The sequence below is a fragment of the Pseudorca crassidens genome, chromosome 3 (genome assembly GCF_039906515.1).
Source record: "Pseudorca crassidens isolate mPseCra1 chromosome 3, mPseCra1.hap1, whole genome shotgun sequence".
In the NCBI taxonomy this organism is placed as follows: domain Eukaryota; kingdom Metazoa; phylum Chordata; class Mammalia; order Artiodactyla; family Delphinidae; genus Pseudorca; species Pseudorca crassidens.
In genome coordinates, this window is record NC_090298.1 from 38,568,347 (window position 1) to 38,629,294 (window position 60,948).

The 60,948-nt window shown below is 36.7% G+C and overlaps 1 non-coding gene and 2 pseudogenes across 1 annotated transcript; 1 reads left to right on the plus strand and 2 right to left on the minus strand.

The window, feature by feature from the left end:
• Positions 1 to 4,699: 4,699 nt before the first annotated feature.
• LOC137220973 (protein MAL2-like) lies at positions 4,700 to 12,933 on the minus strand (annotated as a pseudogene).
• Positions 12,934 to 29,512: 16,579 nt separating this feature from the next.
• LOC137222860 (small nucleolar RNA SNORD28) lies at positions 29,513 to 29,586 on the minus strand. Its single transcript, XR_010942638.1, has one exon. It is a non-coding gene; the product is annotated as a small nucleolar RNA SNORD28 (small nucleolar RNA).
• A 13,138-nt stretch (positions 29,587 to 42,724) lies between these two features.
• On the plus strand, positions 42,725 to 43,017 carry LOC137220975 (HIG1 domain family member 1C-like; annotated as a pseudogene).
• Positions 43,018 to 60,948: the final 17,931 nt, after the last annotated feature.

Consider the following 60,948-nt stretch of genomic DNA (forward strand, 5'->3'; position numbering starts at 1 on the left):
TAGGAAATCTCTGTACCTCCCTCTAAATTTTGTTGTAAACCTAAAACTGTTCTAAAAAAATTGTCCAAAGAAAGAAAATAGTTCAAAGAAAAAAATACTTTTCATAATCAATTTAATAGAGCAGAGACTCAGACAAACTTAAAAAATATTTTTTTCAAGATATTCTTATTAAACATTCTCTAAAGAATAAGAAATATAATTTATGCTTGACTTTAAAAAAAGGTTGTAGTGCATTTGTTTGGCAATATTATAGAATTAGATATTGTATTTTCCAGACAGTCAAATCTTACTCTGTGATATTTCCTTTTAAAATAACTTTGTCTAAATATTGTATAATATCGCTTACATGTGGAATCTAAAAAAAAAAAAACAGTACAAATCAACTTATTTACAAAACACAAGCAGACTCACAGACACAGAAAACAAAATTATGGTTACCAAAGGGGAAAGGGGAGGGGAAGAAAGAAATTAGGAGTATGGGATTAACAGATACACACCATATATAAAATAGATCAACAACAAGGATTTACTGTATAAGCACAGAGAACTATATTCAATATCTTATAATAACCTATAATGGAAAATAATCTAAAATTGTATACCTGAAACTAACACAATATTGTAAATCAACTATAGTTAAATTAAAAAATAAGTATATAAAAATAACTATAAATTTATAAATGTGATGCAGGTATTATTATATAGCAACTGGGCATCAGAGATTAATCAAACTGTACCAAGTTAAACAAATAAGAAGTTCCTATTCAATCCTAGGTCTTTCAGGATAGAGAAGAAGAGAAATTTGACTAAATAAAATAACTTCAAAAATCACGTCTGAAATCAATGGGTATATAAGTAAAGTCAGCACCTGTATACAGATGAGTCTCATATCCGCCTGACCATATACTCCATCTTCATGCTGACCGTACATATTTGTATATCCTGTTGTCACCTTAAACTCAGTAAGCCTAGAGGAAATGTCTTTATCTCTGCAAAAATAGTTTCACTTTCTCAATTAAAATCCATTTTATTTCCTCAATCATTAAGCCTTCAAAGTATACACTTGTCTTCCAGTCTTTGATTTTGAACCTCATGTCTAACCAGTTAGCAAGTTCTAAAAATTTTTCTAGTGAGATAAGGAAAAAGATCGTTGGTTATTTCTTACTTCCCTTCTTAAGCCTCAAACCAGAAAGGGGAAAGGAAATTCTAAATGCAACAAGCAGAGTTCGATCATTTGCTTACCATGGGAAGAAGGAGCCTCTGAATTTAAAAATAACCCTTACCTAGAGTCCAGTGATCAAAATCTATACTTGTCTCAGCTACTAACTAGCCTTGTGACATCAGATAAGACACTTCCCCTCTCTGCTTCAGTTACCTGATCTTCAGAATGGTGGGGAAGTGGGTGGTGTTCTAAAATAGATTCTAAAATTCTGTGTGATCCTCCCTCTTGTCATATTTGTCCTTTTTTTTCTATCCCCACTGTAGCCAGTCCAAATATAGGCACTTATCACTTTATTTGTAGATTTTACGTTACTTCAAAAATCACTGCAGCTCTTTGCCCTAAAACCCATCGTTGACCTTATGGACAGATTTAACTTTCTAAAACACCATTCTCTTTGTCAATTCCTTACCTAAAACAGCTGGCAGTGTTAATTAAAATCATATTCTAGATCTTTCTAAATCACCTGTCACTGAAATTTGTCATACAAACCACTTACATAATCAAACTTTCTGCCCCAGTCAACCTAGATCACTCATTTATGTGGAAACATGAACTGAGTTTTCTCATTTCTTCTTTTTTGCTCCTTCCGTGTATACAAGTCTTCTCTACCTGGAGTGTCCTCTTCATTCCTTGCTACCCACTGAAAACTTGCTCTGCTCATATTTCACATCCTCCAAAAAGTCTGTTCTGATTACCCCAAACCAAAATGAGTTGTCTTGCATCTGAACTCTCTAATCAAATGAAAAGACTTGAGTGTTAATAGGTTGGATGGGAGAGGGGGCTCTCAGGCCCTTGGGGATGCAGAGGCTTCCCAAGTTGGATGCCCGGTGGTGAGGGACCCCCATCACTGTTCTCCTCCAGCCATCCTGCTGAAGTATTTTAAAAAAAAAAAAAAACAATGAATAGATACTTCAGCACAGGCTGTTGGTGCCCTGCCCATAATCCATCTGTACTGTGCATGCCAACTACTGCTTACTAGGAGCACTTGGAATTCTCTGGTTGCAGACTCTTTGGCTCTGTGCAGAGCAGGCCACAAGTTCCAGGGAACTAACATCCCCAAGAGAAACCCTCAACAAAGGAAAAATGAGAGTTTGTGGATAAATAGCCTAGTTTCTTCGCTCCTCAGGCACAATAATTCTGAGCGGAGTTCTACACAGCCTTCCAGAGTCTCCAATGGGATTGAGCCCCAGTTGCCCTCAGCAGTAACCCACACAAAAACTTTCTTCCCAGTACTGCTTCTCCGCTTCTGAGTCAGTGCTTTGGGAGGTCAAGTCCTGTATAAATTACTCGCACCCAAATGCTTGTCTTGGGGATCTGCTTCTGAGAGAAATTTTAGGTCTTCTATATATTTTGGGGTTTTTTAAATCTTTTTTTTTTGGCCTTGTTTTGACTTACATAATTCAATCTTTTGAGAAAATTGCAGTTTCATTTATGCTTTCAAAGGTGTTGATTTTATTTTTTATCAAATGGATACTTTATTAGAGTTATAACACTTATAAAATAAATTTCTTTTCATCATGGAGTTACCAGATTTTAAAACCAACCAACACTTTCTCATTTTTACAGCTAAGATATATAAAGAAATTCTCAAATGCCATAATTTTTGTTCAAGTGCTTTGTCAGTCAGCTCACAAATCTAGATCGTGATTAATTTACAATTCTAAGTATTCACAGTTAGATGAGTTTTAGGCTTGGTTCTTAATGATCTAGAAGCAATCCATTTACAAAAGTGTCACCAAGCAGTTTCATGAAATCATTTAATTTAATGCCACCAAGCATGGACCTGTTATACCTTGGAAACAAAAATATAATCTCACAACTAAATCTAGCAGACTAACTTTTAACAATTCCAGCCGGAATGGACAATATATCCTTATGGCACATATATGACTTTGTAATATACAATTCATAATTCAGGGTTAAGAGTGTAGCATTGAGCTAGAAAAACCAGGGAAGTTGGATATTATAGAAAAGCTATGACATCAGTATAAAGTCACAAGACTGATTTCCTCTTGCCACATAGTAAATATACCTTTTATCTCTGTAATTATCTGTATTTATCTGTATTATCTGTAATTATCATCACACGTAATGATTCTTCTTTCTAGGGGATTATCACATAAACAGTATTTGATCATTGAGCATTGATTATGCTACTCATTCAGTATTGTTCTATGTTCCATGAAATCTAACAGCCCAGCTTATACCTGGCACTTGTAGTGGATGATTCAGCCAAAAAGCAAAGGGTTGAAAGTATAAAATAATCAAAAGCCCTCTTTTCCCAGAGGTAACCCTCTCGAGGCAAGAGATAAGTATCTTGTTTGGATGGGTGGTGTGAGCTGGGGGCCTAACTCTATCTTGTTCTCCCATTCAAGCCATTTTGGCATCTTGCTACGGCCAGGGTCTCTGAGGTGGGTTAAAATACGTCTCTGTACTATTCATATTCAATAGATGTCAGGACTGTTCTCTAAACATGTGAGGATCTACAACTTTAAGTTATATTTCATATTCTATTCAAATTTAACTCAGAGTCATGTAAAAGAATTAGAAGTAAAAAGTTCACCCTTTGAAGAAGTCTATTGGGTAAAGCCTCACATATCCACACATAAATATTTGTATATTCATGCACAGGGCAAACAGCTGCATTTGAAGCATAAATAAACCCAAAGTAAGACATCAGGAGCTAGATACCAGTTCCGGGAGTGGTTAGTGGTCTCTGGGGCTCTCATTTTAACGATGCCAGATGAGCAGTTTGCTTAGTTGTTAGGAAACACTTAGGTGGATTAAGCAACTAGGGTTCACTTCATAAATTACTTTTTCCTGTACCCAAGACTCTGCTTGAATTAGCTTGAGAAACTATAGCCCCCTCAAGGGTAAGTATTTGACCATTAACCCAAAGGCAATGTGATTACTGCATGAGACTAAATACTACGTGGCTTGTCTAATTTGCTTTATACCTTTCAGGATCAGTTCAATAAAATACAGAACCCATAACCAAAGTTTTACACCAGAGGTCAGCAAACGATAGCCTGCAGCCCACAGGCCAAATCCAGCCTGCTGCCGGTTTTTGTAAATAAAAATTTATTGGAACACAGCTACACTCACTTGTTTACTTATTGTCTATGGCTGCTTTCACGTAATAACAGCAGAGGTGAGTAATTGTGACAGAGACTGAATGGCCCACAAAGCCTAAAATATTTACTATCTGGACCTTTAAAGAGCGTCGATCTCTGTTTTACACTAAAACACAGAGTTCAGTGGAAAGCTTATTTGAAATGTGTTTTTCTTCAGGAGTTTTAGTTACCTATTAAAATTAAGGTTCAAGTGACTCAGTAACTAAACACGAGATACCCCTTTTTTCATGAATGATATCTATGTATTTTATGGATGTAAAGGGATATTTTCTTTAAAATAAGAAAAGAGAAAGAGACAGATGTAAAACTAAAGGCTGTTTCTCTGTTTAACATCATACTAAAATTAAAATTCCATCCGTGAAATGAACCAAAACTTATACTTAGATTCTCTGCATATACTAAACAAATTACTTTGGGGACGTTGTTATATCTGGACAAAATGGTATCCAAATTGATCAGACATAAAAAGTACACAAATGAAACTAACACACAAGCAGTCAGTTTGTAAGGGATGTTACGGTCGCCATCGTTGTAAAGCCAGACCCAAACTGCAACTGTAACAAGCTGTCGTCACAAAGGCAAAAATTTGTTAAGCAGTGGTGAGACCCCTAATGTGGTACATATTCAAAACTTCACGATGAGATGTCTATTCGCACAGTGATCTCACAGCCAAGCAAAGTGCAGCTATCAGGACTTGAGGATGTAGCAAATCATTTCTGTGACAATGGAAAGTGACCTTAGAGTGTGGCTGCCACATTTATGTTATACTGGTTATCGTTCAAGAGCGGCTGCACAGCCATGCTTCTATTGCAACGTAGATCGTGCAGTGATGTGGCGGGTGCTTCCAACAAAAAGGCTCCAAAGTAGAAGACGAACACTGTAAAATGGTAAGCAAAACCCAGGAAGTTCCAGCTGGCATTAATCTGAGTCACCACGCCAGAGGGGAACACACCCAGGAAGAGGAGGGAACAGATGAAAGCCGTCACAGACACGAACATGACCCATCCATGCAGTAGAGGTAGAGAAGCATTGGAGGAGGCGACCAGGATCCACACGAGTCCCCCAAACACCAGCTAGTGTTGGAGGGTCTCCTGCAGAGGGGGCGGGGGTGGCAGTGTCTCACCGCGGGGACAAGGACACTGGCAGCAGAAGTTCTGGGAAGTACTCCTTGGCGTGAGCCCTCCCAGAGTCCGCCATTAGCCCCACCAAAGAGCCCGGGTAGGCTCCAGTGCTGGGTCACCTCAGGCCAAACAACCAACCTCAAATGTGTTGATATTTATGCATTATGTTCTCTAGCTTTATTTACCAGGCTTGTAAGAATGTTTATTTGTTTTTCAATAAACTATCTCTTAGTTCTGTTGATCATCATTTCTGATATTTGGTTATTATTGCTTCTGTTACTCTTGTCATTTTCTATATTATTAGTGTCTATTTTACTTTTGGTATTTCTTGGTTTACTACATTTCTAACTGTTTGAGACAATTGCTAAGTTTATTTATTCTCGGTTGGTCTTATCTTTTAATTATGAATATAAAATTATACATTTCTATTCAAAGATTAATTTAGGACCACCAGTTGAAACATAAAGTGCCTTTTCTGTTTATTAATTTTAAATATTTAAAAATCTCCATTGTTATTTATTTAGCAGTGTGTTATTTAGCAATATGTTATTTCATTTCCAAAATTATTGTGTTTTATTAGATATCTTTGGTTGCTGGTTTCTAATTTTATTTATTTTGACTAGAGAGTTATGGACTGTTTAATGTTATTCTTTTGAATCTCTTAAAACTTTTGATCAGACTAATGATTCATTTTTATTAAAGGTTGAAAATATGTGCTTAAAAATATACATTCTTTATTGGGTGAATAGATCTCTAAAATATCTATGGACTAAAAAGTATTAACCAAGTTTGGATATTTGAAGACTTGCTTTTTGTGTGCTTAATCTATCAGTTTCTTAATTAGTTGCTTAAAATATCCTACCATACTTGTAGATTTGAGATTTTTCCTCTGTAATTATATCAGTCTTGCTTTATATATTGCAAAGTTCTGGTTCAGTGCACACAAGTTTCAATTGTCATATTTTGGTTGATTTTTCATTTTATCATTATGAAATTTCCCTTTGTCACTTTGAATGCAGTCCATATTCTGGCTTCACAGATGGTTCCAGCTTCTGATTCCCTACTGTACATGGGGCTTGCAGACTTGGCTTCTCTCTCTCTACAGGTGCTGAGGCCTTAGCCGCTGTGGATTTTTTAGGTGACAGTCACTGCACAGGTCTAATGGCTTCAAATATGGCTTATTGCTATATGTTTCTTTTCTGTTTCTGGCAGCTAGACATCTAGACACTTTACTTTCTTGTTCTGATATTAAAAATTCTATATCTGTACCATTTTCTACATATCTATTAATTTTTCTGTTTTGTGTGTGTATATATATATATACACACACATACACATTTTATACATACACACATATATGTTACATAGCAGGAAGAGATGCATATATGATGTGTAATGTATACAGAGAGAATGCACACAAGAATTGGTGTATTAACATGCGTTCCTTCTGCCATCTTCACCTTGAAGTCTATCTAATCTTATCTTAAATAGAAAATGTGATTAATTGGCATTTCCATTCAACTTCTTGAACTTTAAATGCATTTCTTTCATTTGGAATTAATTTTCCTGAGCAGTTTAGTGAATACCTCATTGCTTTCCTATGAAAACTGCCCAAAAGATTTCAATGTAAGTTAAGTTGCTAATGACTACTTAGTCCTTTCACTAGAGATGCAAAGCTCCCCTTGAGTGATACTACTGATGTATTTCTACAAACACCTTGTTAAATGCTTACTGCTTTTAGAAATGGTACCTGGGCTGATGCCCAAGCTTACATTAAGAAGGGAATGATACTAATGTGCCCTTTAAAAAAGCATCTTTTATAGCCTAGCAGGAAGAAAAATCACTTTACTCTCATAATTTGCTTTATGCATTGCTGTTATCATTGCTAATTACAGTATCCCAAAAAAGCATTTATTTATTAAGTCTCTTCGGTTTAGTTTCCTCAATTAGTAAAATTTATTTTCCTCTCTCAGTGAAATTTCTTTCTCCCTATTAAAATTTTTATATAATTTGATTGGATAAAGAATATAGATGGATGATCAAAATAACTAATGATAGAGAGATTGGTTAATACTTTGTTTTCTTTTATCATTCTATTCAGACTTAAAAATTCCAGATCTCTTTCCTTTCTAAAAGTAAAAAAGGCTTAAGGAGTTCTAAATCTCATTTAGCCAGACACATCCACTTATGTCTTTAACAATTTAGAATGTGTTTTGACAGATTTTCTTCCTTTCTTTGCTGTCTGTATTATAATTTATGGTTTCATTGCACAGCAGTTAAATATTATAGTCATTTTCAGGAAGAGAAGAAAAGTTATCATAATCTAGCTACCTTTATATTATCATACCTGAATCATTTAGAAAATTTTAGGGATCTATCCAACTGCATTTCTCATAAAACAATAAAACACTCCCATGTCTGTATGCTGTGCAGTGCCAAGACTTACATCTGTGTAGCTCAGAAAATTGAGATAACTAAGTAAAACAAAAGAAAAGTAATTAAATAGAGCACATTTTGCAGTACCATTGTGACCATGCAACTTGAACAAAGCCTATGAAAGCAAATTTTGTTCAACTGCAATTTCTTACATAACATTTTCCAGCATTTTACATAATATAATATGAATTAAAGATAAAGTAGATCTTTCACATATAAGCCAAAAAAAGCTGACTGATTGTCAATGACTGCTAATTATAGTTGATTGTCAATGACTGCTAATTATAAAAAAGATACAATTCGGGACTTTGCTGGTGGCGCAGTGGTTAAGAATCTGCCTGCCAATGCAGGGGACACAGGTTCGAGCCCTGGTCCGGGAAGGTCCCACATGCTGCAGAGCAACTAAGCCAGTGAGCCACAACTACTGAGCCTACGTGCTCCATGCTGCAACTACTGAAGCCTGCACGCCTAGAGCCGGTGCTCCATAACAAGAGAAGCCACTGCAATGAGAAACCAGTGCACCGTAACAAAGAGTAGCCCCCACTCACCGCAACTAGAGAAAAAAGCCCGTGTGCAGCGATGGAGACCCAAGGCAGCCAAAAATGAAATAAATAAGTAAAATAAATTTATAAAAAAAAGATACAAGTCATTTTCTCATCAAGATTAGAATTGTTATCCCAAATATGACTGAGGTTACAGTTTTTAAAAGGGTAAAATGAAATAATTTAAGATTAATTATAGAATTATTATAATAGCATAGCTTCCTTTTACAGTATTTTGAATCAGATTTACACATATTTAAAAAGCGGTTTTATATGGGAATATATGTATAGCTGATTCACTTTGTTATAAAGCAGAAACTAACACACCATTGTAAAGCAATTATACTCCAATAAAGATGTTTAAATAATTAATTAATTAAAAATTAAAAAGGGGTTTTGTGGTTCAATTTACTAGATAATTTCGGTAATAAATCAGAAAAATCTTTTCTTTAGCATGTGTCCCTTCTGACATTTGACCTTGAAGTCTATCTAATCTTTTCTTCAGCAAAACAAAGTTATTAGTTGGCATTACCATTAAAAATACCTGATGAACTGGCTATTAGTCTATTGTTTTTTCTGATTTTTTGTTTTGGCTTGATTATCTTAATATATCCTCTTGAGAAAATTGTTGCTTCATGTATGCTTTCAAATTTATAGACATGTATTTATTTATTATGTTCTCTTATAATCTTTAAAATGTTTAATATAGCTTTACTTTATGTCCCAGTTTTCATTTTCAGCAAAAATGGTTATTATCATTTGCAATGTACAATAAAAATAATTACTTTGGTCATATATTAGAACATATTAGTCTCTTCCAATTGTATCATTGACTCACTTTGATCTTGAAATTTTAACAGTTTCTGACTTTTTTTATTATAAAATATGTTTATTGAAATTATTTTCCTATGTATTGAATGCTTTAAGAGCTTCAAATGAAAAGATACAATAAAGCAGTTTCACTTTTGATTCATCAAAAGTGTGGATTTCCTCCCAGATGAGTAAAATTTCTGAATGTATTGCTTGTTTTTATAAGTAATCATTTTCCTTTATAACAATGTATTTATAATTGCTTGAAAATATCATGGTGTTTTCTTCAGTGGATTTCCCAATTTCCAAATGGTTTTCTTTTGACATCTATAACTGCAATGACTCATGAAACTCCCTCCATAACAGGATATAATTGTTCAGTGGGTAAGAAGACTCAAAGTGAGATAGTGGGTCAAGGATTAAGGGGAGAAATGAGCATATCTTTAAGCCCAGAGCTCCACAGAACAGTTCTGAAAATCTAACTGTATCCATGGTTTTTGGCTCAGTGGTAAAATGACACAAGGAAAGTGCCTACAGAATGAATAAAAAGGAGGAGAACAAAAAGAAGGAAGAAGAAGGGGAAGATAGAAAGGTAATTGGTGATTCCATTTAAATTCCTTAAATTATTATTACAGAATTTCTTTCAGTTCAGGCTGTGTCTTCGAATGAATGCAATCATAGCTTTGACAAAAAGAGCTTTGTAATTTATAAGTAAAGGGGAAGACATCATGCTTCGCCTATTCCAATTATTTTCAGCATTAAGAATAGGCAGCACAGAGACTGTGGCAAATGTGGAAGCCATTATGCACTAAATAGGCTTTGCCACTGAGCTTTTACTTTGCTTTATTTTTTGATAATAGAGAAGCTGCTGGCTAGTGCCATACACACACACACACACACACACATATATTTGAATGCAAACGAAGAGATGCCTTTGAATTTGAAACAAAGAATAGTCCTGACATTGTGAAAGACTACTCATTTTATGCTCTTATAACTACTCTCAAATAAGCATTTGAAACACTTTGCAATCTCAACATATTATTAAATAGTCAGGTTGATGCAGCATATTTTAAAATAGTTTGACATTTCTAACGATTTGGACTTGAACTTTAGGCTTTAACACAAATTACTTGGACGTTGAAGTGATCTATGCTCATCTTCCAATACAGTGTCTACAACAGTTGTTTAAAAATATAAATGTTATTTCACTTCCCAGCTTAAATCCTCCAAGGCCAAATTTCTTAACAAAACATTAATAGTCGGGCTTCCCTGGTGGCACAGTGGTTGAGAGTCCACCTGCCATTGCAGGAGACACGGGTTCGTGCCCTGGTCCGGGAAGATCCCACATGCCGCGGAGCGGATAGGCCCGTGAGCCATGGCAGCCTGAGCCTGCGCGTCTGGAGCCTGTGCTCCGCAACAGGAGAGGCCACAACAGTGAGAGGCCTGCGTACCGCAAAAAAAAAAAAAAAAAGGACCTTATCAATTTTATTCACCATTTTATCCTCACAACCTAGCACTGTACTTTGGATCGAGTAGGAGGTGCTCAAGAAATATTTCTGACTGAATGCATGAATACACGGCATGATAGTTGTAGCTTTTAAAATATATGTTGATGAAAATATATTACAATCACAAATAAATAGAACTTTCATCATTTTGTAATTTATATAGGTGACTTCAGGTATTTTCAAGAGTCCTACAGTGTTCACAGTGGACATAAGGTTAATTTTTCTGAAAATTGTGGCAACATGTTTCCTTTCTGTGTTCTTTTCTCTCCACCATATTTAGAAATTTTAAGTTACACGAGAAAATATATATGAGAATATGTGGTAGTATCTTAGTTTTACTCCCCTGACAAGTAAACCCTGAAAAAGAAATTCAAGTGTAAATAGTTTAGATAGGAGATGACCTCAGGAAACACTGGTAGCAGAGTGAGAAAGTGAAACGGAATGGAGACAAATTTAATAGCATAAAAATGTGGTAACAGCGCAGTAACAAGGGTGTCTTATTAAGCAAGTTACTACTTTGGGCTTTGGGACCCATTGTAGAACATGCACCTCAGCCTTATCCCAACTGAGGGGCAAGGGAGCTGGGGTATTTAAATACTATCTCCTATCAGTTGTGGTTGAAAGATGTTCCCAAGAGATGTAAATTTACCAGAACTTCCAGCCAGCTACCATGCACCAGCATAGCAGCCTCCAGCTGCCAGAGAAAACCCACAAAGAAATGTATGTGCTGTTCTTGGAAGTCTACTGGCATGTACTACAATGCTAAGAACCTGGGGGACATGGCAGGGCACAGAGTTTGCTTACAGTAGGCTTCATAAATATTTCTCAGTACACTATGCTATATTTTGATGATTCCAAAGATTGAGGGGGTCTATAATCTTGTTTTAATCATGATATTCCTGAATTGCGTTAAAAATTCTTGGTGGTCCATTTTTAAATATAACAATAAAGAACATGACAGGAATGGACAGGTGTAGCTGATAGCAAGTGGCATTGCTAAACCTATACAGAAGCAGGTAGCCTTTAAAAATACTTGGGGAAAGGAATTAGCACAGTATTTGAAGGCTTAATTTAAAATGATTATAAAAATGCTTCCAGACATGTGTGAATACAATTTGAAAAATAATTTGGCAAACAGTAGACCATTTCTTTTCTGTTCTTTTTTACCTCACATGTTGAAGTTGACCAAACTTGCTCTCCAAGTGGAAGGAAACAGAGAAAGATAAATAAGCATATGGGTCCTAAGGAGATAAAAAAGAGCTGAAATGGAAGAACATCAAAATATAGATATTGGTCATCTTGTGGTGTTTTCACATAAATCTGATAGACTTTGTAATTATTGTATTGGAGTTACTCTTAGACATTTTACATGATACAATTACCTTTCCACCCTAAAAATAAACTACCAAAAGAAACTGTGTATGAATGAATATTATACTTATATAGTGAAATAAAATATTGAATTTATCTTGTGATTTTAAATAAAATACAATATTTTATATTTATTTATTAGTCTCACAATATCTCTAGATAATAAATACTGTTACTTATCTGAAAACAAGATTTAGAAACAATGCCACACAGTAAAAAAAAACCTTTCTGATTATTAAAGAGAATACGATAGTATCCAAATTTACAAGGGTATATCTATAATGAAAATAATTACTGTAAACAGTACTTTCAGTTTCATAGTGCTCTCATATTCATTGTTTCAACTAATCCTCAAAACATTCCATTTTAAAGGTAGGAAACTAAGTCTGACACTAGATGTCTAATTACAATGTCTCCCATCTTCAAAAAAATAAACAAAAGCCATTGGATTGGACCTACCTCAGTTTCTCCCCAATAAATCCACCAATGTTGTCTCCTTCTCCATTCATCTTCTCCTCCTTTAAAGTAGAATAAAGGAACTGACCCTCTTCCTGTTGAAGACCAGTCCTTTCACTGGCACTCTGAATCAACTTGTCTTTTGCCTTCTTAGGAAACTGACACTACCAACTATCCTTCTTGCCTCAGCCATATCAGCTTTTAAATATCTTCATGTCTTTTCCATATTTAAAACCAGGCAAAACAAACGCAAACAAAACAGAAAACCTCGCCCCTAAATCCCTGTCTATCTACCCTTTCACAGCCAAACTCTTCTAATAAGTTGTCCATATTCGCTTTCGTTTCCTTCACACCCATTCACTCCTCACTCCCCATTCTCTCCCTTATTAAATGATTAACCTGACAGGTTTTTTTCAACTTCATCGTACTTAGTCTCCTTGTAACTTTCGTACTTGTTGACCATATCTTCCTTCCCTTGGCTTCATTAATACTGTTCATTCCCAGTCTTCTTCTCATATTCTGCCTGCAACTACTCAATTTCTTTGTCAAGTTTATCCTCCTTTACCCACACATGAAGTACTTCAAGGCTAGTACTTTCTTTCTCCTCTATTTTATCAAAGCAGAGAAGATTGTGTCTGGGGAACTTGTAACTAAAGATAGATGTTTAAGTAATTCAGACAATAGTGACTCTTCAGTTGTGAAGACATTAATTATATGAGACAGTCTGTGGACTTCCAATGTGCCTGAGTTTTGTAGACAACACATTAGAAGAAATTGAAAAACTGACTGCCATCTGTTTTGTTTTGTTTTTTTTTAACTGTAAACGATTCTAGAAACATTAGTAGCTACATTTAGAAAAAACCTTATATTTAAGAAAGCTCTAGTTTGTGGGAAGAGATATTACCTTTCTCTCTTTCTTTCTGGGACTGGCCATATTAGACACAGTCTGACATCTTACATTTCCCCAAATGGACTACTTTTACAATTAAATGCTGCTGCAGTGACACGATCCAGCTGCACTCCTCACCATGTGTAAAGGAACAATCTTAGTCTCACTTTACTTCATTGCTGACTACTCTGGAGATGCTCCTCGACAGATCAAATCCCAGTTATCCTTTATCCTTGCCCTTGAATTCCAAAATGTAAATCAAATTCATGTATATTAACTGTCTCACCTACAGCTGCTTTGCAAGCACAGCATGGCTTGCTTGTAAGTACAGATTACAGATACAAACACAACTGAAATCAGTATCAGTTATTTTTCTGAGGATATTAAGAACACTGAACAGGTGAACTGCTGCTGTGAGTATTTTTCTATACTAGAATGTATGCAGATATCACTGCTATCTTTCTTTTGTTTTATTCCTTACCAAGTAGGCTTGAAATGCAGGTTATTGTCGTAGGATACTGGTTCATTTTTACAAGAGTTTCACCATAATATTAGATATTTACAGAACTTGAGGAATAGTGATATATTAAGACATTTCCTCACAAGTATTGGCTGGTGCTAAACTTGACAATAAACTGATATGTTAATAAAATGCATGATCTGAAGAGTTTGCTAAACTTTAAAATATTTATGAAGAATAATACACAGAGATACATACTTTATGCTGCTTGTTTTACATAGATATAATGGACTGGGAAAATATTTAACAAATATTAATATTTATAATAAGGCTAGAAGTGAAAAATTTTAGCATGCCAAACTTCCACCAAGGCTTTTATAATTCTTACTGAGAAAGGATGATGATAAACTTTCACAAATGTAATCACTTAATGTAATCCCTTAAACTAGACATTCTTGATCTATTCTACTAAGTTTTGCTGGCAGTATTATTTCTTATTATTATGGTTATTTTGTTTGCACATTATCAGTAAAGTGTAGAATCAGCTAAAAATGTTAACTATGATTTTTTTCAAGACTGTAGATCTTAGATTTATGAGTCTCATTAATCTCAATGTCAGCAGTCCATAACATTCTAGATTTTTTGTCTAAGTTTTCTAGTTAAATGTTTATTTGTATATCCTGTGCTGCTACACAGTCTTAATAATTAAAATTTTAGTAATTAAAATTTTAACTGCCCTGAATAATGGTATTCTGAATAATAATATTAGAAATATTATTAAATATTCTAACTAAATTCCAATAAATATTCTAATAAAATTAGAAATGTAACTGCCCTGAATAATGTTATTCCACACTGAGTTACCTTAATTTGACCATGCCATCACCCAACTGCTAGTTACATAGTTTGTTTCAGTTTATTTATTTGTTTGTTTTTCTGTATTTGGAAACACTAAAATGATTAATTTCCAGCAAATAATTGTTTACAAGATTTGCAAATAACTGTTTCAAAGATTTATTTGAATTTAAAGTACATTTTTTAAAACAATCAACTTTGAGATATAATTTATATATAATAAAGTGCACATTTTAATTATAAAGACCAATGAGTTTTGACAAATGTACACTTTTATATAACCACCAATACAGATATAGAAAATTTTCATCAGCTCAGAGACTTTCTTTGATCTCCTTTGCAGCCAATCCCACCCTCCCCCCAACTTCCCATCCCAAGGCCACTTACAAGCTTTCTATCATCGTATATTAGTTTGGCCTGTTGTAGAACGAAGTATAAATTAATCATACAGTAGTTATTCTCGTGTCTGGCTTTTTTGGTTCAGTATAATATTTTTGAGATTTATCCATGTTGTCATCTGTCTTGGTAGTTTGTTCATCTTTATTGGTAGGTAGTATTCCGTTGTGTGAATTTGTTCATTCATTCATGTGTTGAAAGACATTTGGGTTGTTTCCAATTTGGGGAGATAATGAATAAAACTGCAATTAACATCTTGTACAAGTCTTTTGTGGACATAGATTTTTATTTCTCCAGGATAAATACTTATTCTGGAATTTCTGGAGCGTAGGTATCTTTAATTTTATAAGAAATTACTCAACCATTTTCCAAAGTAATTGTACCATTTTACATCCCAACTGGCAATGTATGAACATTCCAGTTGCTCCACATTCTTAGCAACATGTCACTTTTTCTAGTTCTTGTAGTATTACAGGACAGTGAGACCTCACAAATTTATGTCTTGGAGACTACAGAGTTTCTGAGATCAGAAGACAACAAAAATAAGAGAGTTTTAAACTGTGAGATTGCAAGGTAATGCCATGTCTTTCGATTTCTGGATTTGATTACTCAGTAACATACTCATGTAAGAGAATTAACTGGAAAGAGCATTTTCTTTGCATCTGAGACTTCCTCAGACTCAAAGCCCTCGCATCAGCTCAGAGGTTCAAAAACGTTTGTCAGGGCTTCCCTGGTGGCGCAGTGGTTGAGAGTCCGCCTGCCGATACAGGGTACATGGGTTCGTGCCCTGGTCCGGGAAGATCCCACATGCCGCGGAGCGGCTGAACCCGTGAGCCATGGCCGCTGGGCCTGCACGTCCGGAGCCTGTGCTCCGCAGCAGGAGAGGCCACAACAGTGAGAGGTCCGTGTACCGAAAAAAAAAAAAAAAAGAAAAATCTGCCAAAAAACATTTGGCAGGTGTCCCTTACTCAAAGCAAAGATTGTCCTTGTTCTGGAGGCTTGCTCCTCCACCTGTCTTGTCCCCAGCCTCAGTAACAGCACCAGGTAAAAGTGTTTTCTGTCTCTTGTTCAGCTGTGAAGAGTTTATCTCTCTGGACAGTTTAGTTCTAGATTTATTTGTACCAAATAGGATTTTCACAAAATGGTGGTTTTCAACAAACGCATCAGTTTTCAGTTTATTGGGTAACTTGTGTCAGTAGGAGTGAAGGTCTTTCACGTTCTTTTACATCCTAACCATAAGCAGGGCTCTTACAAAAAAAAAAAATTTTTTTTTTTTTGCTAATTTGAATGATTTCCTAAGGATATATTCCCAGAAGAACATTATTAAGTCAAGAATAATAAATGTTTTTGTAACGATTTCCAAAAAGAATGATAATATGATGAGGGTACTATTTGTCAAAAGAAATCCTATGTTCCTTTTTCCACAAAGAGTGTTACTCCACAGAGTTGAAACAGAATTTATTGAATTTTATTGCATTTATTCTGTTACAATATTTGTATATTGTTTTCAAACTTATTTGCATGATATACTCTCCCCTTACCCACTGATCGTTTATTCAACACTCATTTTTTTCCAAGAGCAATCTTACGACCTTTCCCCCACTTTTGCAAGCAAAATGAACTAAATGAGAATAATTGCTAGTGGGTATGGGGTTTCTTTTTGGAGTAATTAAAAGTTTCTAAACTTGATTGTGGTGATGTTTGTACAACTCTGAATATAATAAAAATCATTGAATTATATGTTTTAAATAGATGAATTATATGGTATGTGAATGTTATCACAATAAATCTATTACCTAAAAAACGAACTAAGGGAAGGAAATGTGAATGTCAGTAAAGCTTCTATGTCTCCAACAACTGAATTCTCACCCAACTGAAAACCAAAATCAATTTTATGGGGCAACTTCCTAGCACATTGAAAAAAGAAAGGAAATAATCGGATCTATCAGAACATCATCACAATAAACACAGTAGAATGTACTAAATTTTTGTTTGATGCCAGGTACGGAGCTAAATATTTTAAATGAATTCTCTCATTTAATCTTTATATCAACTCTAGGAAGTTACTATTATTTATGATACTTTTTGTAGGTGAGAAAACTGCTATTTAGATCAAAAAATGTAACTGAAAGAGCTAGAGCTCAAATCCTAGGTTTGTCTGATTTAATTGTTTTAATCTATTGCTTCCCAACATTAGAGCATAAGATTCCACTGCTGTTGGCCAAAAAATCTGCACATGCAGAGACCCACACTCAGAGTCACTCAAAGCCCAAAAAAGTAGTATGGACACATCACAGCCTACTCTGCTGAAAACCCAGATCCAGGAATCCTAAAAACCTAAATTGAGAAATCCTAAATTCTTCGCAGATTAACTGGAAAGCAGGGGGTGCCGAGAGATCTTACACTTAACAGGTATGCTCCTGTTCAACATCAGTTTAAAACCTCATCGATCCTGTGTCCAGCCACAATAACAATACTTTAGGTTCTATGACACTTCATAGTCAATGAAGAGATATGGTAATGGTTAAGATAACTTATGACCAGCCTTTTGAGAATTACTGAATATAAGTTTTGCAAGAAATCTTTGAAATTTTATTTTATAGGTAAGGATACAATTCCCAGAGGAGCTAAGGCAATTTTCCAAGGTAAAGCAACTTTTTGGAAAGAAAATCAGGGAACTATCTCAGGTGTTTTGAGCCAGGGTCCAAGAATTCTTTTACCACATTGTATTGGTTATTACTGATTAATAAGTGTTAGTTCCCTTTTTTCTCTCCAGTCCTTTGTGAATGCCCAAACGCTGGGCCAATAATCATTTGCAATACTGCTTCCATGGTCTCTAGTATAGTCTACTCTCTGACTGCAAACTCTGGAAATAAACTTGGCATTATCGCAGACTCTGCTCCTGCCAAGTCCAGTTTCATCAGAGAGTAATAAAGAACAACAATACACATTTTTACTTTAATGTTCAAAGAACACTTCTGGATCATTGAATTTTGGACAGCATTTTATCTGTGGGATGCAAATTATTCTAATTACAACAAGTTTACCTTATAAAAAAGAACACCTGCTTTTTCAGGGCAACATCCCCTAAACAATATTGAAACGAATAAAATTAAATTTTGCTTGCACTTAATAGTAGTTAGGAAAGGATGCAAAAGAAGCAAGGAATTATATTTGCCGCTAGGGAAAGCACTGGATGGTTAGAGAACTTTATGGAAGGAACATTTTAGAATTTTATACTGTGTGCCTTTGTACCATGTGCATTCAATAAAAAAAATAAAAGAAATAATAGCATGTAAAAATTCTTCAGTGTTGACATTCTAACAATGAACTACTCCTTTTAGAAATAAAATTAAACAGTCAGTAACTGAGGTTTGCATATTTATACATAGTAAGTTTTCCAGCTAACTAAAGCTTTCAGCTCCAAGGTGCATCACTGAGTATATTTCACTATTTCCTTCTATAAGTATAAATTCTGTATAAGGCTGCTGTGTTTGCCAGGCATGGGACTAACCCTGTGATACAACAGAGAACATGGTCCCTGCCCTTATGGTGTTTTTATAGTGTTAGAAGGATCATTACTAAAGACATCTCATTTTTGCCTCTTTAAACCAAGGGTAATCTATGCACATCCGTGTAGTCTTAATGACTTTTGATGAACATCCATTATTGAAATAAAGCACTAGGACTGTATTTTAGACTTTGTGTCTCTTCCTTCTTAAATAGAAGGCTGTCAACCTCTATGGCACTGAAGGTGTCCAAATTTACCAAATTTCTAGTATTTTTCATTTTTATAGTTTTTAATCTTCGATGAGAGGTGAAACCAGATAAGTAGACTTGTCAAAAATTGTATGCTCAGTAAATGAGACTCTGAAATATGTCCCTGTAAAGTACCTGGCCACTTAAGGGGACTCTAGGAAACTTCTTCAGTGATTTTAGGAGAACCTTGGGTTCATGTATTTGCTAAAAGTTAGAGCTCCCCGTAAATGATATTACCAACTGTTAACTCCATTCTCTTTGTGAGGTTAGCAGAAGGGAAAATTGGTAACTGGGCCGCTTTGACTGCCATAACAAAATACCATAGACCGGGTGGCTTAAACAACAGAAATTTATTTTCTCACAGTTCCAGCAGGGTTAATCTCTAGTGAGAACTTTCTTCGTGGCTTGCAGATGGCCACCTTCTAGCTGTGTCCTCACATGGCAGAGAAAGAACACGCTCTCTGGTGTCTCCTCTTATAAGTACACTAATCCTATTGTATGATGGGGGGGGCACAAATATTCAGCCCACAGCAGATGGTTAAACTAAATAATCATCTTTATTTTTCATATCATTTTATTTGTGTACAGTTTATTTTATTATATTATTAATTAATCATATTACTATTATTATATTAGATAGTGATGTGTATGGAAATTCTCCTGAGACATCTATTTTTGTGTTATTTGGTTGAGTATCAATTTGTAGTTCAACTCAGAAATAGCATCTATTCTTTGAATATCTCAAAAGAGGATATCAAAGTACTATGGCCTGTCGTTAATTTGTAGACTCAAGTCTTTTGGTTTTCATTATATATTTTGTTAACGCTATAGACCATCTGTAAGTTCAGAAATAACCTTTACTATTATCAAACACGTATGTCTCTCAAGGTCAGAGTAAAAGCTTTGTTAAACATTTTTGTTGTGCAATTGATATTACTGCTTGATGAGGGGAATGAAAGAGCAAACTTCACTGATCAAATTCGTTTTTCAGTACAGTCTCCAAGTAAGAATGAGGCTTGGTTACTAAAAAGCTTTCCTCTGGGGTTTTCTTTAAAGGGTTATAATGTTAATTTTCAATGACTGTCCTTAATACAGTAGTTGTGAAACCGATCAAGTGTAATGATCCTTTATCTGGAAATTTCTCAGACTTCATCTAATGGATCTTTAAATTGTTTGTACAGATCACGGGTCAGTGAATTAAGCTAGTGGCTTTGTTCTTGGTAGTGGTGTTAAATGGGACGATACAATAAACAGAAAACACTATGGCTTTTCTTCATAGGAAAGTAAATATACGTTATGAATATTTTTCATTTATACATTACAGTGAAACCACTAGTCCCTTCCTTGCAGCATGACTATGAAATACTTGTCTTCAATCAACAGACAGCTGGGTGTGCAACGTTTGCTAAACTAGCTGAGTACTTACACTTACAGTACTTCCTAAACTGTAATGTGTAAATGACCAGTTGAGCATAATGTTAAACTGCTCTTTCTAACTTTTAGGTCCCTTAGGTGTAGGGTGGTCCAGTAGGTGTTGCCTGAAAATTCTGCAGTTCTAGGAGTGATACTAATGTTGCTGGCCCAGACCATACTTTGAAGAACAAGGCTCCAAAAGGCTCAAGGCACAGTCATTTCTCTTAAAAACTTACAAAACGTGAACTGATAAAAATAACATTACTATCCTACTCGCTATGGGGGCTTTGAGGATTGATGAGATTACGTATGTCAAGCAACTGGCACAAGATAGTTCAAAAATGATAAAACCTGTTAGTTGAATAAATAAGAGACATTGCCTATTATGCTTAATTTTACGTAGCTTTATTTACCTAAGGCAGAGAATTTGGAGGACTTGTTATGTCAGCATGGGCATGTTGATGTAAGTTTGTGAGAAACAGTAAACTCTAGAGATGTGGGACTTGATTTCCAAAGTGGGAGTAAACTCCTCAGTGGATTCCAGTCACAGTGATGACAAAGTAAAAGCAGTCATTTCATCTGGTAAAATTAAACTTTTGGAAACAAGTGTGGATGTTTTTGCAGTAATATAGACGTGACTTGATGAGGGCATGTGGGTAGTGGTGGAAGTAATGAAAAGGGTGGAAGAGAGACCAGTGTTTATTGATTGCCTACTCTCAGTCAGGTAGCGTGCTTTCTGTTACACTGGTTGCATGTCAAAGCCATCTGGGAGACTTTCAAATGTGTGCACACAGCCAGGTCTCACTCCCAGACCTTACCAGCATCTCTGTGGGACGGTCCAAGCAAATCTTTTTAAATGCTCTTCAAAACCTTCTCCTCTGTCATGGCCGCTGCACCACTGCCTGGAAGTCTTCCTCTCCGCAGAACTCCCACAGGGAGACCTCCACTCCTTCCCTTCCCCACTTCTCCTCCAGCCTGGCCACCTTCACATAACATCCCCCAGGGAAGAGATAAGTAGTTATGGCAGACATCTGTACTCTGCTCCTCTGACAGCCTTCTGTTTTACTCTCAAAAGTCTAGATTTAAAGTAAAAAACGTTTGAAAGTTAACTGTTTTTTCTCTTTACCTCTCTGCTCTACCTAATAACTCTAAGGCAAAGTAGATGCCTCTGTTTATGAAGGGAATCCTCAGGAAGCGCAGACGAGAAAGAGATGCACACAGTTCAATACTGCACGATCCTTCATCACTACAATAAGTGGCCTGAGCCAGGGTATGATTCCAGGTCTGAGTCCCGAGCACATATCGTTCCTTCTCTGCCTTGCTGCCAAGCATTGCAAGCTCTCCAGGAAAAAGCAATTAAATTAATAATGACTTTTGCGCTTCCTTTTCTAAGTCAGGAAAGAAGTAAAAGTCATTATTTCATCTCACCAGAACAGTACCCTGAAATATTTAGATATATAGTGCAGTAATTGTAGCAACATCTTTATCTTGAGCTACGAGGCTCTCACCACAGATCCCATTTTCATCACACATCTCTAACTCCTCACTTCATATTTTTGGCCCAACTCAGATTTTAAAAATTGAACATCATCCTTTCTTATCGATCTTTCTCTCCCACTTCTGCCTTTTCAAAGGTTCTCTAATACTTCTTACCTGTCTTGACTGGATTAAATCTCTCTTCTGTCAGAGCACCATTTGTAAAGTTTTAGCTTCCCTGAAAAGAAGAATTGAGTTGACCCATTTAAAAACTTGTATGTATTAATAATCCCATCACAATTCTGAATCCCTTTTCAAAACTGGCATTTCCTCAATATGTGCATTTTCTTAATGTACGTATGTTCTTTTAAAGTTTTAAATGCATATAGTATTGCATCGCCCTCTGTTCTTTTCTCTGGAACTTCTCTAAAATACATCTGTTATGATTTCCTGGAAACAGTGATTCTCAAGCCCCACTTACATATTAGAATCTCTTGAAGGCTTTAAAAAATATTGTTGCTTGAGCCCAATTAAGTCAGAATCTTTGGGGTGGTGTCAAGGTGTGAGTTCATTTTTGGGGTTTTTTTGTTTGTTTGTTTTTATTTTTGCGGTACATGGGCCTCTCACTGTTGTGGCCTCTCCCATTGCAGAGCACAGGCTCTGGACGCACAGGCTCAGCGGCCATGGCTCATGGGCCCAGCCGCTCCGCAGCATGTGGGATCCTCCCAGACCGGGGCACGAACCCATGTCCCCTGCATCGGCAGGTGGAGTCTCAACCACTGCGCCACCAGGGAAGCCCGTGAGTTCATTTTTTAAATGTCAGAATTGAGAATTGCTACTTTAGGTCATGCATTGCTTTGAAGATGTCCCTTCTCTTTTCCTTGAAAATGACCACAACAACACAACAACCCTAGTGCATGGGTTCAGCGGGAGGAAACGTAGCAAGGCTTGGAGGCCTAGTAACTGGAGAGCTCCCAAGAGACAAATTTGGAAGTCACAAAATAGGAAGACATAACTCAACCAAGGATATTGAATCAGTTACTAGGTACTGTATTTATAGTCCTTGCTTCAGCTAAATCTCCTATGCCTGTAGGAAGTACCTCTTGCTCAAAATCAATGTTTTAGATGATGGAAAATCAATGACTTGTGTTTCTCTGGTCTGCATGGAAGGCTATGGGGAGAAGAGCAGAGTCAGGCATGCCTTAATTGTCTTCTCACTCTGTCACCCATATGAACCCTAAATTTTGCAGGATAAACATGTTCTTTACAGATTTATCAATAAAGGGCCCAGAATGTCTAGCTAAACCCCTGCCACAGGGACCCCTGGTACAGAAGGAGCAATGTAGGCTAGTCTGTGGTTCTGAACTTGAGACTAGGCACCAGGCGCCTTACTCATCATAATATTGCTCTTTATTTTGAACACATCAGTAAGCAATCTGGACCTCAGTTTCCTTACTGTCAAAAGGGTATAAGATCGGGACTTCCCTGGTGGCACAGTGGTTAAGAATCTGCCTGCCACTGCAGGGGACGTGGGTTTGAGCCCTGGTCCGGGAAGATCCCACATGCCGCAGAGCAACTAAGCCCGTGCGCCACAACTACTGAGCCTGCGCTCTAGAGCCCACGAGCCACAACTACTGAGCCCACAGACCACAACTACTGAAGCCCACGTGCCTAGAGCCCGTGCCCCGCAACAAGAGAAGCCACTGCAATGAGAAGCCCGCGCACCGGAAGGAAGAGTAGCCCCCGCTTGAACCAACTAGAGAAAGCCCGCGTGCAGCAACCAAGACCCAAAGCTGCCAAAAATAAATAAATAAATAAATGTGAAAGAAAGGGTATGAGATCAAGTGCCGTACATACCTCAGAGGGTTTTGTAAAGTGAGACAATCATAGCTATAAGTGCTTGAAAAAGTACAACGCACAATTCAAACAAAACATGATTTTTATTACTGTGATTATTTATGAATGATGAATTTAGTCCATGTTCTTCTATTTTCTGGCCAACTTTTGTGATAGAATGAAGTTTAAGAAGTACAAACAAGAGGAAAAACAGCCTCACTGCAGTACATTTAATGATATGAACACAATGAAAACTAAAGAATTCTTAAAAGAGAAGAAGAGGAAGACATCCTGGGTATTTGTGATGACAATGAAAATGTGAGGGGAAGGAAGGGGAAAGTGTCACTCTTTTTAATTTTGCTGTTTTATAATGTATACCTTCTGCTGAAACATACTTGCTCTCCCTTTAGCAACCCAAGCATTGTTTAGGGCAGAAATGGCTGACTTTTCATTTAAGTTGACTTCTCGAAACTCCAGAAGGAACTTTTGTTTCTCCCTAAGCCAAAGTAAAAATTCAGCCTTTATCCTTATTACATTCTTCAGGGAAATGTCAGCTCCTCAGTACAGCCCCTGGGACACTGCTGCAAGGCCGTTTGGCTGCTCTAGAGAAAAAGATCTCAAACTTCCCTCGAGATGCCACCAGAAATGCTCATTTCAGATACTTATACACAGAATGTTTCATTCCCAAAATAATTTTTCAGAGACATGTTTTCCAAAGAGATTGTTAATATTAAAATTCTATATCAGAAATTACTTACTAATAAAGAGGTTAACCTCATAACAAACCAGGAAGGTTGTAAAACGCTTTATGAATACCTAAGGCTTCTGCCACAAACAAGAAAATGGTAATACACAAGAGAAAATGTATTCCATCAGGAAGAATTGTGTTCCATTTAATTCCTCCCATGGTTACTCCTCTATTCTGTTTTCCCTTAACATTTATGAAATTAGTCAATGCTATATTATTTTACTTTTATGATTACCTTTGGAAGAGTGTTTATTAAAAAATCCATGAAAACTTTTCCTCAAAGGCAAAATTGCACATTATTCAGTATGCAGTTAACACTTGATAAATACTTTAAAATTATGTACTACTTTGAATCACATGATATTACCATTTTCATGAGTCAAGTGTAATTTTTTTTGTTTGTTTGTTTTTTGTTTTTTTTTTGCGGTACGCGGGCCTCTCACTGTTGTGGCCTCTCCCGTTGCAGAGCACAGGCTCCGGACGCGCAGGCTCAGCGGCCATGGCTCACGGGCCCAGCCGCTCCGCGGCATGTGGGATCTTCCCAGACCGGGGCACGAAGCCGTGTCCCCTGCATCGGCAGGCGAACTCTCAACCACTGCACCACCAGGGAAGCCCCGAGTCAAATGTAATTTTATATCAACAATCTCATATGCCTGATTTCATACAGACTAACTCTTGTCAATCACTTTTTCAAATATTAGGTTGTTTGTATTTCATTTGTAAATATCTAAGATTTTCCCATCCATGTCAGAAAAGGTTAGATAAGGGTTTTTTTTTTTCCTATTTAATGTAGATATTTACACTTTACGGCAATTGAATAATATTTCTTCATTCTATGATGGTTTCAAGTTTCTAAAACTATCTTTCTTTCTTTCTGGCTATGTTGGGTGTTTGCTGCTGCGCACAGGTTTTCTCTAGTTGTGGCGAGCGGGGGCTACTCTTCATTGCGGTGCACGGGCTTCTCATCACAGTGGCTTCTCTTGCTGCGGAACACGGGCTGTAGGTGTGTGGGCTTCAGTAGTTGTGGCACGCAGGCTCAGTAGTTGTGGCTGGCGGGCTCTAGAGTGCAGGCTCAGTAGTTGTGGCTCACAGGCTTAGTTGCTTCACGGCATGTGAGGTCTTCCCGGGCCAGGGCTCAAACCTGTGTCCCCTGTATTGGCAGGTGGATTCTTAACCACTGTGCCACCAGGGAAGTCCCAAATATTTTTCTTTATAAGTCTTAACATTCTTTTTTTGTTTTTGGAGGCTTTGGGGTTTCATTTTGGAGACATCCAGCTGCTGAAGACTTTTGAGCCCAAGAGTGATATAACAAAAGCCATATTTTAGGAAGAATAATCTAGCAATGGTAAATTGGTAGGGAAGGGATGGTACGCAGATAGGTCAGACAGAAAACTACTACAATTGTCCTATGCTCCTGAGCCCAGTAAGTTTTTTAATTTAATTTTTATTTTATATTAAAGTATAGTTGATTTACAATGTTGTGTTAGTTTCAGGTGTATAGCAAAGTGATTCAGTTATACATATACTTATGTCCATTCTTTTTCAGATTCTTTTCCCATATAGGTTATTACAGAATACTGAGTAGAGTTCCCTGTGCTGTACAGTAGGTCCTTGTTGACTATCTATTTTTTATATAGCAGTGTGCATATGTTAATCCCAAACTCCTAACTTATCCCTCCCTGCCACCTTTCCCCTTTGGTAACCATAAGTTTGTTTTTGAAGTCTGTGAGTCTGTTTCTATTTTCTAAATAAGTTCATTGGTATCATTGTTTTTTTGATTTCACATATAAGTGATATCGTATGATATTTGTCTGACTTACTTCACTTAGTCTGATAATCTCTATGTCCATCGATGTTACTGCAAATGGCATTATTTCATTCTTTTTTGTAGCTGAGTAATAGTCCATTGTATATATGTACCTCATCTTCTTTATTCATTCCTCTCTATGGGCATTTAGGCTGCTTCCATGTCTTGGCTACTGTAAATAGTGCTGCAATGAACATTGGGGGGAAGTCTTAGCATTCTTATCCCTAATTTTTTATTTTAATTACATTCCCTTGATATCTTGTAGACAGGTATGTTGAACCAGAATGTTTCAGCTTCATTTTTTCTTGGGCTCAATATGTTATCTCTATACATAATTCACATGTTAGCTAACAGCATTCTTATTTCTTTAACACCATTTTCAAATTGTGTTTATCCAAACTTGAAAAGGCAAATCCCTAAATTTCCACTGCAACAGATACTCAGGCAAGTTTTTTCTTACCATTTCAGTTACTCAGTCCTGCTCTTCACTTGCCCTTCCTCCCAATAGAAAAACAATGTTTAAAATTTTATTTCACAGTAAGAAATATGGATTTCCCTTCTAAGTTACTACTAGAAATCACAAACGTTAATAATATCTAACAAAGACATACTTAAGGTGATTGCACATCATTCAACGCTGGTTTAATTCAACTTTCATGACTTTCTTCCCACCACCACACCAACAGAACCTCCACAAATATTAAATAGCAAAACATTACTCAAATTGTCACTGCCTTTTCCATTCTATTTTCTAGCATGTAGTTCACATTTTAGGATCATTTGTTGACCAAACCTTGTACATAGCAATGCTTCCAAAATACTGATATCCCAGAGAACCCATATTTCCCAGAGAATAATTGTAGTTGCTTCCCTTTATGTTTAATAAGATTCTTTGTCAATATAATGAGTCCACTCTTCCCCATCCCAATTTTCTACCCCTTAGTTTTAGTTTATGTACATTTAGAGGTTGTTTTGCTTATTCTCTATACCCTTATCTAGGGCAAATGCTTTTTCCCTTCCCTAGGAGTTTTATGTTGACTTCTTCTAGTAGCTGTGTAAACACTTTCACGTGCCAATTCAGCATTTTTCTAGTTCCAGTTTCAGCAGTCCTTTGAAGATGTTTGTCTACAGATCTAACCATTTCTTTCTTGCATAGAAGAATCACCCTTGATGTCTCTTTGCATGTATTTATTTTCCATGGGAGGAGGTGGGGGAGAGTAAATGTGAATGTAGTTTGAATAAGGAAGAGGGAGGAATGGAGGGTTGGGAAGGGGAGGACAGGAAGGAAGGATGTGGAAGAGGAGAGCAGAACAAAGCTGGGGAGTTCATTGCTTCCTCTGAGTCTATTCCTTGCTAGAAGGACGCGCTTTCCAAAGGTTCTTAAGACTAAGGGAAGGAAAGACATGAGAAGAAGCACAAGAAAGTGGTGACTGCAGTATCAGTGTTAGTCTGACAAAGAACTATGTAAAGAGGGTAATCAAAGAAGGACCAGATGTTATGTGCTCATTTCTTCACACTTTTAGACGGTTCCTCCTCTCCCTCTCCCACCCGTGGCCCAGCTCCGGCTCACGTGAATACCCTGGGTCATATCTGATCAGTTGTTAGAACTTGTCTCTAATGTGTTTATTTTCTCTCTCCTTTATATTGAAACTCAAAACCAAACTCTAAAACAATCTTAAACTGATTTTTCCTAGTCATTAATCCATGTCTTCATAGCATAATTTTGAATAACAATGACATAAATTCACACTGTTTTTCTCTTGAATTGTTAAAATAAAGCTGGTTATCAATGGATATAGCTATTTTCAGAAGCTATTAACAGGAAAATTCAAGCAGAGTTGGTTCTGTAGAGGTGAAAGAGTAAAATCTGTCTGGGACTGAAGGACTGAAAATCAGCTTGGACTGAAAAAGAAAAAAGTAGTCCTGCCATTAATCATGCTGGGAGGACAGACACAGATAAAACCAGCTGCAAACTTAACAGGAAACATTGTTTCTTCCAAGGTCATGCAGCTATAAAATGCCATCATGAACCCCCCTCTTTGTGTGACCACTGCTTTGTTACTAATGATGCCTCCAGCCCTGCTTTTCTATCCTCACCCATCTATTACTGGAGATTACTAAACCATCCCTGCTTCAGGATAGCACCCAGTTCCTATTTTATCCCTGCTTCTCCTAATCCTGCTGCAGAAACAGCATCCAACCCAGAACTGGTCTCCCTTCCCTGAGAGCTGCCTCAGAATCCTTCAGCAGGAACCCAAACCTTGCAAAGATGGCGCCCTCTTCCCCCTCTGGAGAGCACCATTCATGTTTCCTCTGCAGTGCGCTCCCATGCTTGCAAGTCAAGAGTTTGTCAAACTACAGGTTTGAGTGTGGTAGACTGGATGGTTGAGCCTCACCAGATGTCAAGTAGAAGTTGGAGAGTTTGAATGATTTTCTTGGATATTTGGAGTTTTAAAATAAGATTTCCCAAATGCCAGCTGTTGTTTTGGTGATATATAAATTATAAGAAAAAATGTCTTTAAAAAAAATCGAAATCCTTTGAGACATAATGAAATAAGTATCTGAGTGAGGTTTCATGACTTCATCTAAAGCTGAAAATTTTCAGTAATAAAAATTCTTTCAATGATAAGAGACATTACTTTTCTAAAAGACATGACAGTTTTGCTAAGAAGAAATAAATTTCCATCAAGTGTTTAAGTTTTAACAAGTTGAATGATCTCGGGGGTTTCTCTTCTGTATCAAACCTTGAATCTCCTTGGCAAGTACCCAATACAAACATTTATTTGCCTTCACTCTTCAAACAGGTACTGTATTGCATATATACCAGTAGTATTTGATTCAGAAGAGTACTACACGTATGGCCTATTTCTGACATATCTACTTCAGTTCTATGCATTGCAGCTTCAAAATTCATTTTATATCTGATGGGAAAATCCTTTCCGACCATCCTCATCTTTTTTCAAAATAGTCTAAATTGTTTAGACTGTTTATTCTGCCAAATACATTTTGTTAAAATGTGGTTCAATTCTAAAAGAAAATTATATTAAATGCTCCCCATGGTAACTTTATTAAAAATAACATTAAACTTCTAAATTAATTCTGAAACAGTTGAATTTATAGTCTCAGGACTTAGCATGCTTGTGTTTTTCAAATATTATTTTGTTTCTCAGTAAAGGTCCTTTTATAGATGTGTACCTAATAGTTTTACTATTTTAAATACAAGGTTTATTGTTTTTCTTTCTTTTTAAAATTTTTTTCATTAACAGAAACTGCCTTTAGAACTCTAACATGCTATTAACTGTGGTACCTCACAGATGATAAAAATGTCAATCAAATTATCCAACTCATTATTTTTCTTTAATAAAGATAATACTCATGACAGGAAAAGTTATAAAATGCAAAAAAATACATAGACCATCATACTCCTAATAGGCCATGGTATCATCTTATTATCTAAACATATTAGCAATTATATCCCAGCTTGTTAAAAAAGTTCTCCCTTCTATTCTTGTCCCATGTTGTGGTAGGCAGGATAATGGCCTCTCAAAGATGTTCATGTCCTAGTCTCTGGAACCTGTGAATATGCAAAAGGAAACTCAGGTTTCAAATGGAATTAAGGTTGCTATTCAGCAGGCCTTAAAATAGGGAAATTGTCTGGATGGCCCCAGCCTAATCACAGGAGTCCTTAAAAGCAGAGAATCTTTCTCGGCTTCAGTCTGAGAAGGATGTGAAGACAGAAGAAGGTCAGAGAAATGAGACATTAGAAGGGCCGGGCACTGCCTGCTTTGAGCCAGGGAATATGAGTGGCTTCTGAAAGCAAGGAAAGTCTCCGCCACAGCCTCCAGAAAGGACTGCAGCCCTGCCGACCCCTGGATGTTTTTTCAGATCCGTGTCAGACTTGTGATCTACATAACTGTGAGATAATAAATTTATGTGTTTTATGCCACTAAGTTTGTGATAATTTTTTACAGAACAATTGAGACTAACACAGGTCTTTACATTGATCTGAACAGTACTGAATAATAATGTCAAATCTGGGGTGGAGAAAGAGACATTTAGGTCCAAAAAAACAAATGAGGCTGCCTTCCCTCAGCAACAAACGATACAAGAATTCTCCCCCACTTCATTAAATTTCTAATCTAGTTTTATTGATCTGATTTCTAATGATATATTTTAACGCCTCATATTTCCTTTTTCTGGTTTCCTTCATTTATTTTTATTTGTTACTTTCTTGACATACCATTTTCAAAGGATTATACAAGATTTCTCCACATCCTTTTTTTTTTTTTTTTTTTTTTGCTGTATGCGGGCCTCTCACTAACGCGGCCTCTCCCGTTGCGGAGCACAGGCTCTGGACGCGCAGGCTTAGCGGCCATGGCTCACGGGCCCAGCCGCTCCGCGGCACGTGGGATCCTCCCAGACCGGGGCACAAACCTGTGTCCCCTGCATTGGCAGGCGGACCCCCAACCACTGCGCCACCAGGGAAGCCCTCTACATCCATTTTTTAAGGAACTTTGAGGTGGCATCTTCTCTAATGGGTTCTTATTTGAAAGTCATAATCCCCTTAAAGTATTGGCCCCTTCTGGTACGTTTACCATCATATCTCTTTATACCTGTTACGACAAGACTCGGGTCTTACGTTCATATTCTTATTTTCATCTTTTTTTTTAAATAAATTTATTTATTTATTTATTTATTTATTTTTGACTGTGTTGGGTCTTCGTCTCTGTGCGAGGGCTCTCTCTAGTTGTGGCAAGTGGGGGCCACTCTTCATCGCGGTGCGTGGGCCTCTCACTGTCGCGGCCTCTCTTTTTGTGGAGCACAGGCTCCAGACGCACAGGCTCAGTAGTTGTGGCTCACGGGCCCAGTTGCTCCGTGGCATGTGGGATCTTCCCAGACCAGGGCTCGAACCCTTGTCCCCTGCATTGGCAGGCAGATTCTCAACCTCTGCGCCACCAGGGAAGCCCTTATTTTCATCTTTTGATTTTTCTCACATTTAAGCTCTATGTCTAAAGATAGATATTATATACTATATGTAGTATATATATATATAGTATATATATATATATACTACATATAGTATATATAGTATATATAGCTAATGACCTTGCCCCATTCTCCTCAATTTCTCTCTGTAGAGATCCAATGGTCGTGGGTAGGGTGAATATCAGTTGTTGTCTTTCCAGTAGCCCTTTCTCCTCCTTTTTTAATGGCACAGTGCTCTTAGACTAAACCACAGTGACCTGCCGCTTCCTAACTAACAGGTAGTACATAAACCAAGATTCTGTCTCTCCTGGGAATCTGAGTCTTGAATAGAATGCCATGGTGGTCTTAAAGTTGAGTTGTGGGCACTCAGAAGAAACTGTCTCTGAATTTCTGACTGAGATGCCGAAAGCTGTCATAGTTCAATTTTTTTTCTGAGGCATGGTTATCCTGTTTTCCCTTCTACTGTGTGAGCTATGCAACATCTTCCTTTTAAATACGTTTATTTACTTAATTTAACCAGAGCCAGTTTCTAATTAGCCTCAGACTGATAAACAGAAGATGGTGATTAAGATGATATATAATATTCTCACCTATTTCCGTGGATTAGTGCCAGTGTTTCTTTGTATGCTATCTTAGTTAAGAATCTTTTAGTTCCACTGTAAGACTGGAGATAACAAGAAGAAAGAAAATATACCAATAAGTATGAAAAATAAGAATAAGAACACATTCTTAGGGGATCTCCCCAGTGACTCCGTTGTCACCAAGCGTGCCTTCCAGTTAACTCCTGTTTTCTCCAACCTGTGAGGGTGCACACAATGGATGTTGGAGTGAGATTAATAGAATGGTGTACCTTTTGCTTCCTGTTTTGCAGTAAGGATGTCAGCAAACCTCTTTCCCAAGTCAGTCCTATGTAATCTCAAATTAAGTAAAATCTTCTAGCAGCCATGGGTCTATGTCAACCCACTCCAGCCCTCAGCTGCCAAACGGTGACATATAAATGAGGAAAATGTCCATGTAATAATGTGACTTAATGGTCTACATGGCAAACAGGGCAAGACATCCAATGACAAGGAAATGAGTGGCAATGAGGGCAGTCCTTGAGGGAAAAGCCAGAATGGCATACTGGCATCAGATATGCTAAGTGATAGACACTATGAAGTAAGATTTAATAGTGAGTTCTTTTGGCCAGAAGAACCTTTCTCTAAACCATTAGAACACCCACTACCTTGCCCCACCCCCCAAATGCACATTTATAAATCTGAGTTGCCCCTATCCCCTTTACTGGAATTAATCTTTAGGAGAAAAATTTCAGGGCCCAGTCATCAATGTATATAAAACTTCATTTACCTGAAGGGAGAATAAAAGAATTTTTTGAAAAGTTACTCAGGCATCTCTGAGAATCTAAAGAAAAGTTGGAATACCTAACCACAAGAATTGCCTCAGAGAAACTGAGAAGTAGGAGGGCGTGTACCTTCCTTCTGTAGTTCTACCAGGAATTTAACTTAATCTATACAGTTGGGGAGTTGTAATCTCCTTATGTGAGAAATGTTTGTGAAAAGACTTTAGAACAACAATCTACGGTAATATGTTTGGCAGACAGAAAAGACACATCCTACCTCAGGACCCTCACAGCTGTAACATTTTTTAGTTTCATTGTAGTGCTTCTTCTTTGTATTTCCTCTTTTCCCATCTAACCTCCATTATTCTGATTTTCACTTTCTCTGCCTTTTGTTTTTTTCTATTTCTTAGATCATTCAGTTGCATTCTGTAATTTTGAAAATTTATTATTTTAATATCTTTTGATCAATTTTTCTCTTAAAACTTTTATCATATTTTAAATTGTTTCATTATTCTCCAAAATTTTAAAAGTTAAAAAGGATCAATGGTTTCCTCACCAGTGTTACCTTTCTTTTATATATACGATATATGAAGTGTGAAAGCAAGTTACAAAAACTAGAGTGAGAACATCTTATTGTTATAGAAATAATGTGTATATAATAAATTTATACACCAATGTCTAAATCTAACTACCAAATTGCAAAAAAATTTTAAGGAAAGAGGAACAGAGTAAGTCAAATGACAACACAAAGGAAGCAATCAACCAAATCCAAAATGTGGGAAATTCTTCAAAACAATGGACCTAATTTCTTCAACCATACATGTCATAAAAATAAGTGGAAGGAGAAACGATTAAAGACTTAAAAATTTGGTTTGTTACAAAATTCTTGTATCCTCATTTGCAAACAAACACACAAAGACAACTGTTAAAATACATTTTTGAGAAAATCATGGAAATTATATTAAGGAGTAATTAACTTTGTTATGCGTGATAATGGCATTGTAGCTATATATTTTTTAAAGCCTGTCTGTTAGAGATGCACACTGAAGTATTTTCTGGTGAAGTGTTACGATAGGTGAAATTTGATTTAAAATATTCCAGCCCCGCTTGTCAAACTGTATGCTTTGGGATGGGATGGGGCGATAGATAACAAGAGTGACAGGATGTTGATCATTATTAAACATGGGTGATGGGTACAGGGGATTCATCATACTCGCTCTCTACTTTTATATATTTTTGAAAATTCCCATAGTATGGATGGTGAGTTTATAGGTGATTAATCTCTTCTTTTCAGTATTTTCTAATTTTTTACTACAATGAATAAGTATTAGTTGTGCAACAATAAAATTTTTTAATATTTTAAAGTTATGTCCTATATTTTAAATGCATTCCCATTTCTAATAGAATTTGTTCATCTTTTATGTGCTCCTGCCAGTTATTCAGGTTTTGAGAAATGAATTTTGACATTATCAGGAAAGGTGCCATCTTCCATCACAAGGCAGTTTTTTTTTGTTGTTTTTTGTTTTGTTTTGTTTTTGCGGTACGCGGGCCTCTCACTGTTGTGGCCTCTCCCGTTGCGGAGCACAGGCTCCGGACGCACAGGCTCAGCGACCATGGCTCCAGGGCCCAGCCGCTCCGCGGCATGCGGGATCCTCCCGGACCGGGGCACGAACCCACGTCCCCTGCATCGGCAGGTGGACTCTCAACCACTGTGCCACCAGGAAGCCCTACAAGACAGTTTTGAAGTTCAGTTGAGATCACATTTCTGAAAATATAGTGTAGCCATCACAATATTATCCAAATGTATTGGTATTTGTTATTGACTTGCTTCTTGCTTTTCTTTCTGGTTTCTTTTTTCATATTACAATCCAAACTGTAAGCACATATACACAAATACATGCGCTTTCACCTTATGTTCTTCTCCCTGAGATGCAACTAAAATCTCCTTTGAATAACTTCTAGATGCAGGGAAATTATCCTCAGATAACTTTTCATATTTCCCTTAAGAGTATCCCTATTAGAAATTGTCATGTTCTCCTCTCAAAAGAAAGCAGCACATTCTCAAGAGATAAATGTAAAATATCTTGGTGCATGGAAAATACCGAGGAGTAGTAGTAGTAATAATAATAATAATTCGCTTTCCTCTCCACGCCCTTCAGTTTCTCTCTTTCTGCTTCTTCCATTTGTCTCAAGGCTTATTGTTATTGCCCTGCCCCTATCCTCCTAGTTCTTCCAGGCATAATGGTCCATTTCATTGGGCCTATTAACTTCATTTCTTTGAGCCTTTTCCTCTGTTGCTTTCCTCTATTGATGTATCCATATATTCTTTTCCTCTTTCTACCTTTCCACTGCTAGACTTAGATAAAACTTCTTTACTAAAAAGAGCTATGGTTTAGGTGCTTTCTTCTTTATGCATATAGTTTCATTTGCAGCCATATTACCTGTCTTCCTTCACACCACCTCTATCAACAGAAATCTATTTTCTTTGTTTTTGGTCTCATTTCATTCACTGCACTACACAGTCTCATGTGGCTTAAAAAAAAAAAAAAGTCATTTGTTTTGGGCAGAGTAGCCAATTTATTTCTTTAATTTCCCATTTTATTTTTTGGTTTGAAACTGGCCTGTGTCCCTCTTACTTTGTTTTCACCAGTTACTTAGAGCCCACAGAGCCTACAAGGGACCCTTGGGGATTGTAAATCTAACTCCTTCATTCTAATGGTGAGTAACCAGAAACCCATGTTTCCTGATTCCCGGTCCAATGCTGGAACTCTTTTCATGACACCTCAATTCATCATACATTTTAGTAGTCATAGTTTATATTTGCATAATACTATTGCCTTTGTAGTGACTTTCACATCTATCTTCTCATTTGCCTATAGTTTAAAAGCCACTCCTGAGCACTAACTTCTAATCGTATCAGCCACACCTTGGGATGCACCTGTGACTGCACCTCCTTACTCTAGGCCCTCAGGTAACAGCACCGAATCCTACACTGCATTTTCTTTAATGCTTTCTCACCTTGTTATATGCTCTATTATCATGGTAATATTCGCCTTCAGTTCTCTGTGGAAGCATTAAAAATGTGCATAATAGATATCCTTTTAAAATATTATCTTAATAAACAGCACTTGGGGTGGAGGGGAGCTGGATGAGTAAAGGAAGGGTATACTTCCTCCCAAACCAACCCACCAAGGACCTCCTGCAAAGAGCAATGACAACAATCTGGGTGAAGGAGGTTCACTTCAACAACAAAAGCGTAAGAGCCCGGATACTCCTAGATAGACCACACATTACCTTTCTGTGGCACCTCAGTGTTTCCTAAACCTTTTCACACACTGTCTCTTTTTTCTTCTCTGGGGTGCCCCTTTCTAGTCTACACATAATTCTTTTTCTTATTTATATAAATTTATTTATTTTTAGCTGTGTTGGGTCTTCATTGCTGCACGAGCTTTCTCTAGTTGCGTTGAGCAGAGGCTGGTCTTCGTTGCGGTGCATGGCTTCTCATTTCGATGGCTTCTCTCATTGCCGAGCATGGACTCTAAGTGCATGGGCTTCAGTAGTTGTGGCTCGCGAGCTCTAGAGCGCAGGCTCAGTAGTTGTGGCGCGTGGGCTTAGTTGCTCCACGGCATGTGGGATCTTCCCGGACCAGGGCTTGAACACGTGTCCCCTGCATTGGCAGGCGGATTCTTAACCACTGCGCCACCAGGGAAGCCCCTACACATAATTCTTTTTTCTAGAAATCAGTTACTTCCTTTTCTGCCAAACATGCAGCACTTTTTGCTTTGTTATTTTTTTCTCAGCCTGAGTCAGAAGGGACAGGGAGGAAAAATACAGCTTCAGGTCTGTTCCATAAGCCTGCAGAACCAGTAGGACCAGAAGTGGTATTTTTCACCTGGGTATTCTTAGCATCTTGCACTGCTCCTGCCACCTGCAGGTGCTCAGCGTGTGTAGAACGATGAAGAAATGAAAGACCTCAGTGGGATTTCCACTCTTCACACGTTCTCATGCAGCCCACCTCCCTCTAGAGTGTGTTGTTCTACCTGTTTAGGTAATTTACCAGTTGCTTTTAGACACATTTATCATTTAGACCATGTTGTCTTCATCTCACCAAGTACTGATTCTTAATACAACCCCCGAAGGAAAGCAGGGAACTTTACAGAAGTGGTTAAAAAAGAGAGAAATTAAGCCATTTGTTTAAAATCACATAACAAGTAGGTGACAAATCCTGAACTAAACAGAACTCAGGTCTCTGGCTGAAAGTTCAATGCTCTTTTCATTTCAACTACGTTGCTTCTCAGGAATAATAAAGATTTCCATAGCACAGTCCAACTAATAAAATAATGGATGTGGAAATCGATCCATTGCACAGAAAGCATTTGACCACATGCCATCACGATCCTCCTTGGGTGTTTTGTTTATATACTTTAGTTGGGTGGCAGGCAGGTAGCACAACAGCTCTCAGAATGAATTGAGGCCACAGTTTTATGTGGCTGAATGTGTTGAGTCATTTCCGTTAGTTCACACTTCTCCCTCACTCTGTCTTCTAAGTTATTATCATGGCTTTAATCTCGCCTTTATTTTGACAGTTGGGATTTGTTTTAGCCGTTATCCAAATGAAATATTGATTCTCACTTATGAGCCCCTAATCCTTCCCCAATGGAATTGGCTATTTATTTGATACAATAGCTAAGTCAGTAGGATTAAAAACACTTTACAAAGACATTAAGGAGTTGTTTACAAAAACGACAGTTAATTTACAGAAAATAGAAACTGAAATTTGAGATGATTGCCGTCAGATTTCTCTAATATGTACTCAGCTCTTTTTCCCCTGTGATATAAATTAAAAGCCTTTTTTAAAAAGACTACTACCATTCAGGTGAAAAAAAACCCAGCCAAATCACTGAATTAGCTGGTAGACATGGCTTCTGGGCTCCAACTATTTTTATATTCTTTTGTAATATAGTCATTATTTCTTCAGGGCTCTATAATGTTGTACTTAACTAATACCCAAGAAAGAAAACTATCTAATTTCATTATTTATTACTCCCTGATTTTAATCTTTTATTTGATAAAAACTCAGCTTGTTTTATATGTAAGTATTATTAGTAGCCTAAAAATGACATTTCTGAATGAACAGGACGAATCAATTTGGGGAACAGAGAATCAGGTAATCACTATCAGGGGAATTAGCAAATAGAAGGAGTCTGTCCAGCTGGAGGGTAGGCAGGTGGGTCGGCAACATGAAAATATTGGAGAAGCTTGTTGGAAGGACAAGACCTAACACAGTGGATCTTTACACTTGTAAAATATTTTGCTTCTTGCCTCCGCTTGAATGCCCCTTGTCATTTATTATGACTGGATTTATTGTTCCAATAGGGTTGTACCTAGTGTTTTGACCACAGTCAGAACAAACAAATCACTGGATCAAGCTGAAGGCTTAGATAAATTATATAGTAGGGATTCATGCTCAGATTTGCTCTATTGCCCTCTCAAATTTCTCTTACCATCAATCCATCCAACTGGTGTTCTCTGAAGGTCATCAGAGGTCAATATAATTTCAGTAAGGTTTTAACTGAAGGTGGCCTTAACGTTCAGTGACATTCAGCCATGTTTACAACTGAGAAGCCACTCCCCCTGTTGAATGGTCACCTTATACATGAGTCACCCAGTTTGTGTCCCATTTCCCAACAGCGCCCATGTTCTGATACATTAACCATTGATTTCCATAAGCCCAGCTCCCCCCAACACTGATGATCTGAAGAATCTGAATTATTTCCTTGTCTTCGTCAAAGCCATTTCATTTCTTGTCGTCACATTTTTGCTTTCATTGTTTCTATCTGGAATGTCCATATGTATCTACTTCATCTTCCATTTCATCATTCCATCACCTACATGCTCTACAGATTACCTATTATCAGAACTGATCTTAGCTGACTCTCCATCAAAGTGCTTTCCCCGAACTCACCCTGAAGTAACATTTTTCTCTGCTAAATCACTGCTTGTCCTACATTAGTGCATGGCTTCTCTAACTGTCATGAAATGGAGTAGATGGGGAGAAGATGGAACTTAAAACAAAATCTGCTCATTTAAGGCAGATTCTGGGAGAACAGGCCTGGCTGGAGGTGATGTACAGTCTAGATGATATTTTCAGAACCTGTAGATGGTAACAACCAAAAACCAGTGCAAACCCAGGCAAGCTGTCAGTGCAGGACCAAAAATTAGGTATTTCAAAGAGTGGATAAATCAACTTGGGGAACTGTGTTAGTAAATAGAAGGCAGACAGGCAGAGGTGTGGTACAAAACTATTGAGGAAAATGGCTGAGAGATAGCAAGACTGATGCATGGCCTAAATTGTTAAGAAATTAAGCCTATTACTGAGTCACTGAATCAATTATAGGGGCATAAGACAACATAAGAACATAGATGAGGTCAGGATTAGCAGCAAGGGTGAAATACTATTGAGTTCTGAAGTAATGAGCTAGAAATACTTAAAGCCTTCTTGCCAAAGGTGAATATAAAGGACATTTATTGGTTCTGGGTGAATTTCAGGTCTTTTGTTAAGAAGCCTAGAACAAAAATATTCTCTTCCTTTGAAAGTGAACAGTGAAGCATAAAATCCCAAATATAGCTGCAGGTTCCATCACCTACTGATTTGTGTATGGAGCATGAAAGGAAGGCTCAGAAACAAAAGCATATGGAAAAACGAAGGTGGCATTTGCTTGCAAAGAAATATGAGGAAGTCAACTTCAGAAGAAGTAGCCCAACAAAATAAAAAACAGGACCAGTCTTTTAAAGTAAACAAACAATATTATAAAGACTGTCAAGTGTGTTCATGGTGGCAAACAGCAATTTTATCATGGTTACCATACTCACAAAGTTCATGATATATCTTCAGACAATCGCCTTGTCGACAATAAAGTCATTTTTATTGAGTTAGCAATTTAAAGAAAATACTCAAAGTTTTATTTATTTGGGGGACTAGATAGAACCAGACAGACAGAGCCTTTTATTTTTTATTTATATCAGAGTGAAGTGTGAGGGTTTTTTTTTTTTTCTTTCTTCAGTGGTGGGATGTGGTACATGTGCTTACAATGGTGGCAGTGCCAGGTGTCACTTCTGCTTTTACAGTCCTTCCTGTGGTCATGTTTCCTGCCCATAGGACACATTTGCCTACCTACATTTGCTTAACATTTTCTCAATCAGTATTATTGATTTTATATTTTACTTTGACTCATTTTATTTGCATAGATGTAACAAGAAATGTTGATTAATATGTAATTATCTCTTTGTATGGTTTTTTAATGGAACAATATGATACTAAGATTCAAGAGTTTACTTCTATCTGTAGGTTTGTAAGGCCCTATGGTTTGTTTTTTGTTTTTGGTTTTGGGTTTTTTTGCGGTACGCGGGGCTCTCACTGTTGTGGCCTCTCCCGTTGCGGAGCACAGGCTCCGGACGCGCAGGCTCAGCGGCCATGGCTCACAGGCCCAGCCGCTCCGCGGCATGTGGCATCCTCCCGGACCGGGGCACGAACCCATGTCCCCTGCATCGGCAGGCGGACTCTCAACCACTGCGCCACCAGGGAAGCCCAGGCCCTATGGTTTTAATTTATTTCTATGTGCTTACTAGTTCAGTTGAGAGCAGACTAATCCATCCAATTCATTCTACCTGATTCTGTCTACAGTACTTATAATTTTAAGGGTGTCCTTTTTATAAAAGATACTCAAGTTTCTTACTGTCCTTGTCCTGTCAAGGAGTGGCATCCTTTTCCACCTCCAAGGCTGAGTTCCCTAGTCCATAGAGCAAGTACCAGATCAGGTTCCTGAAGGATGCTGTAGGCATCACTTCTGCATGCAAAACATAGAACATGTTTTTATTACTGGGTCTGTCTTGTCTAATTAAATGGAATTTGTAGCATGGTAATGGTAAACATTTGATTTTTCCAATTATATTCAGGTAAAAAAGAAAACCAGTTCTTACTGAACCAATACAAATAACTACATTGTCATGAAAAGTAAAGGTCTTTATTAAAAGTAACTTTGGAGGGGGGGGAAGTAATTTTGTATAATGTTTAACCATTACAACTAATTTCATGAGTGTTTTAATAGACAAAGCCAAATGTAGCATAAGATTTTACAAAATCATTAACTCTATTTTTTCTTGGAAACTTATTAGTTTCAATTCTATATAAAGAATTTTCATAAGGTATATTTTTCTCAACACTGAGAATTCCAATTCGGAGTGTTCCATTTAGTTTTTACACAATTTAATCTTAAATTGAGGGTTAGAAATAGATTCAGAAGAAAAAAAGGGGTTCTCTCGTGTTCATTAAAATAAAAAATTAGATTAACCCCAACTAAATCACTTTATTAAGTCCCTTTAGTCCTAAGCAATTACTTCTTCTTTTACTGGTCTTGAGCTGTGCAGTCTACCTTCATGAATTCACCTGCTTCTACATAAAAGACTTGGAAGTCCTGACTCATTCACTTGGTATAGTTAGAATATTGTTTGTGAGAACAAGGTCAGCTCATTTGGGAGGCTGATATCCATGAGTCAGTTTCCTGTGGTATCAAGAGTATCTACCGCGTCTGGTACAGTTCTTACTGAAGCTCTTTTGACATTGCTTCTAGAGGCCTTTGTTTTAAAGAGAAAGAAGATGTTGATAACAAGACCAAAAAGTCTGGTTTATTTTGCGTCATAGTAAACAACCTCACAATGAAGGAGAATGAAATTCTCTTTTGAGGTATAATACAAATTCATTTAATAAAACTTTTATCAGTGAATGCCATAAAAGAACAAGCATATTAAGGACAATAAGAGAATTCTAATACATCTCTAGGGCCTTTAATTTACCCCATAAAGTATATATTATTACTGTCACCAGTTGATAAGGTTATTTTAAAAAAATTAATTGGTGGACAGTTATTATACCAGTCTTTGTACATGACCATAAATATGCCTCAATCCAACCTGAAAAGTACATAATTGTTGCAATGTAGCCACAGTAATTATAAATAATTATTGTGTTTAATTAATCTAGGACTATTTTTACTTGTTAGGTGTTCTTATATTGTGGGCTTGAAAAGCAGAACGACTCCCACTGGGAGTGTTGAGCTAATTAAGAATCTGGAGAATGCAAAATACCACCTTTATTTCTTATTTCTTCTTGTATATGGCTAGAAAGCAGATCTCTGGGGTTGCCCAGTGGTCATCTAGGAAACCTAGAGATATTGTATTCATAAAAAAAATCTTGGGCTTGCCTGGTGGCGCAGTGGTTGAGAATCTGCCTGCTAATGCAGGGGACACGGGTTCGAGCCCTGGTATGGGAGGATCCCACATGCCGCGGAGCAACTAGGCCCGTGAGCCACAACTACTGATCCTGTGCGTCTGGAGCCTGTGCTACACAACAAGAGAGGCCGCGACAATGCGAGGCCTGCACACCGTGATGAAGAGTGGCCCCCACTTGCCACAACTAGAGAAAGCCCTCGCACAGAAACGAAGACCCAACACAGCCAAAAATAAATAAATAAACTCCTACCTGCAACATCTTCTTAAAAAAAAAAAAAAAAAAAAAAAAACTTAATAGTCTGCTATTTTCAGTTGGAGGGTTAAATTTTGGAAAAGTAGTATCAAAAAGAGTGTCAACAATAGAGGTTGCAGAGTCAAGAGCCCTGCCATCAGGTAACCCCAGGTGGGCTCCCAACTTAGTTCAGCATCCCAGCTGCAGTGGTGCCACTCTGGGAAAGCACATCTCCTAAAAGGACAAGAATTTTTGCTAGCCCCCTACAACTCCACCCCAGCCTATTACACCCCTGCGCCCGCCTTCCCCTTGAATCTCTGTCCGGGGATCAGGTACTGGTGCTTAAGTTGGGAGCTGTCCTGTGAAGGGCAGAATTAAGTAAATTCATCTTCTTCTGAAGCCTTAAGTTTGATTGCGGCCCAGGTGGCACTACCCGTGATTTTCCAGCAGAGGTTGTGGAAACCTTGACCAGTAGCTACCGACCACTCCCCCAAGGGGTTTGTGAGACTGGGCTTTCCCATTGTCAATTAGTGGGAAAGTTCATGTAAATGTGTCCCTGCCTTAGACTGTACTGAGATATGGGGCTTCTGTCTGTCAGAAGACAGACAGCAGGTGATGGGACACTTCAAAGAAAAAAATGTCTTCAGATAACAGTTGATGTGCAAATGATGCGGAAAGCCAATTATCCTAAACTAATCAGGAAATCAAGAGCTTCCCCTTTGGCCCCTGAGGGTTACCAGTTTTGTAACTATAGTGTCCAATGATCTTTACAAGTTAAAGTACAGAAGAGGTCAGAAAATGTTCATTCATTTTATTCACATGAGACTTGTTACCCAAGGATTAGTCATAGAAGCTTTGATTCTAGGTTTTCTCTATTCTGCAGGTAAGAATTACATTAGACCTCGATTCTTCAATGTGACTAAGAACTGAAGCTATTTTCTGGGAGCAGGAAGACAAGACAGTTCTGAACACAATTTTTTATGAACAATGAATTTTCAATATGTAACAACTTACACTGCATAAGTTATCAGATAGAATTCTCATAGCCTTGGTATATTAAATCTCAAAGTTTTTAAGAAGTTAATTTCCAAATCAACAATCATAAATAGTCAACTTAAAGATATCCTTTGTTGGTGTCTTTCAGAATTTAGGACATAATTTTCTGACTTGTAAATTTTTACTTTCTAGTTAATGGCAGAAAATAATCTGTATTATGCCAAAGCAATCTGAACATTAGAAGTTACTTACATAATGGATGCAGAAAATTTTTCTATATCTATGTTAAATGCATCACACATTCATCAGCTTAATGTTCTCCAAATAGGGCAGAGTAATTAAGGCTTTCTTAACTCCTTTTTATAATGACCAAAATGACATCAGAGGAGAATGGTCATGTTGTTATTTAAAGTTGATTCACCACTCTTCATCTCACTCTTATATGGAAACATGACTGCTTTACCACAAAAATAAATATATCAGAGGATATAAATATGAGCGTAAGTTTTAAGCACCTAAGGACAATGAATAACAAAAGGCATAAAAAAAAGCACCGCAATAAGAAACACTGATCATTAGAAACAGTGAGACAAAATGGTTATTAAAAATGAGATTTTGTTAAAGAGTATTCAAATACATAACTGAAGCAAAAATGTTGAGTGTCTTGACTAAATGAAGAACCTTTGCTATCTGGAAGAGAGTAACTTTACTATTTTTATGAAGAGCATGCTAGTATACAAACATTGATTTATCATTTTATGAAAAAGAAAACCCAAATATTATTACTTTTCTTAGATCATCTATATAAGATTTTGCAATAAGAGATTCAAAAGCCCTTTTACATTTTATATATAAACTCATTAAATTAAAACAATTTAGTCAAAACATTGTAAACATTGTATTGCTCATTTAAACTCATTATATGCAAGTATCATGAACTATATAGTGAATAAAGTTTACTTGCCACAGATATTCTACAATTGTTATATACCCTCAGATTTGTATTTTAAAGTCTAATTTGGTATTATGGCAAGCCATAACAATTTTACTATTTTTAAAAAGTTACTCCCTTTTTGCCTTGATAAACAAAAACACATTATCTTGCATGTGCTTTGCCTACATTCACACTGACTTGATTTCTTAAAATAGAAAAAATGGGTGCACCAATAGGAGTTAAAGATATTTGTACATACTGTTAATTCTTTTATCTGATAGTCATTCTATAACATATAAAAATAAGGGACAGGGATATATTAAAAATTTTGCTTGAGTATCCAGAGATTATTTGTTAATTATCTCAATGTAATATTAATCCAAGTTCTTAAAGTTAAGTGGTATATTAAAATTCAATTTATGCTGACCCATTACAGAGAAACAAAAATGTATGTTAAAATTTTGTTAGGTATGAAATTTGAAAAGTTTTTCCCAGAGTGTGTAATTTTGCCTAAACAACGTAATGATTTGTAGCCCTACCTCAAGTTCCAGGAATAAAACTTTTTAAAAGACAGTACTTACTATAATTCAATTTAGTTGAACCATAAAACCAACATGGGACATTTAGAGACTTCTGATTAATTAGGGTATGTTATAAATTAGAAAAAAATGCTAACATTAATTCTAACATTGTGATAAAAACAGGAAGAAAACATATGATTTATTTAGAACAAAACTATCAAGCCATATGCATTTATTCAAGAATTTCCCGTGATTAGAAATATTAGTAAGCTTCATTTTAATTCAATAGTAAAACCCTTCAAATTTTGTTTTAAAGTACCAAAGTCCTTAACATTATTTGATTCCTTTTACCGACCTGCCTTCCTTTGCTTTTTCTCATCTCACATAGCAGTGAAGTCCATTAATTCAACTCAAAACTAAACCTCTGTATTTTTTCCTCTGAGCTGTACACAGGTCAGCAAGTTAGTTTATATAGATATGCCAATGAAAACAGGAGCTTCATTAAATTTAAGAGATTGTTTACCCTAATTTATTAATTTTCTCCAAAGATGGTAAAATATATAAGAATTTGTCTAAAAGATATTTATATCACACAACAGAAGGTCATTATCAAATTCTGGGCCAGTGATGATTTTCTCCCTATTTGATTGTGTACCTTTATGTGCTGTTTGTTTATAGGCCTCATCCAGTCAGATGGTGGGTCAAGTTAGGGACATAATTGTTGAGATTTAGTCATACCTTATTGTTGGCATACTGAATATCCCTCACATCTTATTTTGACTCATTTTTATATTTCTGTGAGATTTTCCTGTTTTCTTTTGAGAGAAAGGAGAAAGTTATACACTCCAAACGCTTTAGAGTTTTCAGAAGGAGATGCCACTTCAGACAAGTCAAAAGCAACAATTCCCACTACAAAACGTACTCAGGCTCACCAAAAGCTTGGTTTAGACAAACCGAGCAAAACCCTCTCAAAAGTTAGAACTCTCCATTTTACAAGCCATGCAAAACGGTCTTCATTAGTTACTGCTGCAACAGTGATTCAACTTGAGTGTGCAGGAGAATCACCTGGAAGGAAGGCTTACTAAAATACAGATTCCTTGACACTCAGTTGGCAATAAGTGCTTTAGTACATAAAGCCCAAGAATTTGCATTTCTCACAAGTTCCCAGGTAATGCTGATAACACTGGACCAAGGACTACTTTGAGAACCACTGTCCTAGAATGTTCACAGAATGACTGATTTTTGTGCCCAATTAATCTGCCAAAGATTTTGGAGAGAGAGAGAAAAAAATGAAAGAGTAGTAACACTTAAAAACAGACCACTTTAGGGCTTCCCTGGTGGCGCAGTGGTTGAGAGTCCACCTGCCGATGCAGGGGACACAGGTTCGTGCCCCTGTCCAGGAAAATCCCACATGCCATGGAGCAGATGGGCCCGTGAGCCATGGCCACTGAGCCTGCACATCCGGAGCCTGTGCTCCGCAACGGGAGAGGCCACAACAGTGAGAGGACCAGGTACCGCAAAAAAAAAAAAAAAAAAACAAAAAACAAAAAAACAGACCACTTTAAAGGCTAATTAACCTTTTCTCATAAGAATAGGGAAAAACTTGAATTTCATTTCACATCCACAAAAAGCTTTACAATTTCATTCATGTGTCAGAAAGAAGCAGAGAACACGAAAGTTCACTGACCCACATCTCAAAGTGTGACTCTCCATTCCAATGAGTGCAAAAATTTTGAGCTCATGCTGTTGTGCAAAAAGAAAAACAACACAGAGGATGCTAGAAGGCATCAACATCTTCAATACAAATAGACCAGAAAAAAAAAAAAAGTGTAAAAGACTATCTGCCAGATGCCCTAACACTTCCACCTGACAGAAAAGTGGCTCCCTGACATTACACAAAATCAAAGAGCTGTGGTCTGACAACAAATTTCCAAGAGTCTTGGACACAGAGGCCTAAAATCAGAATGTCTGGGTTCTTCAGGCCTAAGTAATATCACACTTGTGTTATCTCCAGCCCAGTCCACAAGCTGTAGACCATGCCGGTGTCATTGCTATTTGATTCTGTTTTCTCTATTTTTGCTCTTCAAGAATTCTAAAGATTTGGAATTTCTTCCTTTTCTCCTAGGAGGACATAAATACATTGATATAATAAAAATTGTTATTCCTTCTTCCTTGAAATTGTATTAAGAATTCCAGAGTAAAAGATTCCATCACCCTCCAATTTTTTTTTCTTAGTTGTACAAAAGCAAGGATGAACGGTTCTCATTCTTCATTGCCTCAACGTAGGCTGACCCCATTTAGTGATACAGTGGAGGATAAATTGGCACCAATGTCCCCAAGGCCATCAAAAATAAGCTACACAAAATGATTCACCGTGCTGTTTTAACAATTTTTGAGGAATTTATATGTAAATTTTTACCCTTTATAAAATCTGTAATAAACTTTATAAATGTAATTTGACTTTGCCACTTAAACTCATATAAACATATTGATTCTCTTACATGTCATACAGTATGAACACTTCCCCAGGTCAATAAAAAAAAAATCAAAACTGTTACCTTACATAACTGCATAATATTTACATATAGATGTAAATAAAATGTATGTATGTGTGTATGTGTATATATGTGAGTGTGAATATACATATAACTTAATTCTACAAGTTATTTAATCATTCTCCTGTTAATAGAGATTCGCCATGGTCTCATATATTTTGCTACTGCAAATGAAGCAGCAATTAACATCTAACTTTCTGGAATATGTATTCTTTCACACTGGTGCTTCAATTTCCATAGGCCCAAATCCCAAAAGTAGAACTTCAAGGTCAAATGGTATTTTGTCTTTAAGAAAAATAATGATTATTGGCAGATTACTTTACAAAAAGTTTCCAATTCACCTTTCTACCAACAGTGTATAATGTTGGTATCCCTGAATCCTCACCAGCTCTGAATTTTTAAAATATAATTGGATGGATGAAAAAAATAGTTTCTTCTTCAATTTGAAATTCCCTGTTCACTAATGAGATTAAATATCAACATTATTCCTTTAAAATGCAAATTCTGAAAATATGTATAACTATAATAAATGCCAAGAGTCCTGGTAAATTAAATATCAGAATTCCTGAACAAACAGAGCACTGGCTGTGGAGCTGGAAAGTTCCTATATAAATCCTAGCTCTTCCACCTACTAGTTTTGTAAATGTGGGCAAGTTGCTTAACTTTTCTAAGTTTTAGTTCCCATAATATCTAAACTGGCCTAAATCATCATACCTTCTTCCTGGGGTGTTGTGTTCACGTTAAGGAGTAACATCTTGTTAAAGTGGTCAACACAATTCCTGGCACATAGAAAGAAAGCAACGATAAACATTGGCTGGTATTACCAGGATGCTTACCACCTTCTAATACACTCTCTAGGTTCTTGAGTGAAACATGTGGATGCAGAGCAAAAGTAGAATGTCACCTTGGTGATCTCAGTGTATTCACATTTCAAAAATTTTAAAATATTTTGCTGGCAAAACAAAAGACACCAGGGCTTCCCTGGTGGCGCAGTGGTTGAGAGTCCACCTGCCGATGCAGGGGACACGGGTTCGTGCCCCGGTCCGGGAAGATCCCACATGCCGCGGAGCGGCTGGGGCCGTGAGCCATGGCCGCTGAGCCTGCGCGTCCGGAGCGGGTGCTCCGCAACGGGAGAGGCCACAACAGTGAGAGGCCCGCGTACCGCAAAAAAAACCCCAAAGAAACAACAACAAAATAAAGACACCTACTGTCTTTATTGGTTACTGACCCTGTCTTTAAACTCTAGAGGCAAACAGTATAAAGTGAGAACATCAGCAGCCCCCTCCAAAAACAAAACCCCAAAATAAAACAAAACAAAGTGAAGCAAAACAAACAAACAAAAAAACACATAAATGCAAATCTTAATAGTGAGTTCATGGCATTCTTACTGGTGAGATGGTAGTGTTTTGAAGATTGAAAGTTCTTCATAAATGAATAGGTCTCTCCTGTGAAACCATATCATCGACTCATGCATCCACTCACTGTTCCTCTTTCCAGTATTTTACATCTTTGCTATTTGTCTCTGTAAATTCACTCATTCTTGCCGATCTTCTATTCTTATACTTTGACTTGTTTTATCAGCTTATAGTAACCTTTATTGAATGGTGGTTTGCATTTGTTTACCCCTGGCTAGTTCAGAGCACTTGGTATAATTTCCTGTAAGTCATGTTCCTCCATCTCACAGCACTGCATTATTTTCAATTAATTTCCAATGAACTTTTAGTTGTCCATGCTCTGTTAGAGCTAACAGAGTGAATCCCTGTTTAAGCTAATGGGTTCAACTTCTTCAACAAACAAATCTTTCATGAAAGCTGCTGACAAGCCAGAGATTAACTGAATCTAGTTTCATTACTTCTCACTTTCCTTGATCTTTCTCTTACTCTCTGAGAAAGAGTCCTAACATCCTGGTGCTGATAATAATATGATGAAAAGTAGAGAATACAGTCCAAGGAGCCAGAATATTTTTCTTAAATCTGGTATGATACTTCTTGAGCACCAACATTCAGCAACAAAAAATGTTAAATTTGTATACAGCAATTTCACTGACAGGAATTTATCACATAGATAATCTTGCAAAGGTACATAAACCAAGATTAGACATTAATGTTGTTGGTAGCAGAGGGTTTAAATGAAGTGTTCATACAATGCAATTGTTAAAAGTAAGAATATCTTGAAGATAAATTATTAAGTAAAAACACAAAGCCTAGGTAATCATTTTCCAATGTATATGTATATCAAATCATCTTACTGTACATCTTAAAGTTACATAATGTTGTCAATTCTATCTCAGTAAAGCTGGGGAAAAAGCACAAAGCCTAGGTTCTGAGCGTCTTTTTGTGTAATTCTGAAAGATAGTTATATTTTCTATAACTTATTTAAGATATATATTCTATACTGGGGGATATGTGTTAAAATCATTTTTAGAAAGGCAAGAAATTGTTAACAGCTATCTGCAGGGAAAGTTCTAGATGTATGGTGGTGGAAGACTAGAGAAGAAGAATTTTATATTTTATTTTTACCTTAATTTAATTCTTGGATTTTCTTATCTGGTGCATGAATTATATTTTTATGTCAGCGTGAGTTATCAGGTACATGAAATTATGGCTGTTTTTCTGTTTTCTCCCATTTATTTTTGTGTATAAATAAGGAAAAATGTCTTTTAAAATTTGATAATTTTTAAACCACGATTTTTAGGAAAGTACTCTGCTATCTTCCTAACTTTCCTTTCACAAAGTCTGTTTATGTTGTACAATAATTATTTTTTCAGGACGGAGGTCTTATAAGGTAGATACAAAAAGTGGCATATATCTCTTGGGTCAAACTAATTTCATGTTATGAGCAAGATTGTGTAATGTCATTTTTAAAGACCTTTCTCTGATCTATCAATCTACAAAGTTAAATAGCTGAAATCACTTCCCAAACAAATTCTTTTGCAGTCAGCAAAATGAAGCAATTACATGAATAAGTTTTTCCACTTGGCCTATTTTTCTGCCCATGGTTATTAATCAGTCTCACTGACTACATTTTCCGTTTTACATCCACTTTCAGGCACTGCTCCAGGTGGCCAAACATTTCACATTACGTAAATAAAATAAAACAGAACATTTGCCCATTTAACAAATGGATGTACTTCATATCTAACACTTCCAGCCTCTTTCAAAGCACTCAGAAAAACACAATATTGTTTCTATAAAAGGACACTCAATATTTTCATTCTATTTGGCCAACTGGAATTTAAGTGAAATTTTACCCAGCAATCTTAACCAAATAACTGAATTAATTTAAATTGACACCCTATTATCTACTAGCTTTTCCAGACCTTTGGCTTGATTGTTTTATTGCTTGCCTTGTCTCCTCTGAATTCAAAGTCTGGAAAGTAGCTCTTCTGAAACAGGTGTTTCACATAATGATTGTTTTGAATGCTGCATCTTAACCCTGGCTATGCAACAGAATCGCTATTTCTTTATACTAATACTCTGGACACAATCAGGTAGAGATTTGGATTTAATTGGGACAGTGTGAGGCCCGGGCCCTTTTTTAAAGCTCTAAACATGATTCTATTATGCCCACACATATGCCTTAGGCCTCAAACAGGACCAAACACCACTCTTGCATTAATGATACTTCTCTTAAATTTAACTCAAGTCCTTACCACTGATAGATTCCTATAGACTGATCTGGCCTAGTGATAACACAGTTGTAACAAATCTACTTACAATATCTGTGTTCTTCATAGGAATTGCACTGTTATAAGATTAATGGTTCTTGGGTCTGAAAGCTTTAAAAAATAATGATGCTTGTCCTACTCCCAAATTCTAAAGTGTGACTGGGCATTGGGATATTTAAAAATGTTCCCTAATGAGCAGCCAAGGTTGAGAGCCACCCTATAGGACTGAGATACTTAAGAAAATCCAAGTCCTGTCTTGTCAAATATAATGTCCCTTTTTCCCAAAGAGATCCCGAGTATATACCTAACCACAGGATAATGACAGACAAAGGGAAATAAAATACAACAACTATATGGACACATATTCTGCTTTTTGAAACTTGGTTTGAAAATTTCTGTTAGAGTTCATTACTAGAAGTCTACCTCTTGAAAGCATATTTTCACTCTGCAACATAGGGTCTAGGAAAATTAGTGAGATTAGAAAATTTTTTCCATGGCCTCCTCTCAATTTCTTTTATCAGCTTCCCCTTTTTCTCTATCTAGGAACCATTCTTACGTCACAATCTCCAAGGGCTCTGCTCTCAGCTAATTAACTAAGACATTATCTTTCAAAGTATAAGATATTTTCTCACAAGGATGCAGAGTATCAATATTTAATAGGGCAGGTAATGGGAAGATTTCAACTGTCTTTCCAGGGATATTACATCTTCTCGCTCTATTCATCAGAACAGTCAGGTCTCTAGACCAACATAAAAAAAATCACAGTTGAAAAGTGAATTCCTGTTGTGTCCAGTACTGTCCTGATTTTAGCAACAAAGGTTCCACATCCAAAAAACCCCTCATTCCTGAGCAAATTGGGAGATTGATTACCCCCCTTTCTACCTGTGTCTCTCCCTTTCGTGATTGGCTTATAAACATTGCTGCTATGGTCTGAATGTTTGTATCTTCCAAAACTTATGTGCTGAAATCGTAACCCCCAAGGTGATGGTATAGGGAGATGGGGCTTTGGGAGATGATTAGGGAATGAAGACAGAGCCCTCAGGAATGGGATCAGTGCCCTTATGAAAGAGACGCCAGGGAGATCCCTCCCCCTTTCTGCCATGTAAGGACATGTGAAAAGACAGCTGGCTGTAAACTAGCAAGTGGACTCTCACCAGATACCAGATATACCGCTGCCTTGATCTTGGATTTCTAGAACTGTGAGAACTGTGAGAAACAAATTTCTGTTGTTTATAAACCACCCAGTCTGTGGCAATTTGTTATAGCAGCCCAGCAGACTAAGACAATGGCAAAGGTCACAATTTTTTTAAAAAATTATTTTAGTGCATTACTCATTGCTGTTTTTGTATTTTTTAAATACTATATACTCATTAAGAGACATTAGAAATATATAGAAAATAGTAAAGAGTAAAACCAAAATCATTGACAGAAATAGTCACTATTAAAATCTTAGCACATTCCCTTTCAGTATTTTTTTCTCTGATTTATATTATATAATGTCAAAAGAAAAAAAATCAGAGATTCACTCCTGTCGACCAACTGTCCTTTGCCTCTAGATAATTTTGGACAAATACATAACTTAATTCTATCCAAGCTTCCCTTTTACAGACTCCATGCAGATTAACCCTCTTCTGTTAAGACATCATTTCCTGAGGCAGAATAAATATGGTTACTAAATATATAAGCTTTCTGAGTTAAGCCATAGTTCAGTTATGCTTCCCTAAGTTTGTAGCAGTTGGATTTGGAATGGCCACAGAACATTTCTTGGACAGCTTCTAAGAATGAGTGATATTTTCTTTTGCAATTTGCTTCTTTCTTTTTAAATTCAATTCTTGTAACATAACTATAACTTGGGGTACATTTTTGTCTCATGTTCATATTCTAGCTTTCAAAGTTCATGTATATTTCCATATTTATGTATTTAAATACTATTATGTAAAAGATGTGCAACAATAATGGGATTATACTGTACATACAAATTTGTATACAGCTGTTTTGAAAAGTAATTAAATACTGAATATATATAAAATAATATTTATAAAATAGGTATAAGATATTGACATACATAGTAAAACAATAATGTATCCACCTCTGAGTTTCAAAACTAGGACACTGAAATACCATTGAAGCCACCTGCTTTGACCAGTCCCTCTCTTCCCTGCTCTATTCAATCATTTATTAGGTCCCAAACTAGTTTGTTCTCAGATTGCTTCCTATCTACTCTCCTGCTCTGTTTTGTATTTCAGGAAAATACATTTCCAGGCATCTGTGAGAGGCAGTGGAAGAAGCCAGGGTATCAGCTCTCTGTCTCCTATGGTATCTCCTGCAAAGCTCGTCTCTTTCCTGGGGGCCCAACTCCTGACAAATGGCCCCTACTTTCATGGAGCCAACTACAGTAGACAGTGCTGATCTCAGCTCTAGCACCTGCCTGAGATTCTGGTCTCCTGTCTCTGATAATGATACCTCCTGAGGCAGGAGACAGATGGGCCCCCAGGGCAAACGGTTTGACTTCGTTCCTTGTGGACCGCTACTCAGAGATGGGAATAACAGGACAATTGAGAGAGGAGGCTGGGCCCTTCCCAGATAGAAGGTAAGAGACCACATATTCCTCATTCTCAAAGTCAGGAGACCTCCCCGACTACACATGAGCAGAAGGGCTCCTTAGAGGCCAAAAGGGGAGTGATGCCAACTAATGCTCACTTACCCATAGGCCTCTTCAGTAGAATCCGTCTTGGCTAAGAGATGTGCACACACACATGGGAAAATCTTGAGATATACCAAATACAGACTTTGAACCAGGCAGATCAAAATGATTGGTCAAAGGAAACCCAGAAGAAATGCCCCATAAAAGTGATTCAAACTGCCACGAGGGCACGACTCTCTCTCTCTGAGCCCACCTGTGTGTCTATCCACATGTACTGTACTTCTTTTTTCTCCTAATACGTACTTTACTTGTTTCACTACTTTCCGTCTTTGTGGGAATTCCTTTTCTGCAAAGCCATAGGGCCAGGGCCTTGTCACTGACCACTGGTCTACTGGCTACGATTCAGTGCTCTCACTGACGTGACCTGACCTCAATCACTGGCCAGGAACCAAAACAACGCTACAAGCCGCTGCAGGCTGAGGCCACCAGAGATCACTCTTACCGTTATCCTTCTAGCCCTAGGGGAACTGCTGGTTTCCTGCTCTTAAGTAGCTAACTCACCATGCCTGGTTTGGCTTCCATCATCTGCGTAATTAATTATCTCCATTAACTCACCTCTACTTGAAAGACCAAGAAGAGTTTCTGATTTATAAGTGGACACTAAAAGCTCTTCTATTTCTAGTCTGCTAGATTCATCAAACTTAATTATTTAATTTTATTGAATTTACTTTCTGCATCTCCTGAAATGATGATTTGCTTTTCTTCATTTCACTTGTTAATGTGAATTACATTTATAGATTTTTTCTATTGTTAAAAGTCCTTGCATTCATAGAATAAACCCAGTTTTCATACTATGTTATCTTTCTTCATAGATTGCTAGACTTCATTTGCTAATTTCTAATTTACAATTTTTGTCTTTAGTTTCATGAGGGAAATTGATTATAATTTTCCTTTATTGTACATTTCTTTTTTTCTTTGTGGTACGCAGGCCTCTCACTGTTGTGGCCTCTCCAGTTGTGGAGCACAGGCTCCGGACGTGCAGGCTCAGAAGCCATGGCTCACGGGCCTAGCCGCTCCGCGGCATGTGGGATCTTCCCGGACCGGGGCACGAACCTGTGTCCCCTGCAGTGGCAGGTGGACTCTCAACCACTGCGCCACCAGGGAAGCCCCTATCGTACATTTCTTGTATAATGTTGGTATCAAGATTGTAGTGGCCTCATTAAATGAAGTGTTCCTTCTTTTTCCATTCTGGAATACTTTTTGCTTTTTGTGTGATAATACATTTCTTGAAAACATTTGTTAGAACTCACCAGTAAAAATGTCTGGACATGTTGGTTCTCTTTTTGTGGGAAGAATTTTTAGCTTCTAATTAAATATGTTTAATAGGCTAGGAAATTTTTCAAGTGTTTTATTTCATCTTGAACATTGACAAATTTGAATTATGAAAAGTCCTCAGATATTATTTCCATGGATATTATCTTTCCCTAATTCTATTTTTCTTTTGTTGATCATATTAGATATTGACCCTATTTCTCTCTGTTTCAATTCAATCTCTGTTTCACATACACATTTTCCTTTCCTCCCTTTGCTATATCCAGTATAATTTTTTCACATCTAACTTCTAATTCACTTATTTTATCTTTGGCTGTTTCTAATCTAGTATTTAATCTGTCCTTTAAGTTTTTGATTTCTATGATATTTTTTATTTCTAAAAGTTCTCTTAAATTATTTCCCAATCTGCTTGATATAATATATTTTTTTCTAATTTATATTCCTGGAACACTTCTTTGATTTCTTTAAACATCTTAAATATAGCTTTTATGGTTATATAATAGTTCTAATATCTGAAATCTTTATCATTCCATTCTATGTTTCTGCTCATGATGCCTATATCCTCATGAGTTTTGTGATAGTCTTGTTTTTAATTTCATATTTAATGGAATTTTGTCAGTGGTAATTCTTTGAGACCTGCGATACATATGGATTTCTCCAAAGTTGTTTTGTTTTTGTTTTGGCTAGGTTCTTGGAGATAACACCAATCAGGGACAGCTATAAAATAAATTTTCAATTGAGTTTTTAAAAATTATATAGGTAGTAAGATTTTAAAGAACAAATTCATGTGAAGATGGACTTGTTATTCTTCCTTCTCAACCTAGCATTAAGTTTGGGGCAGAAAATTTTTGTAGTTGGCCCCCTCTGAGAGGCAGGGTTTTTCCTAATTTTCCCTTTCACTGAAATTATAGTCCTTTGGAGTTCTGGCTTTAAGCAGAAGACTCTGGTTGTGGTGGTTGCGTATCTCTCTGGATTCATATAGTCTCCTCATGTTTAGCCTATCAGGTTTACCTTAATTCCTTTACAGGTTAGCAGTACTCATTTTAAAATGACATGTACCTTTTATCTGGTATGAGTACATGTTATATAGCAGATTGGGGGTTCAGCAAATCCAGTCTACCATATTCTTGGTAGAAAAATATCTCCTGCTTTTTGAAAACATTATGTCAACCATTTTTATTGCCATTAATATTTTTTATAAATGTGCTTCCAAATAACTTCACAGCCTTTTTAAATATTTGTTTGTTACCCTGTATTTAACTAATCTGCCCCCTCCTCTCTGTTTTTTTGAAGTGAAGGTTGTACTCAACTCTGTTTTAAGTTAAATTATTCTCATATTTATATCCTGTGAAATTTGTTGGCATTATATATTAATTATGAATAATTGATCATACATAATGTCTTTAATAGAATGTTTTTTCTGTAAATATAAATTTCGTAAATCTTCCTTTAAATAGCTTTATAGAATTTCCTCTTGTTTAAATAATTGAAGACAAACCTCTTTCTTCCATTTCCTATTGCTTCTGGTCAGTTGCTCTCTCTTTTTTCTTCCATAAGATAAATTAAAAATTTTTAGTACCAGACTCTATGATGTAGTATTTCTTACTCCAAGCCTCCCACAGCATTTTAAGGATTCAAATTGACCTTTTCTTCTATTCTTCTTATTTCAAGTTGCCAGTGTGCCAATACCTGGGAAATCTCATCAAGGGTTTAACAATCTATACCCTACTGACTCATTCTTTATTTCAATTTGATCTTCCTTATTCTCATTCAATTCTATTTTTTTTTTAGTAGTATAAGGTCTTCAAGCTCTTTATTCTCTAATGCATTTTTCCAGGTTAGCAGCTGTAACCCTTACTTGCCCTCATTCAGCAAAAAATAAATGCACTAAGCTTCTTGATAGCAAATTATTATAGCAATTTGAGAACAAGAAAATTGATGTACTAATAAACAAATGAGAACCTTAAGGTCATGTTCCTCACAAATGGAACAGAGCTGGGAATCCCTGGGACCCTCCTGGGTTTTATTCTGAACAGGCTAAACATATCACTACTTAAAATTAAGTTTTTCTACAGTTCTCTGATACTTGTTTACATTTATTCATGTTTACACTTGTCCAGTTTCTAATTCTCTAGATTTTGCTGCTCACAAAGGGGTCCTGGGATAAGCTTCACTTGGGGCTTGTTAAGAAGGCAGCATTTCAGGCCCCTCCCAGAACCATTAAATCAAAATCTGCAATTTATCAGGACCTCCAGTTAATCTGTATGTGCAATTCAGTTCAGAAGCACTGATCTGGCAGACTGGAAGATACTTTTACCTGCCTCATAAGTTTTAGGTGACATAATTAATCAAGCAAAAAGATCACATTTCTTAACAGAAGGAACAATCACTGACTATACTTTGAGGGGCAAAATGATACAAAACAGTATGGTACTAGCAAAAAAAACAGAACTATAGATCAATAGAACAGGATAGAAAGCCCAGAAATAAATCCACACACCTATGGTCAATTAATCTATGAAAAAGCAGGCAAGACTATACAATGGAGAAAAGACAGTCTCTTCAATAAATGGTGCTGGGAAAACTGGACTGCTACATGTAAAAAAGATGAAACTAGAACATTCTTTAACACCATACACAAAAATAAACTCAAAATGGATTAAAGTCCTAAATATCAGACTGGATAATATAAAACTCTTAGAGGAAAACGTAGGCAGAACATTCTTTGACATAAATTGCAATATCTTTTTTTGATCCATCTCCCAGAGTAATGGAAATAAAAACAAAAATAAACAAATGGGACCTAATTAAACTCAAAAGCTTTTGCACAGCAAAGGAAATCACAAATAAAACGGAAAGACAACCCACAGAATGGGAGAAAATATTCGCAAATGATGCAACTGACAAGGGATTAGTCTCCAAAATTTACAAACAACTTGTGTGCTCAATATCCAAAAAACAAACCCAATCAAAAAATAGGCAGAAGACCTAAATAGACATTTCTTCAAAGAAGACATACAAATGACCAAGAGGCACATGAAGAAATGCTCAACATCACTAATTATTCAAGAAATGCAAATCAAAACTGCCATGAGATATCACCTCACACCAGTCAGAATGGCCATCATCAAAAAATCTACAAACAATAAGTGCTGGAGAGGATGTGGAGAAAAGGGAACCCTCCTACACTGTTGGTGGGAATGTAAATTGGTACAGCCACTATGGAGAACAGTATGGAGTTTCCTTAAAAAAACTAAAGCTAAAGCTACCATGTGACCCAGCAATCCCACTCTTAGGCATATATCTGGAGAAAAACATGGTTCAAAAGGATACATGCACCCCAATGTTCATTGTAGCATTGTTTACAATAGCCAAGACTTGGAAGCAACCTAAATATCCATCAACAGATAAATGGATAAAGAAGATGTGGTACATATATATTGTATTGTGGTACAATACAATGGAATATTACTCAGCCATTAAAAAGAATGAAATAATGCCGTTTGCAGCAACATGGATGGACCTGGAGATTATCATACTAAGTGAAGTGAGTCAGACAGAGAAAGACAAATATCATATGATATCACTTATATGTGGAATCTAAAAAAAAAAAAAGATACAAATGAACTTATTTACAAAACAGAAACAGACTCACAGACTTAGAGAATGAACTTGATAAATAGAATATTTATAAATGGAATATTTCCTGCCATATCAATACACAAAGGATGTCACAGTCATCAATGATTGCAACCCTCCAACATGAGCCGGTGAACCCTGAGGAAACTCAGGGCTGAAAAGAATATCTGCCTTCTAGCAGCCGTCAGACTGCAGCCACTCCCTGCAGTGAGCCCTGAGGAAACTCAGGATGTGAAAATACAGGATCCTGGCCCCAAATGGCTGAGGTGCATATCAAAGGAACTATTTCAGTGAGCTCAGACTCTTGCATCTTCCCATACATAGAAAAGCGCTAAATTCCTTAACTTGAGATGTCTGGTTTTCTTTAATTAACAATAATCTTTTGATGTTCCCGACTACCTGCCCTTATCGCAAAACCCCTGTATATCCTGGCTCCCCCCACCTCGCCTCCTCGGAGCAGTTTCTCAGAGTTACCTGAAACACTGTCTCCCAGGCTGCAGTCCTCATTTTCTCCAGATAAAACTTAACTTGCAACTCTCACATTGTGCATTTTTTTTAAGTCAACAAACTTAGGGTTACCAGGGGGGAAGGGTGGGGGGGAGGGATAGACTGGGAGTTTGGGATTGACATGTACACACTGCTATATTTAAAATAGATAACCAACAGGGACCTACTGTAAAAAAATAAAACAGTAAACTTACCAACCAAAAAAAAAGAAAAATGAATAGAATCTTAAGAATCTGTGGAACAATATCAAAAGTTCTCATCTATGTGCACATGGATACCCAGCCAGAGAGTGAGATAGGGGGATAGATTAAAAGTGGACATGAGAAAAATTTCGGAAATTTTTCATTAACTTGATTGTGGTAATGACTTACACAAATGTGGAAACTCATTCAATTATACACCTTAAATTTAAATATAAAAATTTAATGTCAATTGTACGTCAATGAAATTGCTTTAAAATTTTTAAATTACATACTCACACAAAAAAAGAAGAAAAGTAAATGTCCTTACACCCCCCCAAAAAAAGCCCAGAGATGATAGAGACCCAGACGAAGATTTTTTACTTAAGACATGCCTATGATGCAGTTACAATTGCTGAATGAAACTGCTTAAACGATTCGATCCAGATTTCATCTTTCTTTGAGGCAAAGGGAGGAAACAATAGGCTTACAGAACTCTAGGAACTAGAAGTCAGCTAGCAAAAACATACTATCCAAGCTACTCCATCTCATCATATTGCTTTCTTGAAAACATTGTACAGAGCCAGTTAGCATTCAAAAAGCCAACGCTTCTAATTCTAAAAAAATTAAAAGACACACTGTAATTTTATTTCAAACGTCTTATAGAATACTACTTAAAATTCTTTTCTTCTTGCTTCATTAAAATCTGATTAGCAATATGTAAAAACTTCCACTTTATTAGCAATCAGTAACCTCTCTTCCTCTGACCAGCATTATTTTCTTTTCTATTAAATATAGAAAATGAGATTCTGGGAAGTATACCTAAACTTTGTGATCCTGAGATTTTGTATTTTCAAATTGAAGTTACTATCCTCTTGTGTCACAAAAAAAAGTACTTAAGATGGTTTAGATTATATTTAAATATTGTTGGATGAAATGTACTTAGTGGCTGAAGCCAATTATGTTACAAACCATGTGTTTTTCAGTACCAAATTAAACGAAATGGAAAAACGATGACAGTTATATCTAGTATCCCTGCTTCAATATTGCACAAATCAGGATCATACATATTCTGTTTTATATATATATATATATAAGTTCTGGGGCTTCTCTTCTACTTAGAAATAAAATAATTGATAAGTAAGGAAATTGTGTGTTTATGTGTATAATAACAAAAGAATGGGTAGATCTAGAGACCCAAATTGCCTGAATAGCCAGCTGAGCACTTTAAGCAGTATGTATTTTTACTGCAACAATTTTTTATTAAACTTCAGTGATAAGTAAGCAGTGTATACTGAACATCATGAATACTTTCCTTGGTGAGTCAGGATTATCTCAACACAATACCAGTATCATATAGATTAGAGTTAAAAAGTGACTGCTCTTGGGACCTTGGGGTATTTGAGTGATGTTGATAGCATATGAAGAGAAAAACATGCCAGTAGAATTTAGTCTGCCACCTGCATGAACACACTCTTGCTATTTCTGAATGTAAAGGATTCCCTTAGCTTTTGAAACACTTCGACTCGTGTTTGGATTTACCTGTAATCATGGGGCTTGACAGGCTCTACCTTTCTGGTCCACATTGTGCAATGAATACCTATTTTCTGTTTCTTCCTAATCTGACCCATTTTGATCTCTTCACCTCTAAATCTTATTTGTATTTTACAGTAAACATACATAACACATATGCCAATAAGTAGAGTGGAGGATGGAAAAATTGCCAGACAACTTTGTTTAATATTGTTCTTTTCACGAACTAGACACCATAACACAGAAAAAAATTTAAGAATGTGTGCATGTTCAGTAGCCTTCAGTGCTTACACTGGTTATTGCAAAATTTGCAGGAATCAAAATTTGTTGAAGATTCACTAGGTCTGTGCTGGT